We start from the raw sequence: 72,089 nt of genomic DNA on the forward strand, positions 1-72,089 counted from the left end.
TATTCGATGTGCTTCTTCCGTATGCTTTAATCTTTCTGTGTGTTACGATGTACACATGTTTACATGTTCATATGTGTGTGGGTCCACATGTGTGCATGTATATGTGAAGGCCAGAGGTCAATGGCCTTCCTTTATTGCTCACTGCAGTATGGAAAATGTCTTTCATATTTATTTATTTTGTGTGTGTGAGTGCGTTGCCTGCAGGTATGCCTGTATGAGATGGCTCACGCATAAAGGTAGTTGTCCCAAGCCTGACAAACTGAGTGTGACAGAACCCACATGGTAAGAAAATAGGGGGTTGGGGATTTAGCTCAGTGGTAGAGCGCTTGCCTAGCAAGCGCAAGGCCCTGGGTTCGGAAAAAAAAGAAAAAAAGAAAAAAAATAGAATTGACTCCTACCCAGTGCCCTCTCACTCTCCGACAAGACTTGCATGTGTGCCTCCCACACCAGTAATAAATAAATGAAAGGGAGGGAGGGAGGAAGTCTCCCCAGGAAGTGATGTCATTATTGTTTATATGGAGTATAATGAGCACATAAGGCTACATTTCATAATAAAGTGAAAATACATACAATAAACACACGCAGAGAGAAACTTTTTACAGAAAGAAACATGTGAAAATGGCCCAGAACGTGAGAACAATGTTTGTTCATCTGAACCTGCACAGCTAGGTATTTCCGGAACCCCAGGACCCCTTTTGTGCCCTTTTCTGTTTTAAGCTGGATATGAAATATGCGTGAAACCTGAACTCCAACACTGAACCATGAGTCAGCGGAATCTGATAAATGAGCACACGGGGAAAAATCACACGTTTTAATTCTAAGTTAATCCCCTGGAAAGTTAGAGCAACTCCCTCAGCTGCCTCACAAACACTGAATTCAATTCCACGCATCTGCTATCTTGTGGGCTCCGTGCTAATCACTCCTGCTCTTCGTGGAAAAGTAGAAGTTTGTGGGGTTCTTCAGAGAAGGGCATTCTAGGTCAGGAAATAATCAAGACAAACCCAAAATTCTCAGAATGCAGAGAAAACCTACCCCAAGGATACCCCCAAATAAGTGGGTGACATTGTGAAGATTTAACAGAAACCGAGAAAGGAAGATTCCTCACTTTTCTAGGAGTTGATCTTCGGGACAGTAAACAAAGCCCACAGTAACAGCACGGGGCTGTGTGTCACAGCTTGGATTCCGGTAAGTATTCCTGAATGGGGGTGCGGGAGGGGCAGAGGCTGGGAATTCTGAGTTCAAAGCTAGCTTGGGCTACTTAGAGAGGTTATTTTTCAGTAAACAAAAATGAAAGCAAGCAGACCGAGAAACAAAGACCCTCAGCAATGAAACCAAAGCTACTGAGAGTCTGCGCACACACGACGAGGCGCTGACCTCAGTGGCCACACTTTATGGCTGTTCAAAGAAACAGGGATGGGAGTGTCTGGGAAGGAACTCCGCCAGGCTTTCTGTTCTGTCCAGGCTGAATAACCCTGCAAGTATTTTCTTGGTGGGGCGGGAGGGAGCGAAGCAGTGACTCTGATAATCTCACAACAGTCCTAGGAAAGCAATATGCATCTCTTATCAACCGGTCCCTGTGAAAATATAACTCTAAGATAGTTCTGCAATTTCGCTACTGCAATATAGAATTAATAAATATGTTAAACAGGTAAAGGGTGGAGGTTACTTAAGGGAACTAGGGTGTGAGTTCCTTACATAGTCTTTTCTATTTTAACATACATGTATATTTATATATTAGCCTTTATTGTAGATCTCTTTAGAAATAATGTAAGCCTTGATACCTCAGGCATTTTATGCAAGTCATTTATATTATTGACCACATTTTTATGCCATGACCCTCTCTTGAACTTCATTTGTATAGATTTTCAACATATTGCATAATATAGCACCTACCTGTGGAGGATTAACTGCAATATTCTTCTGAGTTTGATGGGAAGAATTGTGTAACTAGTACTTTGCTTCAGGTGAAATGTAGATTCCTGCTTTCTTTTGAAGTTTAAAGTAACTACAGATCTGGACGCTCTTTCTAATGATTCATCCTGCTCTTTTCTTCCTCTCTCTCTCTCTCTCTCTCTCTCTCTCTCTCTCTCTCTCTCTCTCACACACACACACACACACACACACACACACACATACACACACACTTCTTGTGCGTAGCTTGATAGTTGTTGGTTGGCTAGTCCTATTCAAACCTTAAAGCTAATCTGAAAGTTCATATAGGATCTGTGTGTATCAAATTGCCTGGATATAGAAAATTCTTGGATGGTGAGGCAAATCCTGCTTAACTGATACTTTAACAAATAATAAAATACTTTAGAGATTGCTGGAATGGCAGATGCTATCAAGTTCAATCATTATATTTTACATATAATCAGTACATGACTTCAAAAGCACCATGAGCTAATAATAAACAGCAAAAAAAAATCTGAAGGAGAGGGGTTGGGGATTTAGCTCAGTGGTAGAGCGCTTGCCTAGGAAGCGCAAGGCCCTGGGTTCGGTCCCCAGCTCCGGAAAAAAAAGAACAAAAAAAAAAAATCTGAAGGAGAGAGCCAGAGATAATTCGATCCTGGAAGCTTTTATACCAAAACACTTGGACAAATCCAGCCCTTCCCACCTTAAAGAAGTGGCCTTGTGGAAATGCTTCTGCCTCTTGAGGGAATGGGAGGGTGGGGAGAACAGAAATCTGTCCTGGGATAGTTAACAGACGCCTGACACCTCAGACAGTTCCAAACCATACATACCCGGTTTCCTTCTCTATATTCATACCTATAGTGAAACTTAAAGATGGACATGAAATGATATCAACAGCGAAGCTAAGAATAAAACAGAATTATGGGGAGACAAGACAGCAACTGTTATTTCAAACGCACGAGCTGTTGGCTTCTAGAAATTTCTATATGAATTTTTCAAACCATGCTTGACTGTGAGTAACTAAAACGATGGAAATTGCGATGAGCAGAGGCTACTGGATGCAGCTGATTGTCCAGGCTTCCTTGCGTGTATTCTCTCGAAGGCCTGTGTGAGGTGCTCTCAGAGAGCACAGCTACTTGCATACCCTGAAGAATGGTCCCCTTCTCTGCAAGGCCATCTTCTCCCAGGAGCACCCGGTGAAGAAGTGGACACACTCCTAGCCTAACCCAAATCAAGTCAACCTGAGTGATCAGTGTGGTACCGAGTGTCACTGATATATTGTCCTCACTTCCTGCTTTTCTGTTTAGCCTAATGCTCCTCTCCTAACCCTCTCTCCCCACCTACCCTCCCTCCATCCCTCTCTCCCTCATTCCCATTCCCCTGTGCATGTGCCTATATATGCATACACACACATATGTATTTAATAATCTTTTCTACACAGGAATTTTAATTTAATTTTATTTTTTTTTTGCTTTGACCTTGAACTTGTGGTCCTCCAGCTTCAGCTACCTGAGTTGTAGAATTAACATGTGCCAACATCCTCAGTGGGATTTTTATCTTTAACAGCAATTTAGCATGAATAGACTATCTGGACAAATTCTCTTCATGCTTTACCTATACAACATAATTTCAAACCTATAGAATATTTTTGGTCTATATCATTTAAATAAATAAAAGCTTTACATTTTTAATAATTATTTATTTTTACACTCCAGATTTTATTCCCCTCCAGTCCACCCTCTGACTCTTTCACATCCCATACCTCCTCCATGCCCCCCGTCTCCATGAGGATGTCTCCACCCCACCCACCCCATCAGACCTCTATACTTCTTGGGGTCTCCATTCTCTTGAGGGTTAGGTGCATCTTCCCTGACTGAACCCAGACCCAAGAGTCCTCTGCTGTATATGTTTTGGAGGCCTCCTCTCAGCTGGTGTGTGCTGCCTGGTTGGTGATCCAGTGTCTGAGAGATCTTGGGGATCCAGGTTAATTGAGACTGCTGGCCCTCTTACAGGGTCACCCTCCTCCTCAGCTTCCTCCAGCTTAATTCAACCACAGGGGTCAGCAGTTTCTGTCCATTGGTTGGGCGCAAATATCTGCATCTGACTCTTTCAGCTGCTTGTTGGATCTTTTGAAGGGCAGTCATGGTAGGTCCCTTTCTGTGAACGTCCCATAGCTTCAGTAATGGTGTCAGGTCTGGGGGCCTCCCCTTGAGCTGGATCCCACTTTGGGCATGTGGCTGGACCTTCTTTTCCTCAGGCTCTTCTCCATTTCCATCCCTGCATTTCTTTCAGACAGGAAGAATTATGAATCAGAGTTTTGATTGTGGGATAGCAACCCCATCCCTCACTTGATGCCCTGTCTTTCTGCTGGAGGTGGATTCAATAAGTTCCCTCTTCCCACTGTAGGGCCTTTCATCTAGGGTCCCCTCCACTTTGAGTCCTGAGAGTCTTTCATCTCCTAGGTCTCTAGTACATTCTGGAGAGTCTTCCAACCTCCTTCCTCCCAAGGTCACGTATTTCCATTCTTTCTGCTGGCCCTCAGGGCTTCAGTCCTTTTCCCCAACCCAGTAGCAGACCATGTTTCCCATGAACCCCATCCCCTTTCCCTCCCTTCCTCCCCCCCCCCCTTGAGGTTGCTTTCTTCTCCCTCCCAAGCGGGACTAAGGTGTCCTCACTTGGGCCCTTCAGCTTGTTGACCTTTTTGAATTCTGTGGACTGTATCTTGGGTATCATGGGTTTTTTGTTTTTGCTTTTTTTTGGGGGGGGGAAGGTTGTTGTTGTTGTTATTATTGTTTTTGGCTAATATCCACTTATTAGTGAGAACATACCGTGCATGTCCTTTTGGGTCTGAGTTACCTCACTCAGGATGATATTTTCTAGTTCCATCCATTTGCCTGCAACAGATTCAGTGCAATCCCCATAAAAATCCCAACACAATTCTTCAAAGACATGGAAAGAGCAATGCTCAAATTCATCTGGAATGGCAAAAAAAACAGAATAGCAAAAACAATCCTTAACAATAAAAGAATGGCTGGGGGAAATCACCATCCCTGACCTAAGGCTCTACTACAGAGCAATAGTGATAAAAACTGCATAGTATTGGTACAGAGACAGACCGGTTGATCAATGGAATAGAATTGAAGACTCAGAAATAAAACCATACACTTACACATGCTTGATCTTTGACAAAGAAGTCAAAAATATACAATGGAAAAAAGAAAGCATCTTCAATAAATGGTGCTGGTCAACTGGCTGTCTGTGTGTAGAAAAATGAAAATGGATCCATATTTGTCACAACACACAAAGCTCAAATCCAAGTGGATCAAGGACCTCAACATAAAACCAGATAAACTGAATCTAATAGAAAAAAAAGTGGGAAAGAACCTTGAACTCATTGGCACAGGGGGAAATTTCCTAAACAGAACTCCAATGGCTCATGCTCTAAGATCAAGAATTGATAAATGGGACCTCATGAAACTGGAAAGCTTCTGTAAGGCAAAGGACATTGTCAATAAGACAAATTGGCATCCTACAGATTGGGAAAAAATCTTCACTAACCCCACATCCCATAGAGGGCATATGGGCATATATATATCCAAAATATATAAAGAACTCAAACTAACCACCAAAATATCAAACAACCTGTCTTAGTTAGGGTTTTATTGCTGTGAACAGACACCATGATCAATGCAAGTTTTATAAAAGACTTTTAGTTGGGACTGGTTTACAGGTTCAGAGGTTCAGTCCATTATCATCCAGGCAGGAACATGGCAGCATCCAGGCAGGCATGGTGCAGGAGGAGCTGAGAGTTCTACATCTTCACCCAGAAGGAAGCCAGGAACAGACTCAGTATCCTAGGAGGAGCTAGGAAAATGGTCTCCAAGGCCACCCCACAGTGACACACTTCCTCCAACAAGGTCACACCTTCTAATAGTGCCACTCCCTGGGCCAAGCATATGCAAACTGTCACACAACCTAATCAAAAAATGGAATATAGAACTAAACCAAGAATTCATAACAGAGGAATCTCAAATGGCTGAGAAGCACCTAAAGAAATGTTCAAAGTCCTTAGTGATCAGAGAAATGCAAATCAAAATGACCCTGAGAGTCCACCTTACACCAATCAGAATGGCTACGATCAAAACCTCAGGTAACAACACTTGGTGAGGATGTGGGGAAGAAGAACACTTCTCCATTGCTGGTGGGATTGCAAACCTGTACAACCACTCTGAAAATCAATTTGGAGGTTCCTCAGAAAATTGGAAATATATGTACCTAAAGATTCAGAAATACCACTCTTGAGCATATACCCAAAAGATGACCCACCATGCCACAGGGGCACATGTTTCACAATGTTCATAGTGGCCTCTTTTGTGATAGCCAGAGGTTGGAAACAACCCAGATGTCCTACAACAGAATGGATACAGAAAATGTGGTTCATTTACACAATGGAGTACTACTCAGCCATTATGAAAGAGGGCATCTTTACTTTTTAATCACAATGCCTTCTTGTCTTCTAGTTTGACAAATACAAACATGAGAAATTTTGGAAATGAAACCAATGTCCAGCATGTTGTGTAACAAAGCCAACACAGTGTGTTGTGAGTATCTAAGTAGTTTTGTGTTTGTTTGGTTTTTTTTGAGAAAATTCCCTTACATGTGGTACGTCACAAATAACTGTTGGGACTGGTTTTGGCATTCACTGTTTCTATGACACAGTTTTCATTGTGTTTGTAGCTTGCTGAATGGGCTTGTGCCCTACACTAAGGATAGAGCCATGCTGGTCAGTGAACCTGTCAATGGGTCCCCAGCTTTGTTTCCCTGTCTTTGTTTCCCTGTGTGTCACAGATGTATCTCGTGCCACCAAAATCACAAACCGCCATATGTGAAGGCCCAGAATTCTAGAAACGGGTGTCACATGCCTAACTGGTTTTCTTTGAACAATTTATTTAGAAGAAAGCTTTTCATCTTCCCCCATCATAGTTATAACATCACAGTTCATCTTCCAAATGGCCCATTTCCTGTAGTTAGTTTTTGGCGCCCAGAACAGGAATGTTCGCTCCTGACCTGAACCAAGTCTGACTGGAGGCTGAGGCTGGCAGGTAGAAGCACAGAGACAAATCAACAGATAGCCAAATGCAAGTCTAGTTTAAAGGTTAATGTGCAGAAGAATGGTCCAAAATGATAATTGCCTTCTCTCTGTCCTTGCTTACCTGAAAACCTGGGGTCTTCAGCTAATAATGTGAACTCTTCAGCTTTCAATTTCCTGACTTTTTTTTCTTCCTCTATAGATTTCCATTATGCTGCAGGGTTAGACTAAAACTGTGCAAGCTGGTAGAAATGCACAGACTCAGGAGAGGTAGATTGGACAAGTGGGAGAAATACAGTGCAAGTGTGGGAGTGAAGTGAGGAGACCAACGGTTGCCCTCTGCTTCTGTCGAAGGTCATTGTTAATGACAATGACCGAGATAGGGAATAAACAAAAGAGGAAGGTTTTAAGGATAGGAAAAGGCAGACAAACTCATTGGATTTGATCATTTTCGTTCTAACCTTCCTTTTCCCCCAAAGGATCCCCAAATGATTTCCCTTACTTCTGGCTTAAAATTTGCAAAACGTAGAGATAAATAAAACTATAAGAATTAAGATAAATATCAATTTCTAATCCTATTATTGGCATCTGGCACTTAGTGGCATCTCTTTCATTGCCTTTATAAGCAATCCCCTTTGTCTCCCAGAAATTAAGGTGGAGCAAAGGATCAGGGCCCTCTCTACATAGACTATTCTATTCTGCATGAACTACATATGTCGCTTCTGGGTTCTGTGCTAGAGAATTTCTCCTTCCTTTTCCCAGGGAAAGGCTTCAGGAAGACAAACAGGGAGAAGTCGGGAGAGGAAGGAGGATCTGCCTGGCCAGTCAGGCCAGCCACATTTCCCAGCAATCAATGAGATAATGAGTGGAACAGGCTGCCAATCTTATATATAAGATTCCCTTTCATCTGAATTGCTGTATCTGATGCATTTTTCTCCCTCAAACTATCATGCAGTTGTAGACAATGCCAGACAAGGAATACAGGCAGGAAATGTTTAAATATTTCCCCAACTCAAAGATTCTCAAGACTGGGAGTTGGGAAATTGTTATCTTTAAGAGTTTCATTTAATAGAAATATCACTTAAATGAGTCATCAAGTAGGTAGACAACGGCAAGAAGATGAGTAACTGTAAAACTCATCAAAAATGGTTCACTGGTTCACTTAAAGATCAGAGAAGCAGCCTTCAAAAAAGGCAAGGATTGTCTTCAGGGAGCAGACAGCATTTGGACAGAGGCTAGAGGATGTTGCCTAGTAAGGATGGGGTTGGGGAGGTTGTGGGAGTTTATTCTGAGGCTGAAATAAGAGAAAGAAAGCTGGAGACCGACACTTTGCACAGTGTGGCTGAGGGTTATAGTGGAGATGAGATGTGTAGGAAAAGCTGGGGTGCAGTTGGAATGCCAGGAGCCCTCAGTCTATTCTGCAGTCCTCATAGTGAGCTTGGTGAGAGTGTGCATGCTTGCAGTCTGCTAGGCAATGGGCCCACGGCTTTTCCTTCTCTTGTAAGAACTGCTTTATGGGTTCCCTATGGCTTTGCAGGGAGAGGAGGAAGGCAGCTGGCAGCAGAAAAGGGGGAAAACAATCTTAAAGAGAGTCTGCAATTACATGGATCAGCAAGGAAGGAGGTGGCCTCCTGTGTCCTCAGAGGTGACTTTCATCTTAAAACCCTCCCACAATTGACTACCCCACACCTGAAATCCCAGTGCTCTCCTCTCTCAACGCCCACACCTTTCCAGGGAGAAAGGAGCTATTTTTCTTGCATTTGCCAAAGGTAACGCTATGGTCTTCAACCAAATGCTAAAGCAGTCTTTCTCTGCTTGGACTTTTTAAGCCGTGCAGAGAGGTAGGTGGGCTCCTGAGGCAGCCAAGAAGTTGATCCAGTAGATACTATGGCTGACTTCCTCTCTCACCACAGAAAACATTAACTTACTTCAAAAAAAAAAAAAAAACCACTAACACAATTTAACCTTCTACATGGAACCCATTTCTCTCTGTCACCAGGCTTTGACCCACATGTGTACCAACAACCTATGCAGGAGGAGCATGTGACAATTTCCTGCAGCTGCTTAAATATAAAAGACAGAACTTTAGATCATAATGACTCAAGTAGGGAAAGTCCCCACACCTTCCTGGAAGGTGAGAATAGGGTCTCAATTCTACTACTTGAAGCTTTAAGGGAGGAAAAATAAAATAAAATGGTTGCTTTTAAACATGAAAAGGAGACTTTATAATAGTTTTGCTCTGGAATGATTCTCAGAATAATGATAAGATAATCTAAACTGATGATAATGATGATGATGATGGTGGTGGTGGTGGTGGTGATGGTGATGATGGTGAAGTGAGATAACCAATCAGAAAATGACATTTAGCCTACTACAGTTTCAAGTAAAAAGTCCACACTCAAAGGCTCTGCCAGAGCTTTACTGATACAGATGAGGATGCTTGCAGTGAACCATCAGACTGTGTGCAGGAACCCCAATGGATGAGTTAAAGAAAGGACTGAAGGAGTTGAAGGGGTTTGCAACCCCGTAGGAAGAACAACAATATCAACCAACCAGACCCCTCCCACTCCAGAGCTGCCAGGGACTAAACCACCAAGGACTACACATGGAGGGACACACGGCTCCAGCTGCACATGTAGCAGAGGATGGCATTGTCTGGCATCAATAGGAAAAGGAGCCCTTGGTCCTGTGAAGGCTCATTTTCCCAGTGTAGGGAAATGCCAGGGTGCTGATGTGGGAGTGGGTAGGTGCAAGGAAGAGCGTCCTCATAGAAGCCAAGGGAGGAGGCATGGGGGAGGGAGAACCAGGAAAGGGGATAACATTTGAAATGTAAATACATAAAATATCCAATAAAAAAAAAAACCTCACCAAACCCCGTGGGAGAGAGACCTCACCGCCTGGTCAGGTGGGCACTCCTGAGGCTGCAGAGCGGAGGAGACCACCAACACTGCTCACCCCTGCCCACATCCCTGGCCCAAGAGGCAACAGTATAAGGCCTCTGGGCTCCCGTAGAGGAGGGCCCAGGAGCGGCAGGCCCCCTGCGCCTGAGACACCGCCGGAACCTGAAGGAAACAGACCGGATAAACAGTTCTCGGCACCCAAATCCCGTGGGAGGGAGAGCTAAACCTTCAGAGAGGCAGACACGCCTGGGAAACCAGAAGAGACTGCACTCTGCGCACATCCAGACGCCAGAAGAAAACACCAAACGCCATCTGGAACCCTGGTGCACAGAGGTTCCCGGAAAGAGCAGCACAGATCTTCCCGGTTGCTGCCACAGCGGAGAGGACTTAGGCAGTACCCCACGAGAAAACTTGAGCCTTGGAACCACAGGTAGGACCAAATTTTCCCCTGCAAGAGACCTGCCTGGTGAACTCCAGACACAGGCCCACAGGAACAGCTGAAGACCTGTAGATAGGAAAAACTACATGCCCGAAAGCAGAACACTCTGTCCCCATAACTGGCTGAAAGAAAACAGGAAAACAGGTCTACAGCACTTCTGACACACAGGCTTATAGGACAGTCTAGCCACTGTCAGAAATAGCAGAACAAAGTAACACTAGAGATAATCTGATGGTGAGAGGCAAGCCCAGGAACCCAAGCAACAGAAACCAAGACTACATGGCATCATCGGAGCCCAATTCTCCCACCAAAATAAACATGGAATATCCAAACACACCAGAAAAGCAAGATCTAGTTTCAAAATCATTTTTGATCATGATGCTGGAGGACTTCAAGAAAGACCTCAAGAACTCCCTTAGAGAACAAGTAGAAGCCTACAGAGAGGAATCGCAAAAATGCCAGAAAGAATTCCAGGAAAACATAAATAAACAAGTAGAAACCCATAGAGAGGAGACACAAAAATCCCTGAAAGAATTCCAGGAAAACACAATCAAACAGTTGAAGGAATTAAAAATGGAAATAGAAGCAATCAAGAAAGAACACATGGAAACAACCCTGGATATAGAAAATCAAAAGAAGAGACAAGGAGCTGTAGATACAAGCTTAACCAACAGAATACAAGAGATGGAAGAGAGAATCTCGGGAGCAGAAGATTCCATAGAAATCATTGACTCAACTGTCAAAGATAATGTAAAACAGAAAAAGCTACTGGTCCAAAACATACAGGAAATCCAGGACTCAATGAGAAGATTAAACCTAAGGATACTAGGTATAGAAGAGAGTGAAGACTCCCAGCTCAAAGGACCACTAAATATCTTCAACAAAATCATAGAAGAAAACTTCCCTAACCTAAAAAAAAAGAGATACCCATAGGCATACAAGAAGCCTACAGAACTCCAAATAGATTGGACCAGAAAAGAAACACCTCCCGTCACATAATAGTCAAAACACCAAACGCACAAAACAAAGAAAGAATATTAAAAGCAGTCAGGGAAAAAGGTCAAGTAACATATAAAGGCAGACGTATCAGAATCACACCAGACTTTTCGCCAGAAACTATGAAGGCCAGAAGATCCTGGACAGATGTCATACAGACCCTAAGAGAACACAAATGCCAGCCCAGGTTACTGTATCCTGCAAAACTCTCAATTAACATAGATGGAGAAACCAAGATATTCCATGACAAAACCAAATTTACACAATATCTTTCTACAAATCCAGCACTACAAAGGATAATAAAGGGTAAAGCCCAACATAAGGAGGCAAGCTATACCGTAGAAGAAGCAAGAAACTAATCGTCTTGGCAACAAAACAAAGAGAAGAAAAGCACACAAACATAACCTCACATCCAAATATGAATATAACAGGAAGCAATAATCACTATTCCTTAATATCTCTCAACATCAATGGCCTCAACTCCCCAATAAAAAGACATAGATTAACAAACTGGATACGCAACGAGGACCCTGCATTCTGTTGCCTACAGGAAACACACCTCAGAGACAAAGACAGAAACTACCTCAGAGTGAAAGGCTGGAAAACAACTTTCCAAGCAAATGGTCAGAAGAAGCAAGCTGGAGTAGCCATTCTAATATCAAATAAAATCAATTTTCAATTAAAAGTCATCAAAAAAGATAAGGAAGGACACTTCATATTCATCAAAGGAAAAATCCACCATGATGAACTCTCAATCCTAAATATCTATGCCCCAAATACAAGGGCACCTACATACGTAAAAGAAACCTTACTAAAGCTCAAAACACACATTGCACCTCACACAATAATAGTGGGAGATTTCAACACCCCACTCTCATCAATGGACAGATCATGGAAACAGAAATTAAACAGAGACGTAGACAGACTAAGAGAAGTCATGAGCCAAATGGACTTAACAGATATTTATAGAACATTCTATCCTAAAGCAAAAGGATATACCATCTTCTCAGCTCCTCACGGTACTTTCTCCAAAATTGAACATATAGTTGGTCAAAAAACGGGCCTCAACAGGTACAGAAAGATAGAAATAATCCCATGCGTGCTATCAAACCACCACGGCCTAAAACTGGTCTTCAATAACAATAAGGGAAGAATGCCCACATATACGTGGAAATTGAACAATGCTCTACTCAATGATAACCTAGTCAAGGAAGAAATAAAGAAAGAAATTAAAAACTTTTTAGAATTTAATGAAAATGAAGGTACAACATACCCAAACTTATGGGACACAATGAAAGCTGTGCTAAGAGGAAAACTCATAGCGCTGAGTGCCTGCAGAAAGAAACAGGAAAGAGCATATGTCAGCAGCTTGACAGCACACCTAAAAGCTCTAGAGCAAAAAGAAGCAAATACACCCAGGAGGAGTAGAAGGCAGGAAATACTCAAACTCAGAGCTGAAATCAACCAAGTAGAAACAAAAAGGACCATAGAAAGAATCAACAGAATCAAAAGTTGGTTCTTTGAGAAAATCAACAAGATAGATAAACCCTTAGCCAGACTAACGAGAGGACACAGAGAGTGTGTCCAAATTAACAAAATCAGAAATGAAAAGGGAGACATAACTACAAATTCAGAGGAAATTCAAAAAATCATCAGATCTTACTATAAAAACCTATATTCAACAAAACTTGAAAATCTTCAGGAAATGGACAATTTCCTAGACAGATACCAGGTACCGAAGTTAAATCAGGAACAGATAAACCAGTTAAACAACCCCATAACTCCTAAGGAAATAGAAGCAGTCATTAAAGGTCTCCCAACCAAAAAGAGCCCAGGTCCAGACGGGTTTAGTGCAGAATTCTATCAAACCTTCATAGAAGACCTCATACCAATATTATCCAAACTATTCCACAAAATTGAAACAGATGGATCAATCCCGAATACCTTCTATGAAGCCACAATTACTCTTATACCTAAACCACACAAAGACCCAACAAAGAAAGAGAACTTCAGACCAGTTTCCCTTATGAATATCGACGCAAAAATACTCAATAAAATTCTGGCAAACCGAATCCAAGAGCACATCAAAACAATCATCCACCGTGATCAAGTAGGCTTCATCCCTGGCATGCAGGGATGGTTTAATATACGGAAAACCATCAACGTGATCCATTATATAAACAAACTGAAAGAACAAAACCACATGATCATTTCATTAGATGCTGAGAAAGCATTTGACAAAATTCAACACCCCTTCATGATAAAAGTCCTGGAAAGAATAGGAATTCAAGGCCCATACCTAAACATAGTAAAAGCCATATACAGCAAACCAGTTGCTAACATTAAACTAAATGAAGAGAAACTTGAAGCAATCCCACTAAAATCAGGGACTAGACAAGGCTGCCCACTCTCTCCCTACTTATTCAATATAGTTCTTGAAGTTCTAGCCAGAGCAATCAGACAACAAAAGGAGATCAAAGGGATACAGATCGGAAAAGAAGAGGTCAAAATATCACTATTTGCAGATGACATGATAGTATATTTAAGTGATCCCAAAAGTTCCACCAGAGAACTACTAAAGCTGATAAACAACTTCAGCAAAGTGGCTGGGTATAAAATTAACTCAAATAAATCAGTTGCCTTCCTCTATACAAAAGAGAAACAAGCCGAGAAAGAAATTAGGGAAACGACACCCTTCATAATAGACCCAAATAATATAAAGTACCTCGGTGTGACTTTAACCAAGCAAGTAAAAGATCTGTACAACAAGAACTTCAAGACACTGGGGAAAGAAATTGAAGAAGACCTCAGAAGATGGAAAGATCTCCCATGCTCATGGATTGGCAGGATTAATATAGTAAAAATGGCCATTTTACCAAAAGCGATCTACAGATTCAATGCAATCCCCATCAAAATACCAATCCAATTCTTCAAAGAGTTAGACAGAACAATTTGCAAATTCATCTGGAATAACAAAAAACCCAGGATAGCTAAAGCTATCCTCAACAATAAAAGAACTTCAGGGGGAATCACTATCCCTGAACTCAAGCAGTATTACAGAGCAATAGTGATAAAAACTGCATGGTATTGGTACAGAGACAGACAGATAGACCAATGGAATAGAATTGAAGACCCAGAAATGAACCCACACACCTATGGTCACTTGATTTTTGACAAAGGAGCCAAAACCATCCAATGGAAAAAAGATAGCATTTTCAGCAAATGGTGTTGGTTCAACTGGAGGTCAACATGTAGAAGAATGCAGATCGATCCATGCTTATCACCCTGTACAAAGCTTAAGTCCAAGTGGATCAAGGACCTCCACATCAAACCAGACACACTCAAACTAATAGAAGAAAAACTAGGGAAGCATCTGGAACACATGGGCACTGGAAAAAATTTCCTGAACAAAACACCAATGGCTCATGCTCTAAGATCAAGAATCGACAAATGGGATCTCATAAAACTGCAAAGCTTCTGTAAGGCAAAGGACACTGTGGTAAGGACAAAACGGCAACCAACAGATTGGGAAAAGATCTTTACCAATCCTACAACAGATAGAGGCCTTATATCCAAAATATACAAAGAACTCAAGAAGTTAGACTGCAGGGAAACAAATAACCCTATTAAAAATGGGGTTCAGAGCTAAACAAAGAATTCACAGCTGAGGAATGCCAAATGGCTGAGAAACACCTAAAGAAATGTTCAACATCTTTAGTCATAAGGGAAATGCAAATCAAAACAACCCTGAGATTTCACCTCACACCAGTGCGATTGGCTAAGATCAAAAACTCAGGTGACAGCAGATGCTGGCGAGGATGTGGAGAAAGAGGAACACTCCTCCATTGTTGGTGGGATTGCAGACTGGTAAAACCATTCTGGAAATCAGTCTGGAGGATCCTCAGAAAATTGGATATTGAACTGCCTGACGATCCAGCTATACCTCTCTTGGGCATATACCCAAAAGATGCCCCAACATATAAAAAAGACACGTGCTCCACTATGTTCATCGCAGCCTTATTTAGAATAGCCAGAAGCTGGAAAGAACCCAGATGCCCTTCAACAGAGGAATGGATACAGAAAATGTGGTACATCTACACAATGGAATATTACTCAGCTATCAAAAACAACGGCTTTATGAAATTCGTAGGCAAATGGTTGGAACTGGAAAATATCATCCTGAGTGAGCTAACCCAATCACAGAAAGACATACATGGTATGCACTCATTGATAAGTGGCTATTAGCCCAAATGCTTGAATTACCCTAGATGCCTAGAACAAATGAAACTCAAGACAGATGATCAAAATGTGAATGCTTCACTCCTTCTCTAAAAGGGGAACAAGAATACCCTTGGCAGGGAAGAGAGAGGCAAAGATTAAAACAGAGACTGAAGGAACTCCCATTCAGAGCCTGCCCCACATGTGGCCCATACATATACAGCCACCCAATTAGACAAGATGGATGAAGCAAAGAAGTGCAGACTGACAGGAGCCGGATGTAGATCGCTCCTGAGAGACACAGCCAGAATACAGCAAATACAGAGGCGAATGCCAGCAGCAAACCACTGAACTGAGAACGGGACCCCCGTTGAAGGAATCAGAGAAAGAACTGGAAGAGCTTGAAGGGGCTCGAGGCCCCAAAAGTATAACAATGCCAAGCAACCAGAGCTTCCAGGGACTAAGCCACTACCTAAAGACTATACATGGACTGACCCTGGACTCTGACCCCATAGGTAGCAATGAATATCCTAGTAAGAGCACCAGTGGAAGGGGAAGCCCTGGGTCCTGCTAAGACTGAACCCCCAGTGAACTAGTCTATGGGCTAGGGCGGCAATGGGGGGAGGGTTGGGAGGGGAACACCCATAAGGAAGGGGAGGGGGGAGGGGGATGTTTGCCCGGAAACCGGGAAAGGGAATAACACTCGAAATGTATATAAGAAATACTCAAGTTAATAAAAAAAAAAAAAAAAGAACTTCAAGACACTGAAGAAAGAAATTGAAGAAGACCTCAGAAGATGGAAAGATCTCCCATGCTCATGGATTGGCAGGATTAATATAGTAAAAATGGCCATTTTACCAAAAGCGATCTACAGATTCAATGCAATCCCCATCAAAATACCAATCCAATTCTTCAAAGAGTTAGACAGAACAATTTGCAAATTCATCTGGAATAACAAAAAACCCAGGATAGCTAAAGCTATCCTCAACAATAAAAGGACTTCAGGGGGAATCACTATCCCTGAACTCAAGCAGTATTACAGAGCAATAGTGATAAAAACTGCATGGTATTGGTACAGAGACAGACAGATAGACCAATGGAATAGAATTGAAGACCCAGAAATGAACCCACACACCTATGGTCACTTGATTTTTGACAAAGGAGCCAAAACCATCCAATGGAAAAAAGAAAGCATTTTCAGCAAATGGTGTTGGTTCAACTTGAGGTCAACATGTAGAAGAATGCAGATCGATCCATGCTTATCACCCTGTACAAAGCTTAAGTCCAAGTGGATCAAGGACCTCGACATCAAACCTGATACACTCAAACTAATAGAAGAAAAACTAGGGAAGCATCTGGAACACATGGGCACTGGAAAAAATTTCCTGAACAAAACACCAATGGCTTATGCTCTAAGATCAAGAATCGACAAATGGGATCTCATAAAACTGCAAAGCTTCTGTAAGGCAAAGGACACTGTGGTTAGGACAAAACGGCAACCAACAGATTGGGAAAAGATCTTTACCAATCCTACAACAGATAGAGGCCTTATATCCAAAATATACAAAGAACTCGAGAAGTTAGACTGCAGGGAGACAAATAACCCTATTAAAAAATGGGGTTCAGAGCTAAACAAAGAATTCACAGCTGAGGAATGCCAAATGGCTGAGAAACACCTAAAGAAATGTTCAACATCTTTAGTCATAAGGGAAATGCAAATCAAAACAACCCTGAGATTTCACCTCACACCAGTTAGAATGGCTAAGATCAAAAACTCCAGCGACAGCAGATGCTGGCGAGGATGTGGAGAAAGAGGAACACTCCTCCATTTTTGGTGGGATTGCCTACTGGTACAACCATTCTGGAAATCAGTCTGGAGGATCCTCAGAAAATTGGACATTGAACTGCCTGAGGATCCAGCTATACCTCTCTTGGGCATATACCCAAAAGATGCCTCAACATATAAAAGAGACACGTGCTCCACTATGTTCATCGCAGCCTTATTTATAATAGCCAGAAGCTGGAAAGAACCCAGATGCCCTTCAACAGAGGAATGGATACAGAAAATGTGGTACATCTACACAATGGAATATTACTCAGCTATCAAAAACAACGGCTTTATGAAATTCGTAGGCAAATGGTTGGAACTGGAAAATATCATCCTGAGTGAGCTAACCCAATCACAGAAAGACATACATGGTATGCACTCATTGATAAGTGGCTATTAGCCCAAATGCTTGAATTACCCTAGATGCCTAGAACAAATGAAACTCAAGACAGATGATCAAAATGTGAATGCTTCACTCCTTCTCTAAAAGGGGAACAAGAATACCCTTGGCAGGGAAGAGAGAGGCAAAGATTAAAACAGAGACTGAAGGAACTCCCATTCAGAGCCTGCCCCACATGTGGCCCATACATATACAGCCACCCAATTAGACAAGATGGATGAAGCAAAGAAGTGCAGACTGACAGGAGCCGGATGTAGATCGCTCCTGAGAGACACAGCCAGAATACAGCAAATACAGAGGCGAATGCCAGCAGCAAACCACTGAACTGAGAACGGGACCCCCGTTGAAGGAATCAGAGAAAGAACTGGAAGAGCTTGAAGGGGCTCGAGACCCCATATGTACAACAATGCCAAGCAACAAGAGCTTCCAGGGACTAAGCCACTACCTAAAGACTATACATGGACTGACCCTGGACTCTGACCTCATAGGTAGCAATGAATATCTTAGTAAGAGCACCAGTGGAAGGGGAAGCCCTGGGTCCTGCTAAGACTGAACCCCCAGTGAACTAGACTGTTGGGGGAAGGGCGGCAATGGGGGGAGGGTTGTGAGGGGAATACCCATAAGGAAGGGGAGGGGGCAGGGAGAGGGGGATTTTTGCCCGGAAACCGGGAAAGGGAATAACACTCGAAATGTATATAAGAAATACTCAAGTTAATAAAAAAAAAAAAAAAGGAGTAAACATAAAAAAAAAAAAAAAAACCTCACTCAAAATGACTTCTGCTGAAATTGTAAGGAGGGAGATGCCGAGTGGGCACTCTCTCCTTAGTGGGCATATGGAATCAAGTCAGTGTGCTTGCAGGGGGCAGGTGAACAAACAAGACGGTTCAGAATCGCTGGCGCAGGTCAGAACACCAAGCCAGCAGAAGAAGACCAAACTTTCTCAAAGTTAGAAGTCCCAGTACTCCCTTAAGAACAAGTGCAGACCAAGCAATTTGCATATGATTAATATTCAAGAAGGGGACTTTCAATCATCCAATGTTTAGAGAGTACAAAACTCAAGAAAGGCCAATACAAGAGTTGGTAGATTCTGGACAGACATCATTTCAATTTGGCTGAGCACTTTGTATTTCAACTCTCAGATCTCTGAGTCTAGTTCTGTCCTTTGAATCAGCCATACTCATTGCAAGATGTCACAATCATCAAAGATTATAATACATTTAAAATGCCTAGAGCAATACCTACATTAAATATAGTTTATAATATTAATTAACATTATTAAATTTAAAAATGACTATTATATAAATGTCCAATAAGTGCAAATCATCACTGCTATGTGCCTTCACAAATGTGTAAAATGTATGCTAACTAAAAATGACAAATATCTCTATCCTGAAGGGTCTCACAATATTATGGGAAAATGGGTAATAAGAACAGGTGAGGCCTGGAGCAGTGGTTCAGCGGTTAAGAGCACTGACTGCTCTTCCAGAGGTCCTGAGTTCAATTCCCAGCAACCACATGGTGGCTCACAACCATCTGCAATGAGATATGAATCCCTCTTCTGGTGTGTTTTAAGACAATGACAGTATATAATGTACTTACATAAAACAAATAAATCTCAAAAAGAAAAATCAGGTGAGGTTGGTTCAAAAGTTTGAAAATTTAAAAATTCCCTATAGAACATTTCATGAATTTTTATTGTGAAGTATACAAACTTTTAAAGTTGAACTTGAACTAGCATTCAGACACACACACACACACACACACACACACACACACACACATTTTAATGCAATACAATTTTATATAAAAATGATCAATTTATAGTTACCAACTTTCCTCAAAACATCACCTCAAAGGTGTTGTTAGTTAAAACCCTGCTAAAGATTGGCATATGGTTGTGGCTTGGACGAGGGGAGAGGGACCGCCTGTGATGGGCAGAGCCGGCTAGCAGGAACCTGAGAGTCTACTGGTTCTTCTGTCTTCAGCCAGCATCTCACTGGAGTAAAGCTCAGAGTACAGAAGCACATTTCCACAGCCAGCTTTATGTGGACTCAGGATTGAACTCAGCTCCATCCGTCTGTGTAGCCATCTCCCCAGCTTCACTGTAAGCCAGTCTTCTGTGAAGTCCCCACGAGTCATCAATTCATCAGTGCATGGTATTTGATACATGCCTTTCGTACAAGTCCATGGACAAGCATGTATTTTTGGTGTGTTTGAGCATAGCTGAGCATTTACTACTTATGAAAACTCTTCTTCAGTCTTTATTTCTCAAAGCAAAACGGCCCATTTACAACAAAGGGTCACGTGTATAATACTCCACATCTGTTGGGCATGTCTTATAGCTATTCCACTCTCACCTGGGCTCCATGAGAAAGGTGTGTTGTCTGTCTTTTACAGCCAGGGAAACTGAAGCAAAGTGGAGTTCAGTGACTTATCTGAGGCCATGAGACTGGTAAAATTCAGACTCAAGCCCGGAGAATCTTGTTATATATAGTGTTGGAACTCTTGACGATTTGGCTTTTACTGCCTTTTGGAATAAGGAGTCAACTAAGGGGCTGGAGAGATGGCTCAGTAGTTAAAAACACTGGTGCTCTTGCAGAGGGCCCGAGTTCAGTTCCAAGCACCCACATGATTCACAAACTCCAGTTACAGGGGGTGTGATGCCCTCTTCTGGTCTCTGTAGGAACTGCACACATGTGCTGCATGGATGGATGGAATGGATGGTAGATAGATAGATAGATAGATAGATAGATAGATAGATAGATAGATAGATGATAGATAGATAGATAGATAGATAGATAGATAGATAGATAGATAGATAGATGATAGATATGCAAAACACTCATTCATACACTTAATATAAAACCTTTTACAGATTGACTTTCCAATTAGGCGTTTAAGCTAATAATTCTCCAACTAGATTTCATTGCTGGGATCACATCCAGTTTAATGTCAGATCACAGTAGTTAACTCCCAAGATTACCAAAAAGAGAGCTGCAATCTCTGATAAAGACAGGTCAGACAAAGCAAGCCAGGAGAACTCTTGTCCAGTGAGAGTACAGCGCTCAAAAGCCACTGCTAAGCCAAGCAAACCTTTTTTCCTGTTCCTACTATTCCTTAGTAATGGCCTTAGGAAATGTGGAAGTACTAGACTAGCATTTGGAAAGGGAATGGATTTGCTCTTAGGTTGGAAAAGATTACTGTTGGTAGATAAATTTGGGGGATGTTTTCATATTCCAGAACTTCTCTATGAAAGTGAAAGAAGTAGAATTCTTAAGTCCTGGTCAAGTCTGTGTCTAACAAATTCAGCTGTGCCTGTGGTCACCTCGCCCATTAAAGTAGAGATGACAGTGCATGGGTCCCGTGCCCAGTGCCCTCCTCCATGTTTCTCAGCTTCTAGATTCCCCTGAACTAGATTACCACACAGATCTGCACATCACTCTGCCTGACAGGTCAGCTCAGATGAGCGTTTCAGCCCTCATTGCTCAAACAATGCATTGTGTGCCTATTGTCTTTTCTGCCAAGTAAAATCCACATGAGTTGGAAATGAGCCAATGAGATCGCTGGCTGTCCCTTGAGGGGAGGTCAGGGCGTGGTCTGGTAGACTTCCGGGAATGGCTGGTTTTATTTGGATGTGTGCCTTTGAATATCTGCTTTACAGCTCTTTAGACCAGTAGTTCTCAACCTTCCTAATGCTGCCATCAACTGTAGGTGACCCCCACACCATAGAATTATTTCTTTGTGATTTCATAACTGTAATTTTGCTACTGTTATGAAATGTAATGAAAATATGTGATATTCAGAATATCTGATATGTGATCCCTGTGGAGGAAGTGATCCACAGGTTGAGAACAACTGCTGTATAAAGTGTAGAAAACAGTTATATATATATATATATATATATATATATATATATATATATATATAAATGTTGCCATATCACATCAGTTAGCAAACTAGTTCACTTAACCATTCTTGATTTCACAGCTTTTTTTTTTAATTCTCACTTGCATTGGTCTAAATATCATACAAATTCCTGTGTTCATTAAGGAGTTGTATAAAATATTTGACATGAGTTAACTTTACATTTGTATGAAGGACACAATGTTAACTTAAAAATATTGTAATGTTCTGAACATTTTCAAAACGAAGGATAATTATATTAAAGAACTACAAAAGATTTTTTTCGAAGAAGGGTCTCACTATGTAGCCCAGATTGTCCTTTCAACTTATGATCTTTGTTTTTGTTTATATCATTTGTTTAATGTCATCTTTGTTTCTCTTGGGTCTTAGTAAGAAAAAAACTTTAAAAGATGGGAAAAGAAAATAAACCAGTGTATCAGCACAGTTTTTATTGATAAACTAAGGCTGAGAAATAAACTCTCTGTATATGCCTAACATCTACTTTGTTAATTCATTTCATTATTAGAGATAATGTGCTTTTCCTCTGCCATCATGAGAGTTAGATTTCAACTAGAAAATTCAAATTAAGCATTAAAATTAACTTGTTTCGGTCTCATTAAACCTTTTGTAAGAAGAGAAAGAGGAAACTTTCATCAAATTAGGCACAAGTTAAATATTATATCTATAGTGTTACTTGTACCTGCTATAAATTGGTTCTTCGGTAGTGAGAACGTGGTGGTGTGTGCCCGGCACAGGAACATCTCAAGTGAGAAGTCATCCTGGGCCATGTACTGAGCTCTAGGCCAGGCTGGGCTACAAAGTGAGAGTCTGACTCCAAAATCAAACACAAAACCACAAAACAAACAATCAACAAATAAAAGGAAGTCTGGGGCTGTGTTTTCCTTGGAAGAAAAATGTTCATAAATGTGGCTAGTAGAAATATGTGTAACTCTAGCTTGGAATTCACCATAAACGCTCATTGAAAACAGCGAAGCCGCGATACTCCTGGAGACACGATGGGGGCTGCGTAAAGGAAAGAGAAACTTTGAACATGTGTCTAAAATACAGTCTCTGTAGGGAAGCAAAACTTGTTTTCAGTTTAATGGAGATAATACAAATAGTGTTGATAACTTTTAAAGGAACTTCTAAAATTTCCAAAGACTTTAATATGCTGAAGGAGGAGATGGGATTGTGTTTCATGGCGGTACGGCCACAGACAACGTGGAAGGAGTATCAGGACTACATGGCTAATTAAAACAAGCCCAATGAAGGTGAAGAATACGAAATGACAGTCGTCTGTGCAATGCACAGCTCTGCTTGGCCCGCCCTCTTTCAGCTATTCAACACCAGGACTCTACCCGGCTTCCCCTCTGACTGAACTTTGACTAGTCACATCCACATGGGTCTCAGCATGCCTTATCTCTACGCTTATATTTTGTTGTGTGCTTACCCTCACAAATATGATAGGGTCTCCTTTCTATTCTGTATTCTCGTGTCTCTCATATTTTCTCAAAGGCAGATTACTCTTTTTCTTTTGGAGCAAGGATTGACCCCAAGCCTTATGCAAGCTAAGCACACTCTCACTGAGCTGAGCCCTAGCCGAGGGATCTTGGTTTTTGTTTCCTGTTATGTCCGCATCACCCACATAGATGCCCCATACACAGAGCAGATCATCAGGAAATTATTTCAACACAGTGAGCATTGTGTCCCACAATGGCACAATAGAATTTTTATTTTTTAGTTTAGTTCTGCTATTGTTTGTTTTGCTTTATATTTCAGACAGGGTCTTAGCCAGGTTGACCTCCAGTTTACAGGCCTCTTGCTTTAGCCTCACCGAGTGCTAGGTTACAGGTCGGTGCTACCGCACCTGGCTGGAATGTACTTTTTAAGCAGGTGTAATAATTATATTAAATTGACCATAACCTAGGCTTCAAATGCACCCTCGAGATGTTTAAATACATCAAGTGTAACATTGAATGTAGTAGAATTAAGTTAAAATGGCTTGGCTAACCAAATATCATGAGATGACACAGAGAGAAGGTGGGGCAGGGGAGGGATACAGCTGGTGAAAGAGGGCGGAAGAGTAAGGACCTCACCCTGCAGCTCCTCTCCCTCCCTCAGCCCTCCTCTCCTTCCTGACAATAATCTTCACTGACTAAACCCAGTAAGAGCCAATAAAATCCAAGAGAAGACAAACAGTTGGCCACAAAGGTCACCAGGCTGGCTGAAAAGGAGTCTGCAGACTCAAGCTTCCCAGCCCAAAACAGTGTCTTCAGACAAAACAAAACTCACCCAAGAGCACACAGTGCTTGGTGATAAATCATGGAGAGCTTTCCCTCTAAATCAGGGATGAAACAAGAGCAGAGCTGTCATCGTGCTTATTTGACATTCTACTTGAGATATTTGCCAAGATAATACAATAAGGAAATGAATAAAGTATGAAAGTCAAACATGAAAAACAACGTTACTGTTTATGGATTGTTGTCCGTGTAAAACTCAAATGAGTTACTGATTGAATATCAGGACTGAAGGAAACGCTAGAGAAGTTATATGCATGAAAACAAATATTTTCAAATATATTGCATTTTTATACGTATGTAACAAATCAGCAGCACATATATTGAATCATAAATAAATTCAACAAGATGGAAAGATCTCTAAGAAAAGTTATGGGACACATTAAGACAGGTTGAAGTTTAGCCTAAATAAAATCGAAGGGCAGGCCAATTTTCTTGGTAGGAAATGTTCCATAATAAATAAATCACTCCTGGGAAAGTGGATAACATTTGAAATGTAAAGAAATAAAATATCCAAATAAATAAATAAATAAATCACTCTTCACAAATTGATCAAGGATTTTGATTGATGCAACTTTGATAAAAATTCCAAAGATGATTTTGAGAAAATAGTTAAACTCATTTTAAAAAGTTATATTGAAGTACTTAGGACTGAGACTGAGATATTACTGAAGCAAAGTAAGTTGAAGAAAGTTGTTCTGCTAATTTCAAGGGTTATTGTAAAGCTGTGTAATTAAGACAGTCTGTATTAACTCAGGGATAGACAGACTGTGGAGACAGCACCAAGAAACATACCCACGCAGATTCTACAAGACTAGCCCTGCAGAAGTGGTCCAGAGACTGTACAGGGAATGATCCTGAAGTGATTGACTATATTCGTGTGGAAAAATCAACTTCTTTTTTTCCCTCAAATCATATGAAAACAGAAGGGGCTGGATACAAATAAAGTTCAGGTCATAGACTGCTTATCTAACATGCATGAGGCTCTGTATCCCATCCCCAGGATGGCCTGAACTGCAAATACTATCCCATACATGTAGTCTTTGGATGGTGGATGTAAATGCAAGAGGATCAGGAGTTCGAAGTTATCTGTGGCTACATAGCAAGTTCCAGGCCAGCCTAGGACACAAAAATAAAATTATGTAATAATAGTATTTGACTACAGATTTATAAGGCAAAAATATACAGATTTTTCAGAGATTTTGTGAAAATAACTTCATGACCTCAAAGAAAGAAATTTTCTAAGCAAGACAACATCTTTGGGGCGGTAGAGGTGACTTGCTGGTTAGGAGTGTTTACTGTTTGTCCAGAGGGCAAGAGGTCAGTCCCTAGCACCTACCAACTGAAACTCTAGCTCCATGCCACCTTCTTCTGGCTTCTGCTAGCATCCAAACACACCCAGCACACTCGTACAGAGATACCACATAGACACAAGAGGAAAAATAAAAATAAATCTTTTTTAAAGTCATCAACATTAAAGAGGACTAAAAATTAATGTACATCAAAGTCTGAAGTTTTTGCTTACTAAGTAATACCACTTAAAAAGGATGCTAGGAAAGCAAGATGCTCCCAGGACCCAATGGATGACATCAGCTGAAATACACAACAAAGGGGAGGGAGAACCAATAAAAACCATATCCAGAGGTTAAGCATGGCCCCGGTGGAGGGATGGGGCCACCTACCCTTCACAAAATTTTAACCCAGAATTGCTCCTGTCTAAAGGAAATGCAGGGACTAAGGGAAGGGCAGTCTAGGGACTGCCCCACCTGGGGATCTATCTCATGGGCAGCCACCAAACCCAGTCACTATTGCTGATGCCAAGAAGTGCTTGTTGACAGGAACCTGATATAGATGTCTCCTGAGAGGCTCTGTCAGAGCCTTAACAAGGCACATGTGATGCTTGCAACCAAGCATCAGACTGAGCATGTGAACCCCAATGGAGGAGTTGGGGGAAGGACTGAAGGAGCTGAAGGGGTTTGCAATCCCATGAGAGGAACAACAATATCAACCAACCAGACCCTCCAGAGCTCCCAGGGACTAAACCACCAACCAAAGAGCACACATGGAGGGATCCACAGCTCCAGCTATATATGTGGTAGAGGATGGCCTTGTCTGACATCAATGGGAAGGGAAGACCTGTGAAGGCTTGATGCCCCAGTGTAGGGGAATGATAGGGGAGTAGAGCAGGAGTGAATGGGAAGGTATGGGAGCACCATCATGGAGGCAGAGGGAGGGAGTGGAGGGGGAGGGTTTTGAGGGGAAAAATTGGGAGGGGGAATAACATTTGAAATGTAAATAACTAAAATAACCCCCAAAAAGGTGAAAAGGGGTTATGAACTGATCAAGATGTGAAGACCTGGTAATGTAGAATATGTCGAATATAGCTATGAGTTGAAAGGAAAAGACAAACAACGAGAAAACAGTCATGGCCACAAATGTCAGAAAGAAGCACAAAAAGCCAGTGGGTACATGAAGACATTCAGCTTTAAAGAATGTAAACCATGAGCGACAGAGAGCTGAAAGTTAGTCCCAAGGAGCGACTTCAGGCCCGAGACCAGTAGTATGACCAACATTTCTGCTCCAAGTGACCTGCCTGGTGGACTCAGGACACACAAAGGCAAAATTGCTCTGGGACACTTCTGGTTTCTAGCTGGCGCCTGAACCTCGCTGATTCCGCTGATTCTGGCCCACAGCTTCCTGCTCCCAAACCCCATGGGAGAGAGCTGATGGCCCAGAAGTGTGGCCAATCCTGAGACTGCAGGGAAGGAGGGACCGCCACTTCTGCCCACCTTTGCCCACATCCCTGGCCCAAGAGGGCCTCTGGGCACAGGAAGATAGGAGCAGTCAAGCTGCAGGAGCCCTGCGGTCCAGACTGCACCCAGATCTGAAAGGACCCCTCAAAGAGCTCCCTGTACCCAAACCCCATGGCAGGGAGAGATAGACTTTCAGAGGGGCAGACACGCCTGAGAAGCCATATACAGCAAACCAATAGCTAACATTAAACTAAATGGAGAAAAACTTAAAGCAATCCCACTAAAAGCAGGGACTAGAGAAGACTGCCCACTCTCTCCCTGCTTACTCAATACAGTTCTCAAAGTCCTAGCCAGATCAATCAGACAACAAAAGGAGATCGAAGGGATACAGATTGGAAAGGAAGAAGTAAAAATATCACTATTTGCAGACGATATGATAGTATATTTAAGTGATCCCAAAAGTTCCACCAGAGAACTACTAAACCTGATAAATACCTTCAGCAAAGTGGCTAGGTATAAAATTAACTCAAATCAGTAGCCTTCCTCTACACAAAAGAGAAACAAACTGAGAAAAAAATTAGGGAAATGACACCCTTCATAATAGTCCCAAATAATATAAAATACCTCAGTGTGACTTTAACGAAGCAAGTGAAAGATCTGTATAAGAATTTCAAGCCTCTGAAGAAAGAAATTCAAGATCTCAGAAGATGGAAAGATCTCCCATGCTCTTGGGTTGGCAGGATTAATATAGTAAAAATGGCCATTTTACCAAAAGTGATCTACAGATTCAATGCAATCCCCATCAAAATTCCAATCCAATTCTTCATAGAGTTAGACAGAACAATTTGCAAATTCATCTGGAATAACAAAAGACCCAGGATAGCTAAAACTATCCTCAACAATAAAAGGACTTCTGGGGTTCAGGACTTCCCTGAACTCAAGCAGTATTACAGAGTAATAGTGATTTAAAAAAACTGTATAGTATTGGTACAGAGACAGACAGATAGACCAGTGGAATAGAATTGAAGACCCAGAAATGAACCCACACACCTATGGTCACTTGATTTTTGACAAAGGAGCCAAAACCATCAAATGGAAAAAAAGATACCATTTTCAGCAAATGGTGCTGGTTCAACTGGAGGTCAGCATGTAGAAGAATGCAGATCGATCCATGCTTATCACCCTGTACAAAGCTCAAGTCCAAGTAGATCAAGGACCTCCACATCAAACCAGACACACTCAAACTAATAGAAGAAAAACTAGGGAAGCATCTGGAACACACGGGCACTGGAGAAAATTTCCTGAACAAAACACCAATGGCTTATGATCTAAGATCAAGAATTGACAAATGGGATCTCATAACGCTACAAAGCTTCTGTAAGGCAAAGGACACTGTGGTTAGGACAAAACGGCAACCAACAGACTGGGAAAAGATCTTTACCAATCCTATAACTGATAGAGGGCTTATATCCAAAATAGACAAAGAACTCACAAAGTTAGACCGCAGGGAAACAAATAACCCTATTAAAAAATGGGGTTCAGAGCTAAACAAAGAATTCACAGCTGAGGAATATCAAATGGCTGAGAAACACCTAAAGAAATGTTCAACATCTTTAGTTATAAGGGAAATGCAAATCAAAACAACCCTGAGATTTCACCTCACACCAGTCAGAATGGCTAAGATCAAAAACTCCAGCGACAGCAGATGCTGGCGAGGATGTGGAGAAAGAGGAACACTCCTCCATTGTTGGTGGGATTGCAGACTGGTACAACTATTCTGGAAATCAGTCTGGAGGTTCCTCCGAAAATTGAACATTGAACTGCCTGAGAACCCAGCTATACCTCTCTTGGGCATATACCCAAAAGATGCCCCAACATATAACAAAGACACGTGCTCCACTATGTTCATCGCAGCCTTATTTATAATAGCCAGAAGCTGGAAAGAACCCAGTTGCCCTTCAACAGAGGAATGGATACAGAAAATATGGTACATCTACACAATGGAATATTTATTACTCAGCTATCAAAAACAATGGCTTTATGAAATTCACAGGCAAAAGAATGGAATTGGAAAATATCATCTTGAGTGAGGTAACCCAATCACAGAAACACACACATGGTATGCACTTGTTGATAAGTGGATATTAGCCCAAATGCTTGAATTACCCAAGATGCACAGAACTCATGAAACTCAAGAAGGATGACCAAAATGCAGATGCTTCTTGAAAAGGGGAACAAGAATACCCTTAGGAGGGGATAGGGAGGCAAAGTTTAGAACAGAGACTGAAGGAACACCCATTCAGAGCCTGCCCCACATGTGGCCCATACATATACAGCCACCAAACTAGATAAGATGGATGAAGCAAAGAGGTGCAGGCTGACAGGAACCGGATGTATATCTCTCCTGAGAGACACAGACAGAATACAGCAAATACAGAGGCGAATGCCAGCAGCAAACCACTGAACTGAGAATGGGACCCCCGTTGAAGGAATCAGAGAAAGCACTGAAAGACCTGAAGGGGCTTGAGACCCCATATGAACAACAATGCCAACCAAACAGCGCTTACAGGGATTAAACCACTACCCAAAGACTATATATGGACTGACCCTGGGCTCCAACTGCATAGGTAGCAATGAATATCCTAGTAAGATCACCAGTAGAAGGGGAAGCCCTTGGCCCTGCCAAGGCTGGACCCCCAGTGAACGGGATTGTTGGGAGGAGGGCAGTAATGGGGGGAGGATGGAGAGGGGAACACCCACATAGAAAGGGAGGGGAAGGGTTAGGGGGATGTTGGCCTGAAAACCGGGAAAGGGAATAACATTTGAAATGTAAATAAGAAATACCCAATTTACTAAAGATTTAAAAAAGGGGGGATGTAAACCATACATACCACAAACCAGAAGCCACACCCATAAAATTGACAAAAAGCAAAGGGAGGTCAAACCAAGTGCTGGCAAGTGAACGAAGCCCCACCTAGGCCCGTGATGGCTGGTAGAGAGTGTGGAAATAACAATGAGAGCTTTCAGGTAATAAAACTAACCCCATGCACACAATATTCCCACGCCTGATTTGATAGAGTGGTATAGTCCCAACTGTGAGTTCTGACACCCTTATTTTACACTTAAATAAAGTTAAATAAACTCCTCCCCTCAAGGTTCAGGGAGCGATGTAAACCAGGAGGTAGGAAGATGACAAGAGCCAAGCATGGTTGGGTGACGTACAGGAAACTCTCAGACACTGTAGATCATGCAGGAGACCTGCACATGTTCAAACCAGATAAAGGCCAACACTGAGAAGGGGAGTACACACAAGGTCCTGCTCCTAACACAGAGCTATTGTAATTGATGCCTGCTGAGAACGAGAGAAGCAGTTTTCTCCAACCGAGTGTCACTGAGTGTATCAACCGTACTCCAGGGCAGGTCCGATGCCCTGGGGTAGTTGGCAACACAAAACGGGTTCCAAGAATTTCTGTGCATTCTTTGTTTTGGTTTGTTTTAGTTTCTCTGTTTTTATTTTTCTTCCTTTCTTTCCCTTTCCTTTGCTTCCTTTTTCTTTTCTTTTCTTTTTCTTTTTTTTCTTTTTTTTTTTTTTTTTGGAAAAGAAAGAACATGAACGTGATGGATAAGAAGGTAGAGAGGATCTGGAAGGAGTTGGGGGAAGGGAAAGACCATGATTAAGATATATTTTATAGGGGGCTGGAGAGATGGCTCAGCGGTTAAGAGCACCCGACTGCTCTTCCAGAGGTCATGAGTTCAATTCCCAGCAACCACATGGTGGCTCACAACCATCTGTAAAGAGATCTGATGCCCTCTTCTGGTGTATCTGAAGACAGCTACAGTGTACTTATATATAATAAATGAATAAATCTTTTTTAAAAAGATATATTAATAAACATTTTTGATAAAAATAATTTTTGAAAGATTAAAATAAAAATATTAGAATATGGGACTGTAGAGGCAGTTCAGTAATTAAGAGCACTTGCTCCTCTTGCAGAGGACCTAAATTTGGTGCCTAGTAACTACACAGCAGCTCAAACCATCTGTAACTCCAGTTCCATGGGAAGGGACACCCTCTTCTGGTCTCCATGAGCACTACACACACACACTGTGTACATACATATAAGCACACACACATACACAGAAAATAAATATAAATCTTTAAGAATTATATCAATGCAATGCAATTTGTAAGAGTATGGTTATTTTTATAAAATACTTTAACCATACACGTATGCATGTGTATGTATATCAACTAATATGTAAAGATAAAGAAGTTTCTGTAGCCAGATGTGGTACAAAACGTCAATAGTCCCAACAGTTAAAAAGCAAATGAGGTGATTAGAGGTTGAGAACAATTTGGCTACATAGTTATGTTGGGGGATATTTTTGTGCAATGTGTATTCCGTGGCTGATTTCTGGGCCCAGAGATCTGGTTACACTCTGGACTCCAGCACTGTCATGATAATTGAATCATCTCCTATATCAATGTTGTATAAAGAACGTTCCCCAGTTATCTCTGATCAGTAAGAAAGGGCTGATCAGCCTATGACTGGGCTAAGAAGGCAGGACTTCTGATGTAGCAAATATTAAAAATAAAAGTCACCATCCCACGCTATTGCTGGCACTGGCAAGCCACATGGCATCTCGGGGTATTTTCATCTCAATCAACAAAATATCTCCACCCAACCCACCAAATTCCCAATTTCCATCCCATGCTGCCGGCTACTCTCTGGGCCCTGTGATCTCTCTGCCTTCATGGGTAGCCCCGTGTTGGCCCCAACTACTCTCTGGCCCCAGCAGCAGCCGCCCTCTTGTGACTCTCTGCTGCAAACTCTGTTCACAGTCTCACAATTCCCAGTAACCCATTAAAATCAAAACTTAATAAGCTTGTAATTTATTAATCAGATTTCTATCAATAAATTCTCACTCCACAAAACGTCCACATAATAAACTCAGAACCAATTAATATTGATATAAACTGCCCACCTGGATAAGACAAATTGTCCTATAATTATTATCCATCCCTTATGAAATAGTCATAGCCTCCTGTGGCCCCTTGAAGCCACACAGATCTGTCGTCCTTCTCTGCCTCCATCTTGCTGTTTCTTCCTCCTTCCTTCTCTCTCTCCTCTCTCCCAATCTCTGTGCCTGCCTTACTTTTTCACTGTCCAATGATAGGCCTTGCCTTATCTCCTGCCTGCCCTCACCTGCACATAGACAACAATCCACATTTAACCCTTTTGTCTGATTGTAAGCTGAGCACAACTATTACCATTCTGTAATTTATAAAGTATAAAATACACCTCACACCCAGTCCATCATTTTTGTCAATTAAATAGAACACTCTGTTATCTATCCTAACTTAAGAAAGGCTTAAAATCTGTGTGTTATGTCTTAGCTAGATTGTATACTATCTGAAAAGTATCTAATTAAATATGTATTTTCAATGTTAAATAGCCTGGGTGGGTTATGAGACTGTAATTAGTCTTCAACCCCATCAGAAATCTGAGAATGACCAACATCATCTGAAAATATAGGAAGCCTAACACGGCTTCTAGAACTGAGACAGGTTGTAGAGACAACTGCTTACCTATACAATCCCCTGTTAATAACATATAAGAGCATCAGTCTTCAGCCTCCTGGCCTACGACCGTCTGATAGACCTTTGTAACACAGACTTTTGAAGGACTGATTATTCTGACTTGGCAGAGATTATCAGTCGACTATACTGTATAGTGTGTCTTTTTCTGGACAGTAATTTGTCTGTAGATGAAATAGGCAATTTCTGCCTGGTGGCTACCTAGCCACAATGTAATACCTCAGCTGAAGGCAGAAATACTCAATTTCTTCTTTGAATCCACAAAAGGAGAGAGGCTAGGAACAGATATGTCCTCACAACAAAAGAATACATAACATTAAATGTCACATTTTGTGGATTTATGACGTTTTTTGAAAACCATCTATCTATGTAAAGTAATCTGGACTGTTGTTCATTAACTACTCTTAGCTATTTCTAATAAGTTACTTTGAAAACACCCTAACAGTAAACTCAGAGCCATCAATTTGCTATCTGGCTCTAAACTCGATGTTTAATCATCTCAGATCAGTTATAGCAGTTATTGGACTGGGTCTAAGCCTTGTATTCTTAAATGTTTTATAAGCACAATGTCTATATGAGAGTGACAATATCAATCTCAATTTATATCAGTAAGAAATTCATACCAATGAAAACCTTAAATGTGTATCAAATATTCTGTACCAATATAAGAGATTATAAATTCAACTTAGTAAAAACTATAAGGCTGAAGCTCCCGGAAGGGGCGGCACAGGTCTTCCTGGTTGCTGCCGCTGCAGAGAGCCCCTGGGCAGCACCCCACGAGCGAACCTGAGCCTCGGGACCACAGGTAAGACCAAATTTTCTGCTGCAAGAAAGCTGCCTGGTGAGCTTGGGACACACGGAAGCAGAATTTCTCTAGGACCGGGCACGTTCTGTGTTTACCGGAAGTCCCACACCCGCGGATCCCGGCCCGCAGCAGCTCTCTGCTCCCAGACCCGGTGAGAGAGAGACCCAACCGCCTGGTCAGGTGGGCACTCCTGAGGCTGCAGAGCGGAAGAGACCAACAACACTGCTCACCCCTGCCCACATCCCTGGCCCAAGAGGAAACTGTATAAGGCCTCTGGGCTCCCGTGGGGGAGGGCCCAGGAGCAGCAGGACACCTGCCTGAGACACCACCGGAACCGGAAAGAAACAGACCAGATAAACAGTTCTCTGCACCCAAATCCCATGGGAGGGAGAGCTAAACCTTCAGAGAGGCAGACAAGCCTGGGAAACCAGAAGAGACTGCTCCCTGCACACACATCTCGGACGCCAGAGGAAAAAGCCAAAGACCATCTGGAACCCTGGTGCACTGAAGCTCCCGGAAGGGGCGGCACAGGTCTTCCTGGTTGCTGCCGCTGCAGAGAGCCCCTGGGCAGCACCCCACGAGCGAACCTGAGCCTCGGGACCACAGGTAAGACCAAATTTTCTGCTGCAAGAAAGCTGCCTGGTGAACTCAAGACACAGGCCCACAGGAACAGCTGAAGACCTGTAGAGAGGAAAAACTACACGCCCGAAAGCAGAACACTCTGTCCCCATAACTGACTGAAAGAGAGGAAAACAGGTCTACAGCACTCCTGACACACAGGCTTATAGGACAGTCTAGCCACTGTCAGAAATAGAAGAACAAAGTAACACTAGAGATAATCTGATGGCGAGAGGCAAGCGCAGGAACCCAAGCAACAGAAACCAAGACTACATGCCATCATCGGAGCCCAATTCTCCAACCAAAACAAACATGGAATATTCAAACACACCAGAAAAGCAAGATCTAGTTTCAAAATCATATTTGATCATGATGCTGGAGGACTTCAAGAAAGACATGAACACACTTAGGGAAACACAGGAAAACATTAATAAACAAGTAGAAGCCTACAGAGAGGAATCGCAAAAATCCCTGAAAGAATTCCAGGAAAACACAATCAAACAGTTGAAGGAATTAAAAATGGAAATAGAAGCAATCAAGAAAGAACACATGGAAACAACCCTGGATATAGAAAACCAAAAGAAGAGACAAGGAGCTGTAGATACAAGCTTCACCAACAGAATACAAGAGATGGAAGAGAGAATCTCAGGAGCAGAAGATTCCATAGAAATCATTGACTCAACTGTCAAAGATAATGTAAAGCGGAAAAAGCTACTGGTCCAAAACATACAGGAAATCCAGGACTCAATGAGAAGATCAAACCTAAGGATAATAGGTATAGAAGAGAGTGAAGACTCCCAGCTCAAAGGACCAGTAAATATCTTCAACAAAATCATAGAAGAAAACTTCCCTAACCTAAAAAAAGAGATACCCATAGACATACAAGAAGCCTACAGAACTCCAAATAGATTGGACCAGAAAAGAAACACCTCCCGTCACATAATTGTCAAAACACCAAACGCACAAAATAAAGAAAGAATACTAAAAGCAGTAAGGGAAAAAGGTCAAGTAACATATAAAGGGAGACCTATCAGAATCACACCAGACTTCTCGCCAGAAACTATGAAGGCCAGAAGATCCTGGACTGATGTCATACAGACCCTAAGAGAACACAAATGCCAGCCCAGGTTACTGTATCCAGCAAAACTCTCAATTAACATTGATGGAGAAACCAAGATATTCCATGACAAAACCAAATTTACACAATATCTTTCTACAAATCCAGCACTACAAAGGATAATAAATGGTAAAGCCCAACATAAGGAGGCAAGCTATACCCTAGAAGAAGCAAGAAACTAATCATCTTGGCAACAAAACAAAGAGAATGAAAGCACACAAACATAACCTCACATCCAAATATGAATATAAAGGGAAACAATAATCACTATTCCTTAATATCTCTCAATATCAATGGCCTCAACTCCCCAATAAAAAGACATAGATTAACAAACTGGATACGCAACGAGGACCCTGCATTCTGCTGCCTACAGGAAACACACCTCAGAGACAAAGACAGACACTACCTCAGAGTGAAAGGCTGGAAAACAACTTTCCAAGCAAATGGTCAGAAGAAGCAAGCTGGAGTAGCCATTCTAATATCAAATAAAATCAATTTCCAACTAAAAGTCATCAAAAAAGATAAGGAAGGACACTTCATATTCATCAAAGGAAAAATCCACCAAGATGAACTCTCAATCCTAAATATCTATGCCCCAAATACAAGGGCACCTACATACGTAAAAGAAACCTTACTAAAGCTCAAAACACACATTGCACCTCACACAATAATAGTGGGAGATTTCAACACCCCACTCTCATCAATGGACAGATCATGGAAACAGAAATTAAACAGAGACGTAGACAGACTAAGAGAAGTCATGAGCCAAATGGACTTAACAGATATTTATAGAACATTCTATCCTAAAGCAAAAGGATATACCTTCTTCTCAGCTCCTCATGGCACTTTCTCCAAAATTGACCATATAATTGGTCAAAAAACGGGCCTCAACAGGTACAGAAAGATAGAAATAATCCCATGCGTGCTATCGGACCACCACGGCCTAAAACTGGTCTTCAATAACAATAAGGGAAGAATGCCCACATATACGTGGAAATTGAACAATGCTCTACTCAATGATAACCTGGTCAAGGAAGAAATAAAGAAAGAAATTAAAAACTTTTTAGAATTTAAGGAAAATGAAGATACAACATACCCAAACTTATGGGACACAATGAAAGCTGTGCTAAGAGGAAAACTCATAGCGCTGAGTGCCTGCAGAAAGAAACAGGAAAGAGCATATGTCAGCAGCTTGACAGCACACCTAAAAGCTCTAGAACAAAAAGAAGCAAATACACCCAGGAGGAGTAGAAGGCAGGAAATAATCAAACTCAGAGCTGAAATCAACCAAGTAGAAACAAAAAGGACCATAGAAAGAATCAACAGAACCAAAAGTTGGTTCTTTGAGAAAATCAACAAGATAGATAAACCCTTAGCCAGACTAACGAGAGGACACAGAGAGTGCGTCCAAATTAACAAAATCAGAAATGAAAAGGGAGACATAACTACAGATTCAGAGGAAATTCAAAAAATCATCAGATCTTACTATAAAAACCTATATTCAACAAAACTTGAAAATCTTCAGGAAATGGACAATTTCCTAGACAGATACCAGGTATCGAAGTTAAATCAGGAACAGATAAACCAGTTAAACAACCCCATAACTCCTAAGGAAATAGAAGCAGTCATTAAAGGTCTCCCAACCAAAAAGAGCCCAGGTCCAGACGGGTTTAGTGCAGAATTCTATCAAACCTTCATAGAAGACCTCATACCAATATTATCCAAACTATTCCACAAAATTGAAACAGATGGAGCCCTACCGAATTCCTTCTACAAAGCCACAATTACTCTTATACCTAAACCACACAAAGACACAACAAAGAAAGAGAACTTCAGACCAATTTCCCTTATGAATATCGACGCAAAAATACTCAATAAAATTCTGGCAAACCGAATTCAAGAGCACATCAAAACAATCATCCACCATGATCAAGTAGGCTTCATCCCTGGCATGCAGGGATGGTTTAATATACGGAAAACCATCAACGTGACCCATTATATAAACCAACTGAAAGAACAGAACCACATGATCATTTCATTAGATGCTGAGAAAGCATTTGACAAAATTCAACACCCCTTCATGATAAAAGTCCTGGAAAGAATAGGAATTCAAGGCCCATACCTAAACATAGTAAAAGCCATATACAGCAAACCAGTTGCTAACATTAAACTAAATGGAGAGAAACTTGAAGCAATCCCACTAAAATCAGGGACTAGACAAGGCTGCCCACTCTCTCCCTACTTATTCAATATAGTTCTTGAAGTTCTAGCCAGAGCAATCAGACAACAAAAGGAGGTCAAGGGGATACAGATTGGAAAAGAAGAAGTCAAAATATCACTATTTGCAGATGATATGATAGTTTATTTAAGTGATCCCAAAAGTTCCACCAGAGAACTACTAAAGCTGATAAACAACTTTAGCAAAGTGGCTGGGTATAAAATTAACTCAAATAAATCAGTAGCCTTCCTCTACACAAAAGAGAAACAAGCCGAGAAAGAAATTAGGGAAACGACACGCTTCATAATAGACCCAAATAATATAAAGTACCTCGGTGTGACTTTAACCAAGCAAGTAAAAGATCTGTACAATAAGAACTTCAAGACACTGAGGAAAGAAATTGAAGAAGACCTCAGAAGATGGAAAGATCTCCCATGCTCATGGATTGGCAGGATTAATATAGTAAAAATGGCCATTTTACCAAAAGCAATCTACAAATTCAATGCAATCCCCATCAAAATACCAATCCAATTCTTCAAAGAGTTAGACAGAACAATTTGCAAATTTATCTGGAATAACAAAAAACCCAGGATAGCTAAAGCTATCCTCAACAATAAAAGGACTTCAGGGGGAATCACTATCCCTGAACTCAAGCAGTATTACAGAGCAATAGTGATAAAAACTGCATGGTATTGGTACAGGGACAGACAGATAGACCAATGGAATAGAATTGAAGACGCAGAAATGAACCCACACACCTATGGTCACTTGATTTTTGACAAAGGAGCCAAAACCATCCAATGGAAAAAAGATAGCATTTTCAGCAAATGGTGCTGGTTCAACTGGAGGGCAACATGTAGAAGAATGCAGATCGATCCATGCTTATCACCCTGTACAAAGCTTAAGTCCAAGTGGATCAAGGACCTCCACATCAAACCAGACACACTCAAACTAATAGAAGAAAAACTAGGGAAACATCTGGAGCACATGGGCACTGGAAAAAATTTCCTGAACAAAACACCAATGGCTTATGCTCTAAGATCAAGAATCGACAAATGGGATCTCATAAAACTGCAAAGCTTCTGTAAGGCAAAGGACACGGTGGTTAGGACAAAACGGCAACCAACAGATTGGGAAAAGATCTTTACCAATCCTACAACAGATAGAGGCCTTATATCCAAAATATACAAAGAACTCAAGAAGTTAGACCGCAGGGAAACCAATAACCCTATTAAAAAATGGGGTTCAGAGCTAAACAAAGAATTCACAGCTGAGGAATGCCGAATGGCTGAGAAACACCTAAAGAAATGTTCAACATCTTTAGTCATAAGGGAAATGCAAATCAAAACAACCCTGAGATTTCACCTCACACCAGTGCGATTGGCTAAGATCAAAAACTCAGGTGACAGCAGATGCTGGCGAGGATGTGGAGAAAGAGGAACACTTCTCCATTGTTGGTGGGATTGCAGACGGGTAAAACCATTCTGGAAATCAGTCTGGCGGTTCCTCAGAAAATTGGACATTGAACTGCCTGAGGATCCAGCTATACCTCTCTTGGGCATATACCCAAAAGATGCCTCAACATATAAAAGAGACACGTGCTCCACTATGTTCATCGCAGCCTTATTTATAATAGCCAGAAAATGGAAAGAACCCAGATGCCCTTCAATAGAGGAATGGATACAGAAAATGTGGTACATCTACACAATGGAATATTACTCAGCTATCAAGAACAACGAGTTTATGAAATTCGTAGGCAAATGGTTGGAACTGGAAAATATCATCCTGAGTGAGCTAACCCAATCACAGAAAGACATACATGGTATGCACTCATTGATAAGTGGCTATTAGCCCAAATGCTTGAATTACCCTAGATGCCTAGAACAAATGAAACTCAAGACAGATGATCAAAATGTGAATGCTTCACTCCTTCTCTAAAAGGGGAACAAGAATACCCTTGGCAGGGAAGAGAGAGGCAAAGATTAAAACAGAGACTGAAGGAACTCCCATTCAGAGACTGCCCCACATGTGGCCCATACATATACAGCCACCCAATTAGACAAGATGGATGAAGCAAAGAAGTGCAGACTGACAGGAGCCGGATGTAGATCGCTCCTGAGAGACACAGCCAGAATACAGCAAATATAGAGGCGAATGCCAGCAGCAAACCACTGAACTGAGAATAGGTCCCCTATTGAAGGAATCAGAGAAAGAACTGGAAGAGCTTGAAGGGGCTCGAGGCCCCAAAAGTATAACAATGCCAAGCAACCAGAGCTTCCAGGGACTAAGCCACTACCTAAAGACTATACATGGACTGACCCTGGACTCTGACCTCATAGGTAGCAATGAATATCCTAGTAAGAGCACCAGTGGAAGGGGAAGCCCTGGGTCCTGCTAAGACTGAACCCCCAGTGAACTAGTCTATGGGGGGAGGGCGGCAATGGGGGGAGGGTTGGGAGGGGAACACCCATAAGGAAGGGGAGGGGGGAGGGGGATGTTTGCCCGGAAACCGGGAAAGGGAATAACACTCGAAATGTATATAAGAAATACTCAAGTTAATAAAAAAAATAAATAAAAAAAAAAAAGAAATACTCAAGTTAATAAAAAAAAAAAAAAAGGAAAAAAAAAAACTATAAGGCTTTCTACCAAATGAGATTACAGCTGTACAATCAATTCCAGCTAATTTATCTCTGTTAAATTATGACCACTTCTTAATTCCCCAGAAAGACAACCTTAGAATAACCACCCTCAGCCCCCCAAGTTTAGGACGTTGGGTCGGCTACTCTTAATAACTTCTTCAGACTGAATATGGGTGTTGAGATATCTTGAAGGGAGGGAGGGGTTAGGGACAACGAGAGAGTCAGCCAGGCCTTCAGAAGGCCACACCAACAATCACTGTAGTCTCTGTTGTTTGTCCTGACTAGATCTAGCCGAGATTAGGAATTCAAGCAGGTCAGTTTAGCATGTCTGACAATGAGACTCCCCAAAGCTGTACATTCTGTAATATATAAATCTCAAAACAACTGTCATCAAGATATCTGTATGTGGGATGATGTCACAGGTGAGGCAGGTACAAGATAGAATGAGGCCTGTCATTGGACAAGAAGGAAGGATGTGCAGGAGAAAAGTTTGAGGGAAGGGGAGGAGACTAGAACAGAAAAGAAGAGACCGGAGGGACAGTGAGAAGTCGTGGGAAAGAGAGCATGGAGGCTGACGTTAAGATTCCACACTGTACCTTTACAGAATGTTGTGAATGTTCTTAAGGGATGGGTGGTGCAGGGCTTTGTATGTTTAGGTGGACAATTATATCTTATCAATTGGATCAGAGGTTATTGTGTTGTGTGGTCTTTCATGTGTAGATTTAAGTGTAAGGGAATATGGGGCAGCTGGTCTGGCAGCCATTGAGTTAGGATGTGTGCTTCTGGCAAGATATCTTGGGGCACTGTGGTGCTGGACCTAGAGTGGGTAAAAAGACTTTTTTTTTTTTTTTTTTTTTTACAACATCTGTATGGATTGTATCAGGCTGTGTAGGGTGTACAGATTGGTTAGGACGAAATTCTGTTTCTTTTTTGTTTTATTCTCTTGAATCTAGTTTTCCTGGGGTTCTCCCTCTATCAAATTTGATCCCTATCCCCTGGAAGGTGTCCAGAGCCTAATCACCTTTTCTAAAAACACAAAGACAAAACCTTTTTCCCAAATCGGCATATCGTTTAGTCGGCAACCAGAAAAGCTTGTATCTTGTATTCTCTCCCAGAGAAATAATATAACCACGAAACTCGAAAGTATACCCAATTTAAAAATTAAAACAATCCAAAATAAATGAAGTAAACTAAAATATTTATTGTATTACGCCCTCTGCTTGGTGCCATAGCATCTCCCCTGTACTAGTTGTGAACTGTGGGCAGAATTTCCCGAGTGACTCGGGCAAAATCTGTAATCTCTCCTTCTAACTATAAAAACAATTTAATCACACTTCTAGTAATACCTGCTAATAGAAGCAGGCAGCTTGTCAAACCTGGATTTTAACCCCAAATTCCCGTGGAGCGTCTGTTAGAATGTGAGTATCCTGTAAGACTCATTAGAGCACCATGTCTTTACACCATCTATCTGTTAGACTCTCTGCCTGGAGCCTTAGACCTCCGCTCACTAGCAACTTCTATAATGTAAGTCTGTTGTGCACTCTGCCTGGTGCTACCAACTTCTATTTTCTTCTATCTTAATTCCGATTCGTGGGCGAAATTCCCCACGTGATTCAGACAAACTCTGCATATAAATCTATTCTAAAAGCAAATAAACCACTCTTTGAATTAAGCCCTTTGACTCAGAGCAGCCTGTTTTTTCACACAGCAGGGGACCTAGAGTCTGTGAGCAGAGATTCACCCTGCACTGCTTTGTCTCATGGTTCCCATGCTGGACCGCATGTGACGCATCTCTGTGGCACCACCTTTTTCTCACTTAGAAAACAAAACTCAAACTCCCAGGCTGAAAATCTTAAATGCTAGTAGATTCTTGACTAACACACTGGTTCGCCACCTGTTGTAGTAAATATTAAAAATAAAAGTCACCATCCCACGCTATTGCGGGCACCGGCAAGCCACATGGCATCTACGGGGTATTTTCATCTCAATCAGCAAAATATCTCCACCCGACTGCCAAATTCCCAATTTCCATCCCATGCTGCAGGCTATTCTCTGGGCCCTGTGATCTCTCTGCCTCCATGGGCCCCACATTGGCCACAGCTACTCTCTGGCCCCAGCAGCAGCCGCCCTCTTGTGACTCTCTGCTGCGAACTCTGTTCACAGTCCCTGTGGTTATAGTCACAACAAGTAACCCGTTAAAATCAAAACTCAATAAGCTTGTAATTTATTAACCAGATTTCTATCAATAAATTCTCACTCCACAAGACGTCCACATAATAAACTCAGAACCAATTAATATTGATATAAACTGCCCACCTGGATAAGACAAATTGTCCTATAATTATTATCCATCCCTTATGAAATAGTCACAGCCTCCTGTGGTCCCTTGAAGCCACACAGATCTGTCGTCCTTCTCTGCCTCCATCTTGCTGTTTCTTCCTCCTTCCTTCTCTCTCTCCTCTCTCCCAATCTCTGTGCCCGCCTTACTTTTTCACTGTCCAGTGATAGGCCTTGCCTTATCTCCTGCCTGCCCTCACCTGCATAGTGACAACAATCCACGTTCTGATCCCAGGGGAGGGTCCCAAAAGGGAGAGGAAGGAAGAGAAGAAGGGGCCATGAGGCAGAAGGTCCAGAAGGAGTCGTGATAAACAGGTCACCAACAGATTCTCCTAAGGGCATACATGGAGCAGAGTAAAGCCAGGACAAGACTCAGACTGCAAGTGACACAGGGCCTGTGGCTGGGAAGTAGATGGCTTAGATGGTTAGAATAGGTGAATATCTGCCCAGTGATAGTGATTAAAGCTTGTCAATCAACTTAACAGCTCCTTGTGACAATTATTTAGGAGCTAGAAGAGGAACATATAAGGCTATCATTCATAAATTACCGCTTACATAGTCAGACATATATGTGTACATATATGCTTCTAAGGCAAAAACATAGTTGAATGTCACTGTCTACTCAAAGTCTTTCATCTGTACAGAAAACAAGGAAAATGTTTATTTCAGCATTGTCTCATTGGGTAATGAAACCCTATGGCAATGCAGGTATCCATCACAGGAAAGAGGTGGAACCAAACCACAATGCACATATAGCGGTGTGATCTAAATATAAAAAGTATCGGTCTACCACAAACACCAGCAAGAATGGATCTCAGAATCCAAACCGGGAACAAGAAACAAGAAGGATGCACACTGTGTGAGTTCATTTATATGTAACTCAAAGATATGAAAGAAACACGCTGTCTTAAAGTGCATACCCAGGAAACAAAGCTGTACATAGAACAACAAAAATCATTAGCGCAGTAGAAGGACAGTGTGTGCTGGGAACTGGGTCAGGAGACACAATCCAGGCAGCACCGCAAATCTTCCAGCTCAGGTAGTGAGGACATACATGTCCACTCTATTTCATAGCATGTGTTTTACATATACAGTACACACAGCTGTGCATGCATGCAATGTCACAGTTAAAATCCAGGGCGTTAGTTTGTGCTGTGTCACGTAACTTTGTTCTCCATTCCAAAGTTTAACATTAGAGGAAAGCGTGGCCTTGTCATCAGTGCACATGAGGCTGAGATGAATAAGTAATTGGCCATAACTCATTTCAGAGGTTAACAAAGTTAGAAATACTCAGCGACCCTAAAGTCTCCTTTGTCCTCTACCAACTCAGAACTGTGGCTCAGAACTCAGGAATGGGAAGACAGCCAGTGGGGCTTCAAACGTAATCAACATCAAGTTGTTGGGATCCAGGCTCACCACCACACTCAAAAGTTATTCACTGGGTCCCAGGAACTTAAGAAAATCAGTCAAGTAAGTAACTTAAAAAAAAAAGGAAGGAAAGGAACAAGAGAACAACCTTATTAAAGAATTGTCTATGTAAATAATTACATCTATAGTACTGAAAACCTCCAGACTCCGTCTGGCGAGATGGCTCTGCAAGCAAAAGTGTTAGCTAGTTCCCAAGACTGAAGACATAAGCTTGATTTTCCAGAACCCACATGGTATGAGAGAACCAACTCCATCAAGGTGTCCTCTGACCTCCACATCCGTCGCACAGGCACACACATACTGCTAGTGATGACGGTGATGACGATGATGACGATGACAATGATGATATTTTAAAAAAGAAAACTCCACAATCACCAAAAAGAACTAGGTGATGTATGTGACCATGAAGTCATCTCTCTGACATTTTCTTAAAGTTTGACCAATTTCACGTGTCAGTGTAGCACGTTTTAGTTTCCCTGATGTTCTTTGTTAACTATATATGCAAATATATTTAAAAAAGTAAATACTGGATTACAAATATGAGATAAAATAGAGATTCTTACTTTCTGTTTTACACGTTTCCAGATTGGATTTTGATTTTAATGAGCCTGTACCATTTTATAATTATACATCATAAACAAATTATAAATAATCTATGTATAAAGTGTTAGAGGATGATAACAGCATGCATTAATCCAGTGTCTTATTCTAAACACTCAGAAAATGAAACAGTAGCAGAAGTCTTCAGTTTAGTCATGACTGTAACAACAGTCACAACTATCAATAAGTTTTCTACATCCAAGAGCTGAAGCTAGTAAGATAGAGGGTAAAGGTGCTTGCCACCAAGCCTGAAGACCTGAGTTCTATCCCAGGACCCACAGGACGGAAGGAGAAAGCTGACTCTCTCAAGTCATCCTCTGACCACCCACTTCCACACATACATACACATATGCACACACAAATAAACAGATGTAATAAGGTATTTTCAATGAGACAGTCCTAGCCTATGAAGAAAGAGCTGTTTGTCTTGCTAACTTTGTAAGCACTGACCCAAATATTTTAAAAAACAGAATGAAGAACACAGCTTACCGTCTTAGAATTCCTTATTGGTGGATACTGCCTGGTCCCTCCCTTTAGCCCACACGATGACTCTTTTCACATTGTGTTGACTCGTGAATGAATTCTAATCTGATTGACTTGTTGCATGTGCCCCTGGGTGTTGGAACTTAGATCCCTAGGCACAGAATAGAAGAAACAGTGTCACCTGCTTCTATTTTTACTTTCAATGTATCCCATCTTCTACTACTCCTTATTTGAATATAAAATGCAGTGGAATAGAGATTTTAAGATACGTTCTTGTGCAGAGGCTTCGATGAGCATTCATGGTCAGCTGCATCTGTAGAGCAGATGGCGCTATGGCATGCTCTCACAGTGGGGCACTTTACCAGAGTACATCCTCGCCGGCTGTCCGACCACAGTGGTATTTGGCCTCAGCAGATGGGCGTTCGAGCTGCTGTCGGATGGTGTGACAGTGCTGTCCATGGGTCAGTTCTGTAAGTGCTGAGGTGCTACTGCTGTGCACCCGGGATGCCATTCGCTGTATGTAAGCCTTTAGCTCATGTGGTTAAGTACCTTGACTGAACGTTGAAATAAATATTATTTGTGCCTCCAAAAAAAAAAAAAAAAAGATACGTTCTTCACCACTGTAAATGCAGCTTTAGGAACCAAAAGTTCAGGTAAAATTGATTCTGGGACTACTCATGCTGTACAGTTGAAATATGAGGCAGGGTGAGGGGAGGGAAGAAATAGATAATTCCTGCAAGTAAAATTTATGATGGCTGGCCCAGAAGACCATGTCAGTCAAGAATGTGGTCACAATTGGAAGTCTGTCTTTCTTTCAAGTCCAGAAGATTTCCAGTCTTGTGCTTTGTCTTTCAAAGATGCCTTTTTTTTAATCCTTCTCCATTGTTTTGTGAGCTGCAGGAGGTTATACCAGAAACAACACTGTCCCTAACTCTAGACTGATGTCAGCTACACCATTAGAGATACCTGCTAGTAGTTTTCCACATTATGCAATGACATTTCTTCTCTGTGCTGTTTAGACAAACGTGGCTCAGGAAAATGAGTACTCTTTCCAACCAACCAAGATCTGTTCCTGGACTGTTGGTATGTCTGGAGCTATGAGTAACAACCTCATAGCTAAGAAGCTTGCCTCTTCTCCGTCTATGCATTGCTGGGTCAAGAAGACACTACCTAAGTTTCCCCTGGGTTCCGCCCACACCCTACAGTCTATGCAAATTCATTTTCAGAAGTCAGGCATAGCATTAGGAAGGGTAGTAATTTAGTCTGCATAGTGCCCATAGTTCTATTAACTCACATCCTATGACTCGGAGGCTAGAACGTGATTTCGAAGGGCATGAAAAACCAGAGCAGAATGTTGATTTATCACAACTGCAAGAAAGGTAAAACAGTGGCTTGGAAATATGACTACTTCATAGTCTTATTGTCTACAACGGGAGCTAAAACCTAGTCAGACCCAGAGCTTAGTAGCAATGGCTGGAGACTAATTTATGTACTAAACTGCTGGGATGACATCAGCAAACTCTCTTAATCTCATGTGCTAGCCTAGAAAAAAATGGGGCAAAATAAATATACTCTAGAAACATTAATCAATACTGTCCCTTCTCATAAATCTAATGGTTAAAATATCTCCTATTCAGAGGCCCTTGGTCCTGTCAAGGCTTGATGCCCCAGTGTAGGGGAATGGCAGGGCGGGATGTGGAAGGGAATGGGGGGGGGAGCGCCCTTATAGAAGCAGGGGGAGGGGAGGTAGGATATCGGGTTTCTGGAGGGGAAACCTGAATAGAGGATAACATTTGAAATGTAAATTTAAAAAATCTAATAAAAATACCAAGTATGGTAAAAAAAAATCTAGACCTAAATAATAGATTCATAGGAGGAATTTTATATCAAGAAATATTTCAATTAACCTAAACATACATCTGAGGAAAACAATTTAAGTAAGCACATTCTGAGTAACAGTATAACTATTAAAGATATTACTGTAATTCTGTGTTTACAAATCTGTATTACGGTTTTGAAAATTCTAAACCAATGTATTTAGGTTGCATTATTTTCACCTTTTATTAAAAGATTATGTATTTGTAAATGTAAGTAAACATAATGCTTGGATTACTTTGCAATAAAAATTTATCAAGTACTACACTGTGAGAGAAACGTATCTCCTATTCTAATGCCATTCTTAGCATAAACTACATCACAATGACCTATGACAAGATATACCAAGAAGAGCTCAAATGTCTTCAGTTTTGTATTCCCTGTTTAATTTTATCAGTCGCATCCATTTTTATCAGCATTTTTCTGGTTATAAAAGAGCAGGACGGGCTGGTTTGATTGACAGCTATCCTTGGTGCCAGATTTCCTCTTGCCTGTTAAATATGCACCTCACTACTTAAAACACATGGTTTTTAAGCTTTCCTGGACACAGCAGTCAGGCAGACAGAGATGAATGTCATCATTAGTCAACTGGCTGGAAGATTTAGCAAGATGTTAGAGTGAAGGGGTCATTAGCGTCGAACTTAAGTTTTCGAGAAAGTTTGAAGCGTTCCACAAGTTCACTACGCCATTTGCATTGGGGCGAGCGTGTGGCAGGAAAGATGCGAGGTAGAGTGGGCACACGTTCAACATCGACAAGTGTAACCATAATTAAACAACTTCCTTTCCAACGTGATATTCATGAAAATGGGGTAAGGAGACGCATTGTTTCTTAGGACAAAGGCAAAATGATAAAGCATTTTTTTGATAATTCAGTAGAGATCCAGGTCATGTGTCCTCCTATACTTCTTTCCACTCCATTCTTTCAGACAGGGTCTCTCGCTGAACCTGAAAATTACCGTATCATCTAGAATAGCTGGTCATCAAGATCCAGGGATCTTCTGTCTCCGCCTCCAGCACAGGCTTTGTAGAGCAGCTGCTTGCCTGGCTTTTATGTGGGTGGTTTTCTCGTTGTTTGGAACATTTTTATTGTATTGTTGTCCATTTATTTATTTTTTACTTTTTTAAGGTTTTATCTGGATATGTATTTTTATTTTTCTAAATTATAATGGTATGAGTGGAATTGCTAAATCATCTGATAACTACATGCTTAATTTTGTTTTTAGACACTTCTGTACTTTTTTCACAGGGTTTGCATTGCTACATTTCCACCATTAGGGAACAGGTATTCCAATTGCTCCATGTTCTTAAAGTCTGCTGTGCATGAGTCAGAACATTGTTTTAACTTGCCTTTTAGTAGAGAACAATAGTGCTGTGAGCCATTTCTTGCAGACAGGTTTTTTTTTTCTCTTTCTTTCTCATTTATTTTAATGATTTCATTAATTTATTCTGATGATTTTGAGATGTTGTTGTCCATTTATAAAATATTGTGGCTTTGTCTAAACTCAGGTCTTCATGATCACGAAATGGACACATTCCTGACTGAGCCATCTCCTTAACCCCTACGAAGCAACATTTTTAAAGTTTTCCAATAACGTTCCTTGACTATTATACAACTATTTCTTTTTAAATTAAATGGAGATTCATTAACCTGTTCAGTGGAGTAAGGCTTGCTGTTCTTTCCTGAAAAGTCTCTGTTTAAGTATGCCCATTAAAATATTCACCAAGGGGGTTGGGGATTTAGCTCAGTGGTATAGCGCTTGCCTAGCAAGCGCAAGGCCCTGGGTTCGGTCCTCAGCTCCGGAAAAAAAAAAAAGAAAGAAAGAAAATATTCACCAAGAGTACAAAATACTGTCTTAATATTTACACTTGGTTTCTAACCTTGCTTCTCATGTGGAACAGGTATTTCATTTATCTTTATTTGGTTAAAATTAGGAATCACTGAAGGGTTAAGTCAATAATGTAGTTCACTATTTCTCTTAGTTCCCTGAAAGCATTGTATAATAACTCTAATAGTACATATGTATGTATGTATGTATGTATGTATGTATGTATGTATGTATATTCTTATATAAATAACTTATCTTATATCTTCTTAAATACTTTTGGATTTATGATCACATGATGAAAATCTCAAGATAGTATTTATTGACATAAGTAATTAAATTCTTCATAGCCGTGTATTTGAAACCCACCAAAACCAAAGGCATGCTATAAAAGAAAAAGCAAGACAACCTTTTCCTTGGTGTTATTTTCCAAGTGAGAATTCTCCAGAACTTTTTTCTATTACCCTCATTGACTATGTCCACCCAAGGGCTCAGAGAGCTTCATTCCTCCTCAATATATTAAATACAAATAAATAATGGTGATGCATTGGTTCTGAAGGTAAAAGCATTTTCTTGCAAGCTTGATGACCAAGTCTGATCCCAAGGTCTCACAAAGTGGAAGGAGAGAACTTGAAGGACCAGCCTGTCCCTATCTTAGCCTTAAAAGCCAACTTACAGCAAAGACAAACTAGGTTCACTCCTATGTATGATAAACCGCCATTTCTCAAAGACTGAGCTATGCCCCACCTGTAACCTCCACAAAAAGTTCCGTACTGCATGTTCCAGGAATGGCATGTTATTGCTTCAAAAAGTTGTTTATAACCATCTCGAAACCCTACCTTTGTTCCAAAAGGGTTGTTATGGCTACCTTGCTATGATTACTTGTTGTTACGACCTCCTTGCAATCGTGTCTTTGTTTCAAGAGGTCCTGATGACTAACTTGTTATCCTTGTGTCCTGTTCCTGTAACTGATTCTGTTTTGCTCACAAAATCCCCCCTTTGGAAACCCACTACCCCTGAGCTATAAAAACTTTGTCTTTCTCACATCCGAGGATGACCTCTCAAACCCTGTCTGAGAGGGAGGTGATTCTGTACAGGAATTTAAAAGCTTGTTTTAATTAATTGCTTGGTTAAATTAATTTGACCATGACGATTTGGGTCAATGGTCTTTCCGATCCCACCTTTGGGATTAACAAACTGACCTTGAAAGTCATTCTCTGAGCTCCAGTAGAGCCCCATAGTAACACATGTCAACTATAACAAAAAAAAAAAACTTTAAATAATTAAAGTAAACACATCACTTTCTTATAACTCCTGTAGTTGTTTGGTTGGCACTGTTTATTAAGCTTCTCTTCCTGTTCTTTTCTTCCCCTCGATAAAGTTAAATTTATTTTGTCTTTAAGAACTTTGGTATCATCCAAAAATAGTATTCTGTGTTAAAAATGTCCTTTTCTATAAAATGGCAGAGTGGACAATGGTGATCATTTTCTCATATCTTCTTTGGATATAAATCTAATTCAAGGTCTAAGAAACATGGCGGGTCGCCGCCTTTCTCATTCTTTGAAGTGTCTTTATTGTACTGTTCCCTGTCTCTGAGATGCTGTGGCTTTGTCTAAGCTTCCACACTGGGGCATGCACAATCGCCTTGACTTTCATGTTCCCTGTGATGTCTGGCATTAGCACCCACGTGACAGACTCAGCTCCAAGCATGCTAATTGACTCTGGTTAACTCCTGGTGTATGCCATCGTGACGATTTTTAACAGGAAAGGTAATCTCAGCAACTGTAGCAGTCTGTCTTGCAGATTGAAGGTCAAGAGTGATGCCTTTACTGGTTCTCCTTTTAACCTTGAAAATTAAGTTTCAAATTACATTGGTGGCCATAGACCAGTGCTGTTGCTAACGCTTGGAACCATTCTCCCTATACTGTATAGGATATTTGGGGGGGGGAGCTAGGAATAAAGTAGAGCATTGTATATGGCTCCAACTGTTTATGAATATTTCTTAATTGTAGAGAGAAATTTGATTGACAGAAGAGCTGCAATAATAGGATAATGGGTTGCTAAGCTTCTGTGTGGTTTGCTTTATCTGTGTGTAGGTATGTACAGTGTGTGTGTGTGTGTGTGTGTGTGTGTGTGTGTGTGTGTGTGTCTGTGTGTGTGTGTGTGTGCATTATGTGTATGTATCTTACTGAATCAACTGAAAGCAAATTGCAGCTTTATAACCCACCATCCCCAAATACTTCATCCTCTTGAGAACAGTCTATTGTCTCACATAATCAGAAGAGAAACAAGGATTCTGGAAACTCTGACACTGCTGTAAGACAATTATCTAATACATAGCTCATATTCAAATCTAATCAGTTTTCTTTGTAACATCTTTTCTAGGATTTTTCCCTTGTGGATTCAAGATACATCTCAGCACCACCAATTACATTTAGTCGCCTGTTTAGCGTGCTGTAATCTGAAGCAGTACTCGGGCCTTCCTTTTTCTTTCATAAAATGGATTTTTGTTTTGTCTTGTTTCTAAAGAACAAGCCAATTCAATTTGCATCTGTGTGATTATTTACTCATAACTAAGTCCAGATTATCCATAGTTGGCAGAAATTCTACATAAATCATGTTGGAGCCTTAAAGTTAATCTCATTCAGGGACACACATCGTATTTGTTTATCCTGTTACTAAAGATACTAGCCTGCATCGCTTGGTTAAGACGGTATCTGCTGAGTCCTGGTACTTACATTTTGGGATCTGTAAGCCGACCTTCAGAACAAGACTCTAATTCCTACATAGAGATTAGACTGTGTAACCCAATCTGCTATTTTACACAACAAATTCTTCATCTTGCACTATTACCTTATAACAGGAGCACAGATATGCTGAGGAAACATTTGTGTCCCTCTTTTGTCTATAATACTATTGAGAGAATTAGCCAGGCCTGAAGGATTGTGAATTCTCCAAGAATCTCAGGCAGAGAGAAGGAAAAGTCCTGAGGCTGATGTCATCTGGTCAAGGAGCTTATCTCCTTGAAAGAGACTTTACATGGTGCTAAAACTTGCAGAACACAATGGCAGCTGGAAGCCTAAGGAATAACAGATATGTCAGTCATGATTAAAGCCACACACTGACCAAGACTGCTTGGCTATGCATTCCTCTTAACCCCTATTTAAACCTAAGTCATATATCAGGACCCTTAGATGAGCTTTAAAGGTGTTGGGGTGGGGTTTGGGGTCACTGGTCCTTTTTATTTCATCCTCTTTCCAATGCAATCCCAATAAGTAGATATTTCTCTGATTGTCATTATTACCACTTCTTCAGTTGCAGTATTGAGGAAAGGTGGCACATTAACCAGGTGGTCCCTGGTTAAAGGTTCCTAGGCTTGAGCTCTGACCCTAAACATAGTTATAACTTCAAGATGTGAATTTAACTATCCCTATAATAACAATAATAATAACTTTTTTAAAAACCCAAAAAACAGAAAACAAAAACTTCTGTCCATACCAACAGGAGTCTTTCTAATTCTACTACTGATCTTTACCTTAGTGTTTTCACTGGCTAGACAGTTGGTGGGTTGGTTGGTTGGTTGGTTGGTTGGTTGGTTGGTTGATTTAGTTTGGTTTGGGTTTTTTGCCAGTTTAGAACAGTCTTCAACACTTGTCACCATTCATTTATTCTAGAAAAAAAAATCTTCTCTTTTGATGGCCTCTTCCTTTTACAACTACTGATTATTTATCTACAGCTTGTGTTCATGCTAATTAGTCACTGAATGTTGACAATCCCAAGTACCAATTGTGTTTCCATCTACTTCTTATTCTGTATGTTTTTTCTGTGGTATGATTGGAATACTGTATGCTAAACAAGTGTGTGTGTGTGTGTGTGTGTGAGAGAGAGAGAGAGAGAGAGAGAGAGAGAGAGAGAGAGAGAGAGTGTATGCTGAGGATAAAACTTAGGGCATCACATCCCTGGCCCAAGAGGCAACTGTATAAGGCCTCTGGGTTCCCATAGGGGAGGGCCCGGGAGCGGCAGGACCCCTGCGCCTGAGACACTGCCGGAACCTGAAGGAAACAGACCGGATAAACAGTTCTCTGCACCCAAATCCCGTGGGAGGGAGAGCTGAACCTTCAGACAGGCAGACACGCCTGGGAAACCAGAAGAGACTGCACTCTGTGCACATCCAGGCGCCAGAGGAAAACACCAAACATCATCTGAAACCGTGGTGCACGGAGGCTCCCGGAAGGAGCGGCACAGATTTTCCCGGTTGCTGCCACAGCGGAGAGGACTTAGGCAGTACCCCACGAGAAAACTTGAGCCTTGGAACCACAGGTAGGACCAACTTTTCCCCTGCAAGAAACCTGCCTGGTGAACTCAAGACACAGGCCCACAGGAACAGCTGAAGACCTGTAGAGAGGAAAAACTACACGCCCGAAAGCAGAACACTCTGTCCCCATAACTGGCTGAAAGAAAACAGGAAAACAGGTCTACAGCACTCCTGACACACAGGTTATAGGACAGTCTAGCCACTGTCAGAAATAGCAGAACAAAGTAACACTAGAGATAATCTGATGTCGAGAGGCAAGCGCAGGAACCCAAGCAACAGAAACCAAGACTACATGGCATCATCGGAGCCCAATTCTCCCACCAAAGCAAACACGGAATATCCAAACACACCAGAAAAGCAAGACCTAGTTTCAAAATCATATTTGATCATGATGCTGGAGGACTTCAAGAAAGACATAAAGAACTCCCTTAGAGAACAAGTAGAAGCCTACAGAGAGGAATCGCAAAAATCCCTGAAAGAATTCCAGGAAAACACAATCAAACAGTTGAAGGAATTAAAAATGGAAATAGAAGCAATCAAGAAAGAACACATGGAAACAACCCTGGACATAGAAAATCAAAAGAAAAGAAAAGGAGCTGTAGATACAAGCTTCACCAACAGAATTCAAGAGATGGAAGAGAGAATCGCGGGAGCAGAAGATTCCATAGAAATCATTGACTCAACTGTCAAACATAATGTAAAGCGGAAAAAGCTACTGGTCCAAAACATACAGGAAATCCAGGACTCAATGAGAAGATCAAACCTAAGGATAATAGGTATAGAAGAGAGTGAAGACTCCCAGCTCAAAGGACCACTAAATATCTTCAACAAAATCATAGAAGAAAACTTCCCTAACCTAAAAAAAGAGATACCCATAGGCATACAAGAAGCCTACAGAACTCCAAATAGATTGGACCAGAAAAGAAACACCTCCCGTCACATAATTGTCAAAACACCAAACGCACAAAATAAAGAAAGAATATTAAAAGCAGTAAGGGAAAAAGGACAAGTAACATATAAAGGCAGACCTATCAGAATCACACCAGACTTTTCGCCAGAAACTATGAAGGCCAGAAGATCCTGGACAGATGTCATACAGACCCTAAGAGAACACAAATGCCAGCCCAGGTTACTGTATCCTGCAAAACTCTCAATTAACATAGATGGAGAAACCAAGATATTCCATGACAAAACCAAATTTACACAATATCTTTCTACAAGTCCAGCACTACAAAGGATAATAAAGGGTAAAGGCCAACATAAGGAGGCAAGCTATACCCTAGAAGCAAGAAACTAATCATCTTGGCAACAAAACAAAGAGAATGAAAGCACACAAACATAACCTGACTTCCAAATATGAATATAACGGGAAGCAATAATCACTATTCCTTAATATCTCTCAATATCAATGGCCTCAACTCCCCAATAAAAAGACATAGATTAACAAACTGGATACGCAACGAGGACCCTGCATTCTGCTGCCTACAGGAAACACACCTCAGAGACAAAGACAGACATTACCTCAGAGTGAAAGGCTGGAAAACAATTTTCCAAGCAAATGGTCAGAAGAAGCAAGCTGGAGTAGCCATTCTAATATCAAATAAAATCAATTTCCAACTAAAAGTCATCAAAAAAGATAAGGAAGGACACTTCATATTCATCAAAGGAAAAATCCACCAAGATGAACTCTCAATCCTAAATATCTATGCCCCAAATACAAGGGCACCTACATATGTAAAAGAAACCTTACTAAAGCTCAAAACACACATTGCACCTCACACAATAATAGTGGGAGATTTCAACACCCCACTCTCATCAATGGACAGATCATGGAAACAGAAATTAAACAGAGATGTAGACAGACTAAGAGAAGTCATGAGCCAAATGGACTTAACGGATATTTATAGAACATTCTATCCTAAAGCAAAAGGATATACCTTCTTCTCAGCTCCTCATGGTACTTTCTCCAAAATTGACCATATAATTGGTCAAAAAACGGGCCTCAACAGGTACAGAAAAATAGAAATAATCCCATGCGTGCTATCGGACCACCACGGCCTAAAACTGGTCTTCAATAACAATAAGGGAAGAATGCCCACATATACGTGGAAATTGAACAATGCTCTACTCAATGATAACCTGGTCAAGGAAGAAATAAAGAAAGAAATTAAAAACTTTTTAGAATTTAATGAAAATGAAGATACAACATACCCAAACTTATGGGACACAATGAAAGCTGTGCTAAGAGGAAAACTCATAGCGCTGAGTGCCTGCAGAAAGAAACAGGAAAGAGCATATGTCAGCAGCTTGACAGCACACCTAAAAGCTCTAGAACAAAAAGAAGCAAATACACCCAGGAGGAGTAGAAGGCAGGAAATAATCAAACTCAGAGCTGAAATCAACCAAGTAGAAACAAAAAGGACCATAGAAAGAATCAACAGAACCAAAAGTTGGTTCTTTGAGAAAATCAACAAGATAGATAAACCCTTAGCCAGACTAACGAGAGGACACAGAGAGTGCGTCCAAATTAACAAAATCAGAAATGAAAAGGGAGACATAACTACAGATTCAGAGGAAATTCAAAAAATCATCAGATCTTACTATAAAAGCCTATATTCAACAAAACTTGAAAATCTTCAGGAAATGGACAATTTCCTAGACAGATACCAGGTATCGAAGTTAAATCAGGAACAGATAAACCAGTTAAACAACCCCATAACTCCTAAGGAAATAGAAGCAGTCATTAAAGGTCTCCCAACCAAAAAGAGCCCAGGTCCAGACGGGTTTAGTGCAGAATTCTATCAAACCTTCATAGAAGACCTTATACCAATATTATCCAAACTATTCCACAAAATTGAAACAGATGGAGCCCTACCGAATTCCTTCTATGAAGCCACAATTACTCTTATACCTAAACCACACAAAGACCCAACAAAGAAAGAGAACTTCAGACCAATTTCCCTTATGAATATCGACGCAAAAATACTCAATAAAATTCTGGCAAACCGAATTCAAGAGCACATCAAAACAATCATCCACCATGATCAAGTAGGCTTCATCCCAGGCATGCAGGGATGGTTTAATATAAGGAAAACCATCAACGTGATCCATCATATAAACAAACTGAAAGAACAGAACCACATGATCATTTCATTAGATGCTGAGAAAGCATTTGACAAAATTCAACACCCCTTCATGATAAAAGTCCTGGAAAAAATAGGTATTCAAGGCCCATACCTAAACATAGTAAAAGCCATATACAGCAAACCAGTTGCTAACATTAAACTAAATGGAGAGAAACTTGAAGCAATCCCACTAAAATCAGGGACTAGACAAGGCTGCCCACTCTCTCCCTACTTATTCAATATAGTTCTTGAAGTTCTAGCCAGAGCAATCAGACAACAAAAGGAGATCAAGGGGATACAGATCGGAAAAGAAGAGGTCAAAATATCACTATTTGCAGATGATATGATAGTATATTTAAGTGATCCCAAAAGTTCCACCAGAGAACTACTAAAGCTGATAAACAACTTCAGCAAAGTGGCTGGGTATAAAATTAACTCAAATAAATCAGTTGCCTTCCTCTATACAAAAGAGAAACAAGCCGAGAAAGAAATTAGGGAAACGACACCCTTCATAATAGACCCAAATAATATAAAGTACCTCGGTGTGACTTTAACAAAGCAAGTAAAAGATCTGTACAATAAGAACTTCAAGACACTGAGGAAAGAAATTGAAGAAGACCTCAGAAGATGGAAAGATCTCCCATGCTCATGGATTGGCAGGATTAATATAGTAAAAATGGCCATTTTACCAAAAGCAATCTACAGATTCAATGCAATCCCCATCAAAATACCAATCCAATTCTTCAAAGAGTTAGACAGAACAATTTGCAAATTTATCTGGAATAACAAAAAACCCAGGATAGCTAAAGCTATCCTCAACAATAAGAGGACTTCAGGGGGAATCACTATCCCTGAACTCAAGCAGTATTACAGAGCAATAGTGATAAAAACTGCATGGTATTGGTACAGAGACAGACAGATAGACCAATGGAATAGAATTGAAGACCCAGAAATGAACCCACACACCTATGGTCACTTGATTTTTGACAAAGGAGCCAAAACCATCCAATGGAAAAAAGATAGCATTTTCAGCAAATGGTGCTGGTTCAACTGGAGGGCAACATGTAGAAGAATGCAGATCGATCCATGCTTATCACCCTGTACAAAGCTTAAGTCCAAGTGGATCAAGGACCTCCACATCAAACCAGACACACTCACACTAATAGAAGAAAAACTAGGGAAGCATCTGGAACACATGGGCACTGGAAAAAATTTCCTGAACAAAACACCAATGGCTTATGCTCTAAGATCAAGAATCGACAAATGGGATCTCATAAAACTGCAAAGCTTCTGTAAGGCAAAGGACACTGTGGTTAGGACAAAACGACAACCAACAGATTGGGAAAAGATCTTTACCAATCCTATAACAGATAGAGGCCTTATATCCAAAATATACAAAGAACTCAAGAAGTTAGACCGCAGGGAAACAAATAACCCTATTAAAAATTGGGGTTCAGAGCTGAACAAAGAATTCACAGCTGAGGAATGCCGAATGGCTGAGAAACACCTAAAGAAATGTTCAACATCTTTAGTCATAAGGGAAATGCAAATCAAAACAACCCTGAGATTTCACCTCACACCAGTGAGAATGGCTAAGATCAAAAACTCAGGTGCCAGCAGATGCTGGCGAGGATGTGGAGAAAGAGGAACACTCCTCCATTGTTGGTGGGATTGCAGACTGGTAAAACCATTCTGGAAATCAGTCTGGAGGTTCCTCAGAAAATTGGACATTGAACTGCCTGAGGATCCAGCCATACCTCTCTTGGGCATATACCCAAAAGATGCCTCAACATATAAAAGAGACACGTGCTCCACTATGTTCATCGCAGCCTTATTTATAATAGCCAGAAACTGGAAAGAACCCAGATGCCCTTCAACAGAGGAATGGATACAGAAAATGTGGTACATCTACACAATGGAATATTACTCAGCTATCAAAAACAACGAGTTTATGAAATTCGTAGGCAAATGGTTGGAACTGGAAAATATCATCCTGAGTGAGCTAACCCACTCACAGAAAGACATACATGGTATGCACTCATTGATAAGTGGCTATTAGCCCAAATGCTTGAATTACCCTAGATCCCTAGAACAAAGGAAACTCAAGACGGATGATCAAAATGTGAATGCTTCACTCCTTCTTTAAATGAGGAAAAAGAATACCCTTGGCAGGGAAGGGAGAGGCAAAGATTAAAACAGAGACTGAAGGAACACCCATTCAGAGCCTGCCCCACGGGTGGCCCATACATATACAGCCACCCAATTAGACAAGATGGATGAAGCAAAGAAGTGCAGACCGACAGGAGCCGGATGTAGATCGCTCCTGAGAGACACAGCCAGAATACAGCAAGTACAGGGGCGAATGCCAGCGGCAAGCCACTGAACTGAGAATAGGTCCCCTGTTGAAGGAATCAGAGAAAGAACTGGAAGAGCTTGAAGGGGCTCGAGACCCCAAAAGTACAACAATGTCAAGCAACCAGAGCTTCCAGGGACTAAGCCACTACCTAAAGACTATACATGGACTGACCCTGGACTCTGTCCCCATAGGTAGCAATGAATATCCTAGTAAGAGCACCAGTGGAAGGGGAAGCCCTGGGTCCTGCTAAGACTGAACCCCCAGTGAACTAGACTATGCGGGGAGGGTGGCAATGGGGGGAGGTTTGGGAGGGGAACACCCACAAGGAAGGGGAGGGGGGAGGGTGATGTCTGTCCGGAAACCGGGAAAGGGAATAACACTTGAAATGTATATAAGAAATACTCAAGATAATAAAAAAATAAAATAAAATAAAATAAAATAAAAAAAACTTAGGGCATGCTATAGCAGAAATATAGATAGATACATTTTGGTTTTCATATAATGTAGGAAGTTATTGGATAACAATAAATTCATAAGCTGGGTTGATTTCCTTGGCTACAGTTTACCATATTGCCCTGATTTCCCTTGATATCCATTGACAGACTCATGTTCTTTTATTCCAATCTTCTTAGGAATAATATTAGTATGTTAACTCCCACATAGTACATGGTACATATAGGCTTCATGTAGCTCCACTTGTCAATTCTTGAAGCTATTTCCTATGCTATTGAGGTCTGTGTAGAAAGTTCTTTCCTATTGATATTTTCTTGAAATGTTTTCTTAACTGTGTCGAGATTTTCAAATGTGACTGGCAAATATATCCTTTTGTCTATATTTTTAAAATTTTCTTTTCAAAGGTTCTACAGGTTTTAGTATATAGTTTCTACACATCTATATCCATAGTTGTAGGGTTTTGGAATAAAGTGATCTCCTGATCCTGACTTGACTGTCAGCCATCATGGAGCAGAGACTTTAGTCCAGCAGACATGAATATTCATGATCTTGAGAGGCACTGCAGCCTATGGGAGGCAGAAGGTGGACTAAAAGTGAGACTCCAGGATGAAGTTTCCTTTACACCATCACTCATGATGAGTGGAACTTTTCAGTGATGTAACTCTTTTGGTGTTACCATTCCTGTAAGTAAGCTCACACCCATACTCCTGTATACAAAAGCCCTTACCCAAGCTCCAGTAAGCAAGCCTGGTGAGTAGAGGATTAAGACCTGAGTAAAGGTCCATTGTTGGCCTGAGCATGGCCATGTCAAACACCCCATTGCCTCAGGCCTTCCCCTGGTCAAGTAAAGATGTTGACATTGTGTGCAGAAATCACCAACTGCAAACTTCCTCTTGGGGAAGCTGAAGACTGCTCCCCTACAGAGGCATCCTAGTAAGATTAGGGAGCCTGTCCCCTCATTTGGCAATATATAGTAAGTGAGTTCCCAGGATACTAGTGAGTCTTCCATCCAGTCCCAGGTTTTCTGTACATATACCCCAGTTGTCTTCACTCCCCAGCATCCAAGTCATGTCAATTCCAAACTCATGTAGATCTCAGCAAAGCTCTCAGCCATGCTTCCGTAAGCAAACCCTGACCTTTAATCTCCATAAACTTACTGGTACAGCAAACTGAACTTTAATGGAAATCTTAGTTTGGTCTGTTCTCACTTCCCAATCTGAGGTGAACAGACATCTGTTCATATCTCAGGACCACATAGGACTATTCAACTTTTTTATTTCTTCTCGGGTCTAATTTGGACATGTCAATTCTTCTTAAGGGAACATTTTTGTATTGGAGACAATTCGATCCTATAATATCTTCTAGGTATCAAGATGTATATCAACGATTAAACTTTAATAACACTGTTATAAATAATAAATTTATTTATTTATAACAGTGTATGATAAATATCTGTTAGGAACTCACTATTTTATTTCTTATAAATTTTTCTGTTCTTTATTGTTCTCTATGCTGTTAAGGTCAGTCTGATATGCATATATGTTAGAAGTACTCTACGGATTTCATTTTTTATAATTTTTAAATTATCTTTAATCGTTTTTTTTACAGTCCAGTCGTTACCTCCCTCCAGGTCCATCCTCTAACTGTTCTTTATTCCATTCCTCCACCCCACCCCACCATACCAGACCTCCCCATTCCCTGGGGCCTCAAGTGTCTTGAGTGTTAGGTACATCTTCTCTCACTGAGGCCAGATCAGGCTTTATATGTGTCGGGGCCTCATACCATCTAATGTATCCTACCTGGTTGGTGGCTCAGTGTCTGAGAGATCTTGCAGGTCCAAGTTATTTGAGACTGCTGGTCTTCCTATGGGGTTGCCCTCCTCCACAACTTCTTCCAGCCTTTCCCTAATCCAACCACAGGGGTCCCCACCTTCAATCCATTGGTTGGGTGTAAGAATCCATGTCTGTCTCAGTCAGCTGCTTGTTGGGCCTCTCAGAGAGCAGCCATGCTAGGCTCCTGTCTATAAGCACTCCATAGAATCAGTAATAGTGTCAGGCCTTGGAGCCTCCCAAGTTGGGCCGGTCACTGGACCTCCTTTCGCTCAGTCTCCTCTCCATTTTTGTCCCTGCAGTTCTTTCAGACAAACAATTCTGGGTCGGAGTGGAATGGCAACCCCATTCCTCCACTTGATGCCCTGTCTTTCTACTGGAAAGCTCCCTCTTTCCTCTTCCCACTGTTGGTCATTTCATCTAAGGTCCCTCCCTTTGATTCCTGAGATTCCCTCACCTCTCAGGTTTCTGGTACATTCCACAAGGTTCCCCCACCTTCTCGCTCCCATGGTTTCCTGTTTCCATCCATTCTGCTGGCCCTCAGAGCTTCACTCCTGTTCTTCCTCCACTCTGTACTCACTATTTTATTTCCTGCAATTTTCAGGAAAATTTCAACATATAATTCTCAGGGAACAGAGTGACATTAAATACCTAACTGTTTATCAAGTAGACACTTTAGGCCACCATTTCTTCAAGTGTTAGAGTGGAAATCTTTTCAACTGTCAGTAACAAGCAGAAGTGACTTTTCATATCTATTTTTGTCCAGCTTTTAAAAACCAAATAGAATCATATTTGTTTCCTCCAAAAATGTTATCTCAGGGTAGAAAGAGAGTGGCGGGCTATGACTGGAAATGTTTCATTTATTTGAGTAAATGTTGCCCTGCTGTTGCCTATTCTAGAAGACTTCAGCAGAAATAACTTTTAAGAGAAGCCAAATGACCACAGGCTGATGTCCATATGGGTAAGGAACACAAAGAATTAAGTCACAGGCTAATGAGTGATTAGTGTGGAAGTCTGAGCCTGGAAGACATCATTGATTTTTTTTTCTCCTTCAGAAAGACATATGTCTGCATTCTTGTTAATTTTTAGAAGTCTTATTCTGTGATTTTTAACTCTTTCCTGAGGAAAAGAAATAATGAATTCAATCATTATTAAAGAATATTCTTAAAACAAAGTCATTAGGTCTAAGCTTTGGACTAAACAGTTGCTTGCCAACACCATGAAAACATGACCAGTTCAGTATAAACTTGAGCTTTTAAGAAATCATTGTCTTAAATGCATTATCTTTAACAAGAATAGGCAAACCTAGCCTGTTGGCATGGCCTGTGATCCCAGCTACTCCAGGAGATAAGATAAGAAGATCTCAAGGTCAAAGCCAGCCTGGAGAAAGAATGAGTTCAGGCCACCTTGATATTGGTAAGAAGACTCTGTCTCAAACAAACAAAACTAAAAAATGTTTGGAAAGGCTGGGGGGCAAAGCTCAGTATTAAAGCAATGGTCCCAAGTTTGATCTCCAGACATGCAGACAAACACAAGCAAACGTGGATCGGTAGGATCCTTGCATCTGTTTGTCCCATGCTAGCGATGGGTTTTCTCTCACATCCCTCTATGATATTCTTGACGAACTCTAATGCTCTGTCAAAGACGAGCAAAGGCATGGAGGGAAATGCAGGATTGTGTTTGAGCTGTGTTTACGTTGGAGGAAGTACAGAGCAGTTGCTAAAGGACAGGATGTTGCTCTCTCACATTAATCATAAAAATAAGGCATTCCTGTGAGGGGAATGAGAACTGGCAATGAGGCAATATGTGAGGCCTTGGCATAGCCATAGGACAGGAATGGTTGTGTAATGACTGGCATAAGCTTCAGAGATTTAGTTCATTTTATTCCAGTTAATTGGAAGTTTTGATTCAAATGTAATCGATGAAGAATAGAAATTAGGGCTCTGGTGAGCCTAGCTGACATGTCAGATCCCAGTAAGAGACTGTCTCAAAAGAAAGGTCATCTGGGCTACACACACACACACACACACACACACACACATACACACACACACACACACACACACACAAAATAGCCAAAAGCAGAAAGCAAGAAGTGTTCACTGAAATCTGAATGGCTCAACAAAATGTAACCTGTACATACAATGGAATATTACTCAATTACAAAAAGAAAAGAAATTTTGACACGAGTTATTACATGGGCAGAAATTGTGCTAAGAAAAATGGGTCAGCTGCAAGGAGGCAAATCTATTCCCGTCTCACTCCTCTGAGGAACATGAAGTAATCACTCACAGAAATGGACAATAGAATAAGGCTTCCCGTGGGCTGGTAAAGAGGAAGCATGGATTTACTGCATGGGGTAGATTTTCAGTTTGGGGAGATGAATAATTTCTAGAGTCCATCTCTACAGCAACAAAAAATAGTTAACATCAGTCACGTACTTAAAAACAAGTAGAAGACTAAGTAAATGTCATGCATCTCATATTACCAGCATGGTAAAAGTTTTAGTGAATATACAGGTAAATGAATACAGCATTAAACAAATTATTAATGAGTAAGCAGCATAAGGAAACTATAATATTTGGCAAATTATGATGTTTCGTGCTTTGATATATTAGTTAAAACTCTAGAGTGCTGTCCTGTAAAATGCTTGCAGTGGAGGGGGGTGCCATGTGCCCTTGGCATTTGTTAAGCTCTTCAGAAAATAATAGTGTATTTGGACTTGACACCTCCAAGAACTGTGGACAAAAGAGAAAAAAAAGTACTGAAAGGCAAGGAGATAAAAGAAAGCATGTAAAGAATTAATTATTGCAAAGATGAGGAGGCCAGTGTCTTTGAATAATAACCTTCATGTTCAGGAAGGATTATTACAGCTCACAAATTCTAATTTCACAAGTGAGGTGCGTTTACATTGCAATAAAAGAGAGCTAAGGAAAAAAATACAAAAGCTATCAACTCTTGGATACTCTACAGATTGAAGAATAGATTCTAAAGGATTTAATGGCATTTTGAGATAAATGTAACTTTGAATTAGTAGGAGAAAATGTTCAAAATTTGGAAGAATAGAGAGGATGTTTTGTGGCCTTGAAATGTAACATGGGCCAGTGAAAAACTGGCCAAAGAGTAGTCAAATCTCTAAGAAACCTTTTCTGTTGGAATACACCTTTAATGCCGGCACTAGGGCAGCAGAGGCAGGTAGATCTCTGTGAGTTCAAGGCTAACTTCTACACAATGTATATAATGATATCGGCCAACTAGAGCTACACAATGAAATCCTGTCTCAAAAAAAAAAAATCTCTAGAAAATGTAGGTTTGTTTAATTTTCTAATAGACAATGCCCAGCCTTAGTGATAGTTTTATGTGGCCTTGGGTATACAGAGGTAACTAGAATAGGCCTACAAACCCAGCAGTGACTGACAATCAATTATAAACAGACTTACTTTAAAGCAATTATTTGGTGTACATATAACTTTACCACTGTGGCAAAGTGAAAGCAAATTTGCATACTAATGAGATGGATGTTTCAGTTATTAAACCAAACTGTGGCTGAACACTTGATACTGTCAGACATACAGCGTCATCAGCGTTTTTCAAAATTGACTGATACTTAACCCTCAAGGCAGGAAAACAAACTCTGCAGTATTAATGCATAGAACAAAACCTCAGAACAGCACTTCCGACCGTCTCAGAGAGTGTCGGGAAGCTTGGCCTCATCCCAGACCAAAATTAATTTAATGACTTTTTTTTTTATGAAACTCATGTCCACAACTTAATGTCAATGTTAAAATCCAGCAAAATAACACAGCAAAGTCCAGAAGTATATACTAACGTGAATGCTGGGAGTCATGGTGGGACAATATTAGAACCCTTTGTCTTCCATAATTAAACCACTATGTTTCTATAAGAGCAGAAAAGTTTGCATGTGCAATAAAAACAGTCTAATTTATAACACGGAATTGTCTCTGATGTGGGCAAATGTGTCTCCATTGTACGGTGTAACTGAAATGTGCGGTATGAAGTGTATATGTTGTGTGCTCAGAACCAAGGCTGAGTTAAGTCACACAATGTAACACAGACAAGTGTGGTGGCCAGAAATGCTCTGAATTAGTATTTAACTGATGCTCATTTAAAAGTCTTTTATTTGGGCCAGTGAGGTAGTTCAGTGGGTAAAAGGGTGTCTGTGACAAGGATAAATTTGTTTCCCAGGACCCACATAGTAGAAGTAAACGAATGGCTCTTAAAAGTTGTCGTCTGACCTTCACACATACCCAGTAACACGCGCGCACACACACACACACACACACACACAGAGAGAGAGAGAGAGAGAGAGAGAGAGAGAGAGATGATATATAGATTAGATAGATAGATAGATAGATAGATAGATAGATAGATAGATAGATAGATAGATAGATAGATAGAATGAATATTGATTGTGTTGGCTAGTTTTTACTGTCCCCTTGAGGCAACCTAGAATCATCTGGAAAGAAAGAGCCTTAATGAAAAATCTTCTCATTCTGATTGGCCTTAGGCATGTCATCAGGTGTTTTCTTGATTGTTACTTGATGTAGGAAGACCTAGTCCACTGTGGGCAGCACCATTCCCTAAGCAAAGAGCCCTGAACAGTGTAAGAGGGAGAAAAGTTAGTTCACAACAAGCAAACAAGTGTACATGCACTTATTTCTCTCTGATCTTAATGGTGGATGGGCTACACCTAGCCATTTGGGTCCCTGCCTTGACTCCCCTGTAACAATGAACTGTGACGTGGAATTGTGAGTCAAACAAGTCCTTTCTCCCATAAGTTGCTCTTTTGTGAGGCTATTTTATTGCAACAACAGAAAGGAAACTAGAACATTAATTTTAAAAAGTCTTTTCCTGTTGAGGAATTCTGTGTACCTGTCCATTTGCACGATCCCATAAGTGGTCTTGTCCCACAGTTTCTCATTTGAAAGAAAGTAGAAATGGGCAACCCAGGGTAAAGAAGAATATTACAAGATTTTGAGTTCACTGTTTTATAAAAGGATTAAAGAAAATATTTATTTTGAGTGTATTCTGTACATGTTGGCAGATCTGACAAGAACCCAAAATTATGAAGAGGATTTCTTAATGTATTTACTACAGCCTGAATTATCTTCATAAACTCCAGAAGAACTGAGAAACTGCTCAGGGGCCTAAGAAAACACAAGTAATTGTATCTTTAAAGAGGTGATTGAGACAATTAACATCAAGTAAGTCACAAAAATAGCCTGAAAAATAAGAGAGATGACGTTCAGTTCGAGGCCTACTGATTTTCCACAGATTTATCTAAAAGTATAAGAGCTGGGTATAATACAGTATGCCTGTAATCCCAGCACTCAGAAGGCTGAAGCAAGAGCATTATAATATGAGTTCCAGGTGAGCCAGGGCTACATGGAGAAACCCTGTCTAGAAACACACACACACACACACACACACACACACACACACACACACAGAGAGAGAGAGAGAGAGAGAAAGAAAGAGAGAGAGAGAGAGAGAGAGAGAGAGAGAGAGAGAGAGAGAGAGAGCACTGTCTGGAAAGGTAATGAAAACTATTCTTGAATCATCTTCAAAATGTATTGATAATGCTTCAACCCTGTGTACCTTACACGCTTTTTAAAATCTAAAAGAAACAAAAAATGTCTTTTAGTTTTAGGTTACCTGTGTATCACCAAGAATCCTTGGGAGAAAATAATAACAATGTAACACAAAAAGACTCTTAAATTCACCCCGAGGATGAGTAATAAAGATGAATGCTGCCCAAAAAGAAAAAAAAGAAAAAAAAAAAGAAAAAGTCAATTTGAAAAGAAGAGAAACAGAATCACCTCCTTATGTCTAGAAACACAATATGGCAATCATAAAGACTGACTGAGACTCACATGTGTGAGCTACTGGTTTTTGGGGTTTTTTTTGTTTGTTTGTTTTTGTTTTTTGGGTTTTTTTTGTTTTTTTTTTGTTTTGTTTTTTATAGCAAAACCTTTTTCTAAGTGTGATTGGTCTTGGAAATTTTAAGGAAAAGGGTCTCTCAATGGCCACTTTGGGAACAAAAGAATTTTGATGGGTGCCATCTTCCCACATAACAAGATTCTGGAATTTCCTCGCAGCTGACAGGTGACAACCTCAGCTTGAGTTCTGGAGCACATCTGCAAGACCATGCAACTTTAAGTGGCTTCTGTACTTGGAGACTGAGGGATGAGGAGGAAGAGGCAGAAAGCTTAAGACTAGGAAACCAGAGACAAGAAGTGAGCACTTGTCTATCACGACAGAAGCTCCCATCCCAGGCCTGAATCATCGTCCCCACCAGACCAGGATAAAGGGCTTCCCCAGAAAGAATTCGCCGGTGCTTACACTTTGTTACATGTGCACCTTATAAATTATTCAGCATGGCCTGCTTGAAGCCTTGAAGCTCTCTCTGTTCTTCAACCCAAACTGACAAAAGCAATGAATTAAATCTGTGGGCAGTCAATTCTTATCACAAAAGCGTGAGATTGATCAGAAACGAAAGGAAAGTTTTGCTGAGTTATCAGAAAGCAAGTCCTCTGGTCATTCCCCTAATCAAACAAAAAGTTACTCTCGCCCAGGAACTTACATCTTTTAGCAAAGGGTGTTTGTTTGTTTGTTTGTTTGTTTGTTTGTTTGAAAACAGTGTTCATTTGCTTTTAAAGTATAATCGTTATTTACATTAGTGCTGAGGAAATAGCTGGCTGCCTAATTACGATATTGATGTTTTCTTTGTCTAATTGGGTAGGTCAAGGCACTAATTTGATTCACAGCTGTGGCATGTTTTCGTAAACCTTGGTGAACTTTAATTGCTTATAAATATTGGATTATGAGGCCTTGAGTCTTCGCTAGGACGCTGCTTGGTTCCATATGCTTTTAAATTTGACAATATGTTGTCCATTTCCTCAGAATCTTTCATCCTAAATGGCCCTGGGGGTAAGAAAGAAAGGAATAACACATATGGCTCACATAGCTACAATCCATTAAAATTTTTGCTGGTGACAGCAGCTAATGAGTTATTGTCAGGAAAAATACTGTCAACAAGCCCTTTCTTCCTTAATAGTAAAACTGCAGCACAAAGACAGCACTGCTCAATGCCCCACAGTCTTGTTAAAAATGTTAGATTGCGGGGTTGGGGATTTAGCTCAGTGGTAGAGCGCTTGCCTAGCAAGTGCAAGGCCCTGGGTTCGGTCCCCAGCTCCGAAAAAAAAAGAACCAAAAAAAAAAAAAATGTTAGATTGCATTTAAATAGTGTTCCTGATTCCACAGCCAGCCCTACAGCGAATGCAAATGAGAGACTGCTTGGAGTGGAGAGAAGACTGGAGCTGGTGGTGTCAAGACTGAAGACCAAAATGGCTGCAGGCAGAGGCTGGCCACAGTCTTGTAACTAGGCAACCATTCCTTCCTCCCCCCCAACTGTGTTCTGCATTCCGTGTGTGTGAAAATGGAAGCTGTCACCTCCACTGTGTCTGGGCATCCTCCAGGCGAGGAATGTACACCCACACTGGCTCTGGAGAAACCGTGAAGGATCACCCACTGTAGCAGAGAAGAGAACTGTGCCTCTGCTGCTGAAAGAGACCATGTCTCTCTGGAAGCCATGATCCTTTCTCTTCTCAGTCCCCTCAAATCCCTTAAAGACAGCCACCAGATTGCCTCATCCCACTCTGAGCAGGGCACTACACAAAGCTAGCCCATCAGGGCAGACGGACTGATTTCTTGGCGCTAAGGCTTTTACTCAAACACAAAGTCCTACTTGGACTCGGAGAGTACATATTCCTCAGTAACCAAAACGGCTTTAAGCCCTAACTCGATTGCTGGCACTAGTAGCTGCCTGCAAATTTTATTTTTATTAAAAGCAAAGAAAGTGCATGCATCTACAATTTGGGTTATTTTGGTTGGTTGGTTGGTTGGTTGGTTGGTTGGCTGGTTGGTTGGTTTGGGGATTGCTTGCTTGGTTGCATGCTTTGTTCTTCCAGATAGGTTTCTCTGTGCCCTAGCTGTCCTGGAACCAGCTTTGTAGATGAGGTTGGCCTTGAACTCATAGAGTTCCAGCTACCTTCCAAGTACTTGTAATAATGTCATGCCTGTTTATTTGTTTGTTTGTTTCACCATGAGGTATCCTAATACTGACATCTGAAGAACTTGGTACATAATGTTTTTTCCTTCTTTTCAGTGCCTAACACATATATGCATTACACTCACAGTAATGTCTTTTGTGATAGTCTGGTTATGATTTTTCGAGCAAAAGTCTCACTGAGTAGTCCTAGCTGACCTAGAACTATGTAGATCAGGCTGTCCTCAAACTCACAGAGACCTACCTGCCTCTATCTTTTCCTCCTGAGTGCTAGAATTAAAGGTGTCTTCCACCACTTTCAGCCTATAAATAAATCTTTTTAAAAATATTTTAAAGAAAAGAAAGTTTCACAAGAAAACCCATTAAGGAAAATTAAGAAAGTTAGCTAACAATAGAGCTTCTTTTAAAGACTTCATCTGATAATGAGGGCAAGAGAAACAGGTTCTCTGCCTATCCCCTGCACTTTTGCCTCAACTCTGGCTTATTCCCTCAGTGCAGGCCACACAAACCAGGATTTCACTTCCCCAAGGCAGGTCTTGGAAAATACAACCCCATTCCCCCAAAGTAAACCACAAAGCCTCGAGGTGTTAACATTATGCTGGCATTCTGTATTCCTGTGTCGGCTTTCTGATTCAGATGGGGTCATAAAAAATTCTCCTGACCATCCTGCTGATGTAGATCCTAAGACTGTGCCACATAGGTGAAAAGAAAGCAGGCCACCAAGAGCCCAAGAAGAAGTTGAGCTGACAGACTTGCCCGTTTCCTCCCTAATCTGCCACCAGGCAATCACATCACTTGTGTCCAATTACAACCCTAAAGGGTTGCCCTTCCTTTCTGGGGCTGATAAATAAAAAATGGCCATTTGTATCGAATAATCTAATGATCCAAGGGAATCCAAGGTGACACACCACAGAGATCCCAACCAGCCTATCTGTGTGTACTGTTCACAACCAAGTTATGGGATCAGCTTGGGTGTTCATGGACAGATGTGTAAATAAAGGGCACTCGGCCTGCATATACAGTGGAGAATCATTCAGAACATGACCTGGTCGTTTACAGGGAAACAGACTGAGCCAGGCAGGGATCACCGTATTCAGTCAAACAAGCCAAGCTCAGAAAGACAAATGGCACCTATTTTCTCTCTCATGTAAGGTCTAGATTTCTTTTTAAAATATGAATGTAAAACCATGACTATTTGAGGAGAGAGAGAGAGACCCAGCGAGAGGGAGAGAGCAGAAAAGACAAGCTGTTAGGGGTAGTTATGAGCAATGCTTATTATATACACACGTGCAAAGACATCAGAAACCTATTGTTCTGTGCAGTCAACGTAAGTTCAACTGTTAAGCACACAGTTCACTTTAGCTCTTCTGTCTTGGAAGACCTCTGTATCAGATCAACTAAGTTTTGTAGGGAGCGGCTAAAGATGGCGCCGACATCCGGTGGTCGTTTGTGGTAAACACCTACAGCGCATGTGTTGGCAGACCCCCAGCATCTACAAGGCCAGGATGATATTCATGCTAAATAGGTATTTCACACTCCACCAATCCCCAGTGGACAAATTTACAGCCACAATCTGTTTTGTATATAAGGCAAGTGCCTTTGTTGCTCGGGGTCCCCGTATCATCAATAAGGTGTTCCTGCAATAAAGGCTGATTGAGAAGGATCCAACGGTGTTGCGTCTTCCTTGCCGGTCGAGGTGGGCGCGACAAGTTTATTCAAATTTCTCTTGTTTTTTTCTTTTTTCTTGGTATGAGGTGCCGACTGTGACTCCTTATGAAAGGCAGGAAGGCGTTCGCAGGCTCTATAATGTCAACAAGTAAATTTATTAAAAATTAGTAAAAGTAGTACACAAGTGAGCATAAAAACTTTCTCAGAATAAAATCATCAGAACCATCATCCCCCAACCCCAAACCCACCCACCTCCAACTCCCCTACCACCCCTCCCACTACCCCCCCCCCCCCCCCCCCCCGCCACCACAAGAGGCCTGTAGTCTGCCTGTTACTAACAACATCCCCAGGGCTAATCAAGGTCACTGGTAGTCTATAGTGTGCCGTGCTGCAGAATCATGGAATTTCCAATCCATAGTTGGGAAAACTATGTTAATTTTGTATATCCAGGGGTCATTGTCAGACTTCTGGGCAGATAGTCCTTTGAGAATTGTGAAGTGCTTTAGAACTATGAGTGATTTCAGTGCGGTGATGTGAATGCTGCTTTCCTTTGGCCTTTCATGCTCTTAATTGGCAATTAACATGTAAAAAGCCCTTGAGTAGTTCAAGGAAAATTGATTCTTCCTCCCTTAGCTGCCCACCTACAGACACAGGCAAGCAGGAGGGTGATGGGAAAGGTCCCATGAAGTAGCCACCTTCTGCAGGATGCCCAACAGCTCAGCTCTCAGGACACGAAATGCCCACAGTGAGCTTCTTCACTGATGTGGGGATGCTCGCAGACCACAATCGCTTAAAATAATGATTGATTTCAGGCTTAAATGAAGATGTTGTCTTTATGTAAACCCCCCCAAAAGTCAAATGTTTTATTAATAAATGTATCAACTAACTGATCAACAACTGATGTCTTAAAACTTCCATGACAGGAAAAGTAGCCAGCATCCAGCTGCAATGTGCCCCCATGTAAGTCCCTTTCCCGCTAGCCTTGCCTGTGATTCCTGAGACTCGTAGCATTAAAGTTTGAACATGAAGGTTTTGAAACTTTAGAAGCTCGACGCAAGAATCCACAGAAAGAAGTAAACAAATATGTGAGGATCGTGCAAGCGCCCCTCCAGAGTATAAAATACACATGCGTCAAAAAAAAAAAAAAAAAAAAGTTTTTTCTTGTGTTTTTAGTTGTGGTAGTGCCCTCTAGCGTTCAGAATGGTATCTGCAGTTTTATTAAATATCGCAGAGCTGGCTCATTAAACCTTCCTCTCCCCAAACGAGAAATCAGAATAGCAAAAGTATTATATCCGTGTTTTACAATGCTGAGTCCAAAAAGAAGACCATTTAGGACAAACTAAAGAGAATAAATCATATATTGTGGTTAGAAAAGCTGGTTTCATGGAATTTCAGCGTGTGGAAGAAGATAACCGCATTGATTACAAAGCAGGTTTCTGACACTTTTCTCTTGTTAACCCATCCCCGTGTGGGAATATCAGCTGTAGCCTGTTATATGGGCAAGAGGAGCACAGCCTCTCTGTAAGCCTACAACATTAAAAAAAAATTTATTCAGAGCAAATGAAGAAAGTAACAGGCAAGTCGGATCAAAAATGGAACTGGTGATTTGATGAACGCCACGGATCTTTTTCCCTGAATAAAACTGTGCACACGCCGCTATCTTTAGGGGTTCGTATCATACCTGAAAGCTGTGTAGCCCAAGCTAAACGTTTGTCTAGCAGTGTCCCAGCTTCTACCTGCCAGGAATTCTGATTTAAAGATAAAGCTGGACAAACTCAGACTAGAGTTTCTACTTCTGAATAATAAAACATGCCAATCATGGAATGAGGAACTCTAAACGCGGGCTAGTCATTTCCTCCAAGGGGAGCGGAGGCTGAGAGATGGGGTAAAAATCAAAGACTGCCTCTCCAACACAGCTATGCCACCATTTCCTCGGCAACGGGTCAAGTGTATAAGGCATAAATAACATCAGTTTAGT

The sequence above is a fragment of the Rattus norvegicus genome, chromosome 9 (assembly GCF_021556685.1).
Source record: "Rattus norvegicus strain SHRSP/BbbUtx chromosome 9, alternate assembly SHRSP_T2T, whole genome shotgun sequence".
NCBI lineage: Eukaryota > Metazoa > Chordata > Mammalia > Rodentia > Muridae > Rattus > Rattus norvegicus.